The sequence below is a fragment of the Argentina anserina genome, chromosome 3 (genome assembly GCF_933775445.1).
Source record: "Argentina anserina chromosome 3, drPotAnse1.1, whole genome shotgun sequence".
Lineage (NCBI taxonomy): Eukaryota > Viridiplantae > Streptophyta > Magnoliopsida > Rosales > Rosaceae > Argentina > Argentina anserina.
In genome coordinates, this window is record NC_065874.1 from 18,689,016 (window position 1) to 18,761,104 (window position 72,089).

General features: G+C 38.2%; 4 protein-coding genes and 1 pseudogene across 4 annotated transcripts; 3 read left to right on the forward strand and 2 right to left on the reverse strand.

Annotated features, from left to right (window-relative positions):
* The first annotated feature begins 11,902 nt into the window (after positions 1–11,902).
* LOC126786261 (molybdopterin biosynthesis protein CNX1) lies at positions 11,903–18,917 on the forward strand. The gene is made up of 13 exons (XM_050512033.1): positions 11,903–12,172; positions 12,283–12,409; positions 12,884–13,014; positions 14,293–14,394; positions 14,464–14,547; positions 15,118–15,345; positions 15,474–15,664; positions 15,764–15,868; positions 16,058–16,366; positions 17,386–17,543; positions 17,644–17,750; positions 18,047–18,103; positions 18,554–18,917. Exons 1-13 carry the CDS (start codon positions 11,978–11,980, stop codon positions 18,773–18,775), a joined length of 2,016 nt encoding a protein of 671 aa, XP_050367990.1. The 5' UTR covers positions 11,903–11,977; the 3' UTR covers positions 18,776–18,917.
* A 1,221-nt stretch (positions 18,918–20,138) lies between these two features.
* On the forward strand, positions 20,139–31,775 carry LOC126787217 (uncharacterized). Its single transcript, XM_050513134.1, is given in 4 exon segments — positions 20,139–20,156; positions 20,523–20,786; positions 31,565–31,647; positions 31,649–31,775. Coding segments are annotated over 4 exon segments (492 nt in total).
* A 743-nt stretch (positions 31,776–32,518) lies between these two features.
* On the reverse strand, positions 32,519–33,556 carry LOC126788525 (membrane protein PM19L-like). Its single transcript, XM_050514526.1, has 3 exons — positions 33,306–33,556; positions 33,045–33,222; positions 32,519–32,950 (listed from the first exon to the last, which is right to left on the reverse strand). The coding sequence occupies exons 1-3, from the start codon at positions 33,433–33,435 to the stop codon at positions 32,704–32,706; spliced, it is 555 nt and encodes a 184-aa protein (XP_050370483.1). The 5' UTR covers positions 33,436–33,556; the 3' UTR covers positions 32,519–32,703.
* Positions 33,557–42,215: 8,659 nt separating this feature from the next.
* Positions 42,216–43,725, reverse strand: LOC126788733 (RNA polymerase II C-terminal domain phosphatase-like 4; annotated as a pseudogene).
* Positions 43,726–43,983: 258 nt separating this feature from the next.
* LOC126786668 (protein GAMETE CELL DEFECTIVE 1, mitochondrial) lies at positions 43,984–47,432 on the forward strand. The gene is made up of 4 exons (XM_050512563.1): positions 43,984–44,126; positions 44,342–45,058; positions 45,209–45,398; positions 46,917–47,432. Exons 2-4 carry the CDS (start codon positions 44,361–44,363, stop codon positions 47,148–47,150), a joined length of 1,122 nt encoding a protein of 373 aa, XP_050368520.1. The 5' UTR covers positions 43,984–44,126; positions 44,342–44,360; the 3' UTR covers positions 47,151–47,432.
* The last annotated feature ends 24,657 nt before the right edge of the window (positions 47,433–72,089 follow it).

The window sequence follows — 72,089 nt, forward strand, 5'->3', positions numbered from 1 at the left end:
TAATAAGAAGAGATAATCTATTTCGAAATTTATGTCTTAATCTTGACATTTGTTGTCTTAAAAAAACATATGTAATAGATGAGCTCAACTAGATTAGGAAAGTTTCTATTTTGCAAAAAGGAAACTTACTAGAATAAGTAAGTTACTAGAACCGGAAAGTTCATTTAAGAAAGTTTCGTAATAAGAGTTTGAGTTCAAGTAGGACTTTCCAAAATGGTACGTTTCCTAGTCTAACAAAGATTCCTAATGCAAACATGACTCTCAAGATATCGCCAATGCGACCAAAACGTAGAAAGATGAAGACTCCTAATTCAACTAGGTTTGCTAGTCCTATAAGGATTCCTACTCAAACTAGGACTCTAGACCAATTCTTCGTTTTTAACTCGTTTAAGCACAAAAACACATCCATAACTATCCAAGACTCCTATTGTGACTCAATGACTCGATATTACAACAATAAGGGTTAAGCAAAGTACAAATGGAGGTAAAAACATATTAAGAACGTAGCACAAAGTGCTCCTATCAACTACCCCACACTTGGTTTTGCTAGTCCCTTAGCAAAACAAAACAAAACTACACAAAACACTATTGCCCCTAAATGATTGTCTCAGAATCTCAAAACACATAGCTTTCAAGTTTAAGCATTTGAATGTAAGCACATAAATTCCAAGTTTCATAAACGTGTTTCATAGTATGAATAAGTAAGAAATGAGACAATAAGCACATAACATGTTTAGTCAATTCAATCCTCACAAGGCATACTCTCTTCTTTTCACTCAGATTCATGGTTATGATTCACACACAAGTATATGCAAGAGAAATGATAATAAAGCATCAAATAGCTTGCATATTTCAACAAATAAAAGCGCTTTGTGAATGACAAAAAGGAAAACCTCATCTAACAACTAAGTGCACAAATGGACCAAAACCATATGTTCAACTCTTGTGATCATCTCAACAAACCAAGTTTGCTCATTTTAAGAATCATTAGGATCATTTGATAAGGTGAATGTTTAGACTTAGTTAAAGGCATGTAATATCAAGGAATCACAAATGTAATCATATAGACTTAGCAGAGTAAACACCATCCTTATGACACCAAACACCAACAAGGGCCAAATATAACAAGTTGGGCTCAAACATCATTTTAATCACAAAGTGAACATGTACAAAGATCAAATAAACATTTTTAGACCTTCAATTTCAACTCAACTCCAAATCACAAATGGAAGACAACATCATTTCTTCTCTTTTTCTTGTATTGCTGAATTCTATACATTTTTTCTTTTTCATTCCTTTTTTTTTCGGCATGCTTAAAAGCTTGTTCTCATTTTTTTTCATGTCCTTCACCCCACACTTATTTCATGCATCATCACAACATCATCTCAAAAATAGTTATGCTAAGTCTATAGGACAAGGTAGAGGTAACTATACTAAGCATGGAGATAACATAGGTGATGAAGAAAGGCTCAATGTAGGCTCAAATGGGGTTCAACTAAGGGGTCCCAAACATGGCACATATAGGGATACATGACTGTTTGGCTAAAGTGGTGGTAATCCTAGACATGATCCATAAATCCCTTTCAAAATCAGAGCATTTTATGACTTAAAAGTTTCAACAATCACAAAAGATGAGTTCTAGTAAATTCTAGAGTCCATTAAAAGCTATGGCACATAGTCATTGAATATGCAAAGAATAATGAGGTTCACAAAACAACCACGAAATTTCATATTATCACTCAAGAAGAAAGCATATATAGGCTCAAAAACTCACAGGTTGTTATGGACTTAGACTAACTAAACATGTATGCCATATTACATTCAATCAAAATCTCACATGTTCATACCAAATCCACATTATCAATGAAACTTACAATTCAATTCTTATGAAATGCAAAACCATCATCTATGCATTTAGAGACATAATCATCATAGACTTTAGGGGCATCCTAAGACTCAAAACAACACATTTTTTTCGAATTTTCTAACATTTTTTTGAATTTTTTCTTTCTTTTTCATTTATATCATGAAATCAAAGCAAAAATCATCAAACAATGATCATGCAACCCTATCTCACACTTAGAAAATTACATTGTCCTCAATGTAAGCTCAATAATCAGAATGTAATTCATAAGTATAGACTAAGATCACACATCAATACATATACAATTCAACCATAAGAGTGAAGGGATAAGAAAATACAAACTCCCGTAGACGACTCCTCCACAGGTACGGTTGAAATGGGTTGCCTCCCATGCAGCGCTTGAGTTTTAAAGTGTCTCAGCCTAGACTCTCTCATGCTCATACATCTTTTGGCGCATCTCTCACACTCGTCTCCTCATATGTGTGCTCCTCAAAAGGTTCATAGTAGGGCTTAAGTCGATGCCCATTCACCTTGAATGTCTGACATGTTTTGTCACTTTTAATTTCAATAGCACCATAAGCAAACACATTAGTAACAACAAATGGACCAACCCAACGAGAACGTAATTTGCCAGGAAAAAGTTTAAGTTTAGAATGGAATAAAAGAACTTTTTGACCAACTACAAACTCTTTCCCACGAATCATCTTGTCATGATAAGCTCTCGTTTTCTCCTTGTAAATCCACGCAGCATCATAGGCGTCATTTCGTATCTCCTCAAGCTCATTGAGCTGCAATTTCCTATGAAGACCGGCTGCATCCTTGTCCATGTTGAATGTCTTCACCGCCCACCATGCTCTGTGCTCTAACTCCACTGGAAGGTGACATGCCTTCCCATATACCAATCTGAATGGTGACATCCCAATAGGCGTCTTGTACGCAGTCCTGTAGGCCCATAATGCATCGTCTAATCGATCACTCCAATCCTTCCTTGTTGGACCTACAGTTTTCTCCAGAATTCCTTTGATCTCTCTGTTGGACACTTCTGCCATGCCACTTGTTTGAGGATGATATGGTGTCGAAACCTTGTGGGTCACTCCATACTTCTTGAGCAATGCCTCAATTGTCCGGTTGTAGAAATGAGAACCACCATCACTTATCAAAACTCTTGGTACTCCAAACCTACAAAATATGTTAGTTCTCAAGAAACTTGCAACCACTTTCGAATCATTAGTTCGGGTGGCCTTTGCTTCCACCCATTTCGACACATAATCAACAGCTAACAAGATATACAAGAAACCTCTAGATGAAGGAAATGAACCCATGAAATCAATGCCCCACACATCAAAAATTTCGACAATTAGAATGGGAGATAAGGGCATTTGATCTCTCTTACCAATATTACCAGTCCGTTGACACCTATCAGAAGAAACACAAAACAAATATGCATCCTTGAAAATAGAATGCCAATAGAAACCACATTCCAACACCTTTAAAGCTGTTCTACGAGGCTCAAAATGACCTCCACATGCCTCACTATGACAGAAGTTAAGAATCGACCTATGCTCATTCTCTGGGACACATCTCCTAATGACTTGATCACTACATTGTTCCCATAAATACGGTTCATCCCAAATATAGTATCTAGCCATTTTCTTCAATTTAACCTTATTAGCATGTGAAAGTGTACTAGGAAAGTCCCTAGTAACTAAATAATTGACAATATCTGCATACCAAGGCACACTTACCTCTATCCCAAAGAGTTGCTCATCTAGGAAAGTCTCACGTAGTGGCTCTCTTTCCTCATCTCGCACGATCCTACTCAAATGATCAGCCACCACATTCTCACTTCCCTTTTTGTCTCGAATCTCAAGGTCAAACTCTTGAACCAACAGTATCCACCGAATCAATCTGGGCTTAGCATCCTTCTTTGTCATCAAATACCTTAAGGCTGCATGATCAGAATACACAACAACTTTAGAATTCAAAAGATATGATCGAAATTTTTCTAAAGCAAAGTTACAGCCAAAAGTTCTTTTTCCGTAATTGAATAATTCATCTGGGCCTCATTGAGAGTCCTAGACGCATAGTAGATCACTACGGGCTTCTTTTCTCTTCTTTGGCCCAACACCGCTCCAACTGCATAATCTGAAGCATCGCACATCAATTCAAAGGGCAGGTTCCAATCCGGAGGACAAATGATGGGTGCACTAGTCAACAACTCCTTCAACTTCACAAACGCTTTCTCACATGCATCATCCCATATGAACGGCATATCCTTCTGCAATAGGGTACACATAGGTCTCGCCACCATGGAAAAATCCTTGATGAATCTCCTATAAAATCCTGCATGACCAAGGAAAGAACGAACCTCTCTCACAGTTGTGGGAGAGGGTAAGTGATGCACAATATCAACCTTAGCCTTGTCTACCTGAATACCCTTAGCAGATACAATATGTCCTAAAACTATCCCTTGATTAACCATGAAATGGCATTTTTCCCAATTAAGCACAAGGTTAGTTTCTCCACACCTTTTCAATATTAACTCTAAATTCTCTAAACATGCATCAAAGTCTTTACCATAAACACTAAAGTCATCCATAAAAACTTCAATGATATTTTCGATAAAGTCAGAGAAAATAGCAAGCATACATCGGTGAAACGTACCTGGTGCGTTGCACAACCCAAAGGGCATGCGTCGATAGGCAAAAGTGTCAAATGGACATGTAAATGTCATCTTCTCTTGAGCTTCCAGATGAATGCATATCTAGTTGTAGCCACTATACCCATCTAGAAAACAAAAGAACTCGTGCCCGGCTAATCTTTCCAACATCTGGTCCATGAATGGCAAAGACATGTGATCCTTGCGTGTTGTAGCATTCAGCTTCCTATAATCAATACACATCTTATGACCGGTCACCAACCTCTGGGGTACTAACTCATTCGCTTCATTTTTCACAACAGTTACCCCACTCTTCTTAGGCACAACTTGCACTGGCGAAATCCACCGACTGTCCGAGATGGGATAGATCACTCCACAATCAAGTAGCTTGATCACCTCATCTTTCACAATTTTCATCATTGGTGGGTGTAATCTCCTTTGAGCATCACGTGTAGGCTTGGCGCCATCCTCTAATAGTATCCTATGAACACAAGTTGTAGGGCTGATTCCCTTGATATCCGCCAAAGTCCATCCAATAGCGGTCTTGTTCCTCTTAAGCACATCAATCAATCTAGCTTCATGCTGCTCACTCAGCGTTGATGACACAATAACTGGTAGAGTATCATCCATTCCAAGGTACACATACTTCAAATGATCTGGAAGCTCCTTCAAATCTAACTTTGGGGCCTGAGCCACAGATGGTAACAATTTGTTAGTGGAAATGAGAATTGACAAGAAAGAGGGATACCTTTTGAACGGTTGAGTTTCAAGCTCACAAAGAATTTCGAAAATCTTGGGCTCAAGATCAGCCCACTCCTCTATTGGGACACGGTCCCCATGCTTGTCAAATCTGGCCCCTTGCTCCATAGCTAATTGCTATGCTTCCAACGTTTCTGACATAACCTGTGCAATAGATTCAACAACATCAATAGCAAAACACGAGTTAAGGTCAGAAACTGGGTATTTCATAGCCTCAAAAACGTTGAAGCTGATAACTTCTCCATCAAATTCCATTGATAAACTCCCATTGGCCACATCGATGCATGTCTTAGCAGTTCTCATGAACGGTCTCCCCAAAAGCAGTGGAGTTGTCTCCAAGGGTGATACCTCCATGTCTAGCACATAAAAATCTGCAGGGAAAATCAAGTGACTGACCTGCACAAGGACATCCTCAACATACCCCTTAGGGTACTTGTTAGATCGATCAGCTAATTGAATAATCACGTTATTATTCTTTAAAGGTCCTAATCCTAGTGATTGATAAAGATTATATGGCATAACATTTATTGAAGCACCTAGATCAAGCATAACATTGTTAAATAACGTGTTACCAATTTTGCATGGGACAGAGAAACTTCTGGGGTCCTTCATCTTAGGGGGTAGCTTCCTTTGGATGACAGCTGAAACTGTCTCATTCATCTTCACTACCTTCTCCTCCCTAGTCTTCCTTCTTGAAGTGCAAAGCTCCTTTAGAAATTTCGCATACTTGATGCACTCCAACAATGGAAGGTTAACTTCCACCTTTCTAAAGACTTCCAACACCTCCTCATCAGATTTATCCGTTTTACTCTTTGCAAACCTAGAAGGGAAAGGTACACACGAAATGGGATTAGTATTAACTAAATCACTTGAGTTAGGAATTGTACCTTTGGGTGCATCATGGGGCGGCACCATCTCCTTCTTGGAGGTAGCTGGATCTTTCTCCAAGTCCATCTTTATAGGAAAATCGTCACTTTCTTGCTCATGGGCCATATGAGCCTTCTTTGCAACATTTGGGCTCTCCTTTAGTTCAAGCCCACTCCTTGTCATGATAGCTTGGGCTTGCTCATTCCTTGGGTTGGGTATGACACCACTTGGCAGCTTTCCTTGATCAGAAAATCGTCCCATGAAGTCCACTACCTGGCCCATATGCGTTTTCAGCTCCGCAATGTCCTTGCTATTCGCTTGTTGACCCACCACCAAAGTTTGAGTAACGGTGTTCAACTGACTTTGCCCAGCAGCTAAGGATTTCAACAACTCATCATAATTAGGAGGAGCAGCCATATTTGGAGGTGGTACATTGAGTAGTGGAGCTTGTGGTCTAAACAAACCAGACGGACGAGGCCCGAATTGCATTTGATTCTGATGCGGCCTTAGTACATTTTCATTGTTGGACCATCGGAAGTTAGGATGATCACGTAGGCCAGGATTGTAGGTGTTTGAATATGGATTGTACCTCTGACCTCCTTGATAACCAAAGGCATTGACTTCTTCATACCTTCCACTAGATGCAACTTGAGGACACTGATCAGTAGGGTGCCCCTCCGTACATATCCCGCACACTTGAGCTCCACTAGACTTCATGAAATGGCTCATCATCTTGGACAACTTGTCTACCTTGTCCTCTAGAGCAGAGTTCGAACTGGAGTGAGTCTCATGCACCTGCCTTGTAGCACTTGCAGATGTCCCAAACTGTTGGTTATTCATTGCTCTCTTCTCCAAAAGATCTTTTGCCATGACATTGCTCTTGTCCAAGAACGAACCACCAGCAGCTGAATCAAGGAACTCCCTTTCCATTTGTAGAAGGCCTTCATAAAAGTATTGAATAAATAGACCTTCCCTAATGCCATGAGCTGGACATGATGCTATAAGACACCTGAATCTCTCATAGTAGTTGTAAAACGACTCATCCGGCCCTTGCTTGATTCCAGTGATCTGCTTCCTTATGTGAGTAACTCTTGAAGATGGGAAGTATTTAGACAAGAATTTGTTCACCATGGTAGTCCAAGAAGTGATCCTACCAGCTGGCACCTCAAATAACCATTTCTGAGCACGATCCTCTAATGAGTAAGGAAATGCTCTCATCTTCACAATCTGAATGTATGCTCCTCTTGGGCACATAGTCTCACAGTTGAATTGGAACAAGGTGAGATGTTGATTAGGATCCTCACCAGAAAGACCATGAAACTTGGGTAAATGATGTAGAAACCCACTCTTCAAAACGAAATCACTAGTCTTGCCCTCCTCTGGGACAAGATACACAATGTTAGAGGGCGTTGTCCCACCAACTGCTCCTTCAACTTGACTATTTTGTTCTCTAATTGATGCCATCACTGCTTCTTGATTTTAAGGTTTTGGATCGGGTAGATCGAAATTCAACTGGGCCAATGGAAATGGGCTTGTCAACAATTCTAACTCCGGATCCTTAAAGAACAAAGGATTGAGCCCACTACAACTTGTTGCACTTGGAAATGGCGAAATGGACCCAAACTCTTTCTCTTCGTGAAATGAATCTGATTCAATGGATTCGTTATCTAATTGAGATGGAGGCTGAATTCTTTTCAGGCGTGCACTAATCTCTTCGGACCAATCACTAATCTTGGACATTCATTAGCCTGAAAAGAACACATATATATATTAGTATCTTTACAACATATGAAATACAAGTATATATAAATATAAACTTCAACTTTCTTTCAATTACAAATTTTCGTTTCTTTCTCTTCCTTCACAAAAACGTCACTCTTTTTATATCTTTGTTCAATTTCGTTTTCTTTGTTTCTTTCCTTCTAAATTTCGAAAATTACAAATGTAGGAGTATAACTAAGTCTAATTGATTTTATTCACACACAATCCTAACTTTTAAGGTACGTGGAGCAGAGGAGCTAACTGTGCAATGGACTGAAACAGCCCAAGGTAAGGGTCTTGCTTTATCCGATATACCTTAAAAATTAGAATATCATTTTCTTTTGAAACTATATACATCTATTTATACAAAGTTATTTTCTAAGTTATAAAGCGAGGTGGACATGCGGCCTCAGTACGTCGTCTAGACACAAACTCATTCCTTTGTTTCAGATGGCTTGATAGCTAGAATCAGAGATAGTCACAAGGCAAGACTCATTTGTTGGACACCACGGGGGCCACAACCTCGAAAGGATGCTTTCCCAATCGACTCCATCACCGAGATGTATGTCAGTCTATGGGCCTTTGAGATCCAATTTTGTAAACCTTGAACCAGAGTAATGAAAATAGCATAGCCCCTTACTCAGCTCGGAATAACTTTGTGTGTTAGACTGGCCCCAAAATGTTAATAAAAACCGCCCTCAATCCCAAGTGACCTTTGCAAGGTACAAATGGAGGGTTAAGGCTAATATTAACAAAATGGACTTTACCTATTCCGTTCACCTTATAACTTACAATAAACCTAGCATAAATAAACATTTAGCTTCCCTAAAAATAAAATAAAATAAAAATTTTCACTATGTGTAACAAGTTTCCTATAGGCATACTACTAAACAATATAACAAATAACAACTTTACACACACACAAATTTTTTTCGTTCTATTCACTATTCACAGAAACACTATATCCGATTACTATTCACAGAAACATATAAACCAATATACACTTATACAATTCACAATATAACATAAGATTAACACTTCAAGCATTGAGAATTAATCAATTCCCCGGCAACGGCGCCAAAATGATAGAGCGTTTTGTTAGAACGTCTATAAAATACCCTGAAAAACATCATCGTTAGTATAGAATAAGCAGGGATCGTTCAGTCCGGGGAATCAAAATGGCCTCAACACTTATCATGTTATTGGGGGATTTGATTTGGATTCTAAAACTACAACTTAAAATAAATCTTAAATTACTTATATACAATTGATCAACTACTCATCACATAACCAAAACACGAATTCTTCTCAAGAAACATGTATAACACGTATAGAACAACATATAGGCAACAAATTATTTCGATTCTTTCCAAGTCCATTTCAATTCCAATTCTAATTAGAGTCCGAAGCGGTTCATCTAATCGTTAAAACTTCTTAATTATTTAAAATCAACGAAGCGTTCAATCCTAAACATATGCTAAAGAGAGTTCAATATAACGAAGCGTACTAGTTAAACACAAAGTAGCATATAAGCAGATTAAGTCGAATTGGAGACATGTAAGCAAGTATGGCGTCACTCATCTTGATTAAGCATGCAAATTCCTAGAACTATCACAACCCTAAACAAGTATCAATAATTGAAACACGAAGCGCATATTCAATCAAAGAACACTTTGGTGAATTAAATCGCAACCTTAGGAGAACCATGGCCTTGGCTTCCTCAAGCATTGATTTAGATGTACGAATTCAAGGAATTAATTGAAATAAAACCTAAATTAATTTCGAAAATCCTACTGCCCCTAAGTCATTATACACGGCAAACATACAAATCTCATGAGTTCATACAATCAAAACATAAAACCAAATAAGTCTGAATTTATGCTCATCATATATAAAACCGAAAATAACATCCAATGATTCATACAATGAATTCGAAATTTGCAGAAAACCAAAAGAAAAATTACAAGCCATGGGTGAATCACACATTAGAAACCTTGAAGGATGGAGGAGGATGAATTCGGTGGTGGAAGAAGCAAGAGGATGGCACAGCAAAGATGGAGATGGATGAAGATTTTGGCTCCAATTTTCTGGATATTTTTGGGCAGCAATTCGGCTGTGATTGTGAGAGAATGGTGATGATAAATATGAAGGGAGGCCGAGCTATATATAGAGGAAGGAGGAGAGGAGGGGCTGCTAGGGTTTAGGATGGGCTGATCCATGTATGCACGGCTGGGATTTCTTCTTTTTAATTGGATCAAATGGCTGCCCTTGCTTTCCTTGTAGAAGAAGCTCTTATCTCCTATTTCTTCTAGGGTTACACAGCATGGGCTGGACTCTCCTTCTCATGGGCTGATTTGGATAGCACGGCAAGACTTCTTTCACAAGCTGAATTGGATAGCACGACAAGACTCCTTAATTTCCTTAAAGATCATGTACGGCTTCTCCTCTTTTCTTCATTGAATTATCTCTTCAAATCTGAAAATAAAAACCGAAATTAATAAGAAGAGATAATCTATTTCGAAACTTATGTCTTAATCTTGACATTTGTTGTCTTAAAAAAACATATGTAATAGATGAGCTCAACTAGATTAGGAAAGTTTCTAATTTATAAAAAGGAAACTTACTAGAATAAGTATGTTACTAGAACCGGAAAGTTCATTTAGGAAAGTTTCGTAATAAGAGTTTGAGTTCAAGTAGGACTTTCCAAAATGGTACGTTTCCTAGTCTAACAAAGATTCCTAATGCAAACATGACTCTCAAGATATCGTCAATGCGACCAAAACCTAGAAAGATGAAGACTCCTAATTCAACTAGGTTTCCTAGTCCTATAAGGATTCCTACTCAAACTAGGACTCTAGACCAATTTTTCGTTTTTAACTCGTTTAAGCACAAAAACACATCCATAACCATCCAAGACTCCTATTGTGACTCAATGACTCGATATTACAACAATAAGGGTTAAGTAAAGTACAAATGGAGGTAAAAACATATTAAGAACGTAGCACAAAGTGCTCCTATCAATCCTTTCATTGTAAAATCATCCATTTCGAAACACAATCCTCTCCCACTCTCAAAGTTCTTAGCTTTTCTTTGGTGATAGAAAGAGGTACCTTTCGAGTTCGTTGAAGGTTCTAGTTAGTAGTGCAACTTCCTAGAATCGTTTAGCCGTTATATCCTGGGAGACAAGCGCCAAACATCCTTGCACCGGTAGAGGAGGCGTAAACGTCTTAAGGACAGTGTGGTATCACACACGTCTCGACTAGTTCTTCCATCACCAATCGTTCGGTATTTTGGTTGAATTTCTTTCCGGGTTTTTCGTTTTAGAGTTGCATGTTTAACTTCTGATTTATAATTATTTATAATTCAGGTTATTAAATTATATATGCAATATATCATTGTTTGCTATAACACCTCCTCCTTTGGCGATCACCTTTGTCTTTGAGCCGGCGTTGTTCCTCTGGAATTTCTGGGATTCCTCGGAGAAACGAAGCTCCGACGAGGTCTCCGGAGAGTGGACGCTGCTGACCAGTCTAACGCCATTTAACCACGTCCAGTTCTCCTCCTCGCCGTCGCTGTGATACTTAGGCTGTCGTCATCCTCGTTGAAGTCACTGAATTTCAGACTCCCAAGGCAGTTGGGATCTATGGAAGCCAAACAAATAGGGCGGTGGCATTGTTTGTAATTTCTACGAAAACTGTGGGCAGCGGTTTAAGAAATTATACCGAGTGAGTTTTATATAATTTTGAAATTGTCATTAATTAAATTAGTCCAATATGACTTTTTGTACGAGAACTCCTTAATTAAATTAAATAAAGCTTATGATTATCCCATTTGTGTAATGTTGTATAGCAGCCGCATCCTCGCTTGAAGTGAGTCGACTCGACGTTGTACTCACGTGACGTGGCGAACTTACCTTGCAATGAAGGAAGCCGCAGCATAGAGCATAGCTTGAGAAACTAGAGGATCCCCACCTTTAGATTTGACTTTTTTTGTTTTTGTTGCTGTTGGAGATGACTGTATGCTAGAAAGAGCAACCATTGCGGCCTGCGGGTGAAGGTTGAACACTGATGGCCGGTGCTAATCTCACTGACGCTACCACCAAGCCCACACTGCTCTCCGCCGACGAGGCTCTGCAAATAGTCCTCAAAGTTGTCCAGCGCCTGCCACCTGTCACCGTGCCCCTCCGCGATGCGCTCGGGAAGGTCTTGGCCGAGGACATTCACGCCGGCGACCCCTTGCCTGCTTTCCCTGCTTCCGTCAAGGTGATTTTTCCTCTATAAATTGGTTGGAACTCGATCGAGTCAATGCCATGGATTTCAGTAACTGTAAAAATTTGATTGGTTGACCTGATGACGATGATGATGATGATCAGGATGGATATGCGGTGGTGGCTTCTGACGGACCTGGAGAGTATCCTGTAGTTGCTGAGGCAAGAGCCGGTAGCGACGGAGTTGGCATGTCTGTTACTCCTGGGACTGTGGCATATGTCACTACTGGAGGTCTGTGTTTGTTTTTCATTAATTAAATCTGTATTTTTCGAAGCTTTCGGGGTTAAATAATTCTGTGGAGTGTTGAGTTGGAGATAAAATTAAGCTAGTAATGGCTGATATAATCGTAGCTATTAGTGTATGAGCAAGTGTGTCTGCGAGGTATATAGAAGCTAATTGATCAAAGGATAATTATTGCCTGATCAAGCTGTCGTGAATCGATGTTCCTTGACCTACATTTCCGTAGTGTAATTGACATCTCTCAACAAACAACTCTTAGTGTAGTTTGGGTAGCTTCTGTAAAGCTCTTGTGTAATTGGTCATTTTCTACTAGGAACTAGATTTTTGCGCATTTCAGAGTGCATTTCTTGTCATGCTTTGTAATTTGATGCACCACTACCCTTTTGCTCGAAGGTGCTTTGACACTTTACATGTTGGATTCTGTTTTTCCTCCTTTAACTCGTTTCCTGGTATACTTCCTTTTAGGACCAATACCTGAAGGTGCTGATGCAGTTGTACAAGTTGAGGACACTGAACAAGTGCCAGTGCATTCACATGAATTAAAACGAGTGAGAATACTGGTACAGACAAGCAAAGGAGTAGATATTCGTCCAGTGGTAAGATTTGATTCTATTTTCCTTCTGGGACATGCAGTAACTTCTATTTTCCTAAATAAATAAATAGATATAATACTACAAAATGCACCAAAGTGAAGTGTTTTTACTCTCAAGACATAGAATCGACTTAGAGTTTTCTTTTATGAACAATTGAACATAGTTTCACATGTACTGGTGGACTTGGAACAGATTTGTTCCATGTAAGAACAAACCAGATTTTTTTTCCTCAAAAGTATGTTGTCATAGACTAATCTTACAACTGAATTATGAAAGAGTAAATATATTTCCACGACTTTTTCTTTTTTTGAAATCTGAATAATATTGATATGATTGTAAAAAGCAAAATATAATAAAGACAATCATTATTCACTTCTTATTCTAGCGTGTGCTTCTGGAGGAACCTGCATGTAAGGAGGAAGTTCAGCTAGTTTCCTGGTTGCATAACTTCATAAGATAAATGGTCTTTTTGTTTATTTGGTACTAAATAAGAAATGTTCATGACCAGAGAGAGGTCTTAAATGTCATCCACAGAATCCATATCTACTGTCTTATTGCCCAAGGCCCCGTAGTTATGTTCCATCTGAGCTATTGGGTGATCTATAGGGGGTAATGTTCAAGACTTAATACTATAGAGGGAAGTTTAAGGTTTTGTAATGGCAGCTAATTGGGGCTTTTTAGATGTTTTATGCATTAGACTTCAAGTTGCAGGATAGCTGTTGTGGTCTTTAGGGTGTAATATTCAAATTGAAATAATACAAAGGGTAGATTTAAGGTTTTGTGGTGGCAGCTAATTGGGGCTTCTTCGATGTTTTATGCCTTAGACTTTAAGTTGCTGGATCACTGTTGTGGGCTTTCTCACTGAGTCTGAAAGTTTTTCAATAAATCCTTGCAGACTCTATTTCTTTTCTGATAAAAACACCAACACTAAGTTATATTGCACGTGAACCGCACTGGGATTTTGTTGTTAACACCAACCTCCAGTAATCGCTCATATCCTTACTTCCATGATTATATTATTTCACACACCTGAACAGGTTCAATCCTCTAATGAAGTGGATGTGTTTTGTTTCTTCTTAATCTGTGTGCATTAGTTTCTTATTGTATTGATTTTCGTACTTTCATGCTATGGAAGAAAAATTATGATTAGCAATTGCTTTGCTACGGTGAACAGAACGAGATCTTTTTTGTTTTTCTGCTGATTAGTATGGTGCTTTACTATATTCATCTTATCTTTTGATGTACTGAACTTTTACTCATCACAAAACTATTTGTTTTCAGGGAAGTGACATTGAGAAAGGTGATGCAGTTTTGACATCTGGACAGAGAATTGGTGCTTCAGAAATTGGTTTACTTGCTACCGTTGGAAGGACAATGGTGAAGGTATTAAAGCAATTTACTTTAATGCTTTATAGATAAAGACTGAGAAGTGAGAACTAATTTGGCATGCAGGTATGTCCCACACCGAAAATCGGTGTGCTCTCTACAGGAGATGAACTTGTAGAGCCAATGACAGGTTGTCTGAGTCGCGGCCAGGTATCAGCTTCCTCCCTTGTTTCTCTCTTTCAACTCCCATGTAAAAGTCTTTTGTCATCCTCATACAGAAATAAGAGTCAGCTGTGATAATATTTTTGACACTCTAGGGCAGGCAACAATTTAAAGGGAGCACCTGTCAGTATTGTGTCAGAACCACTGTTATCTATGCAGTCCTCTGTCAAACTTGATGGTATCTTTAACACCAGGGTATCTGTTTTTCTAGGTACCCACCTGGCTGTGTTTGGGTAGTCCCTTGTAATTTATTTGATTGTAGTTTCTCTTCTCAGTTGATACCTCGGTCTTTATTCCTTGAATTTATGTTCTTTCCTATTTTTTCTTATAAAAGGGTTATTTCCTAGTTATAATAAAATATGATTATTTTTGTCAAAAAAAATACATACCCTCATGAGGGTAGTAACTAAATACTAGGTACATCATTTTTCATTTCACACCTGTGTTAATTATCTCAAAAATGTAAACATATCAAGACAGTGGACAGTGAGTCATAATTGGCGGTACCTAATATCTGATCATTTAACTGTTTTTCACAACTTATTTAGTCTTGTGCAGATCAGGGACTCCAACCGTGCTATGATTATGGCTGCTTCACTACAGCATCACTGTGAAGTTAGTGATTTCGGCATAATTAGAGATGATGAAGAAGGACTTGGAAAGATCATGGATACCGTCATTTCTGCTGGAATTGACATTCTTCTTACCTCTGGAGGTGTTTCTATGGGAGATAAGGACTTTGTGAAACCACTGTTCCAAAAGAGGGGGACAGTGCATTTTAGTAAGGTAGACAGACTGTTGTCATTTCACGTTTTTTTAACTATGATGATTTTGATGTATTGAAGTGGAGACTGATTTGATATTAGTTAGAACATATTATGTCATACTGCTTCAAAATCTCTCTGGATCTTCAGGTATGGATGAAACCAGGGAAACCTTTGACTTTCGCGGAGATCAATTCTAAACCAGCAGACAATATGAAAATGAGAAAACTTTTTGCTTTTGGGCTTCCTGGAAATCCAGTTAGCTGTCTTGTCTGCTTCCATCTATTTGTAGTACCAACCATCCGCTTTCTTGCTGGATGGGCTGACCCTTATCCTTTCAGGTTTCTTGCACAGTCTACTACTCTGCAATCTCTCTCTCTCTCTCTCATATTATGATAGCCGTCCTCTCCTTTTTCTTTTAATATATCTCTTACATATAGAGTGCAGGCTTGCCTACTCCAGCCTATAAAGACAGATCCAGTCCGTCCAGAATTCCATTCTGCTATTGTCAGATGGGATTTAAGTAAGGGATTAGGTAATCCTGGGTAAGTTGTTCGAACAAATTCATCTATGCCGTTTTCTTTAGTTCAATTAGGTCATGTGAGTGGATAACATTTGCTATTTCCTAGAATTCCACTCCCGTAACTTTTCTCTAGTGTTTGTTCCATTTTAACCTTTTAATTGCATCAAGAAGATTCTCGCTTCTTTTAAATAGTCTTTCTTTTGTATTTCAGCTTTGTTGCTGAGAGTACTGGCTTCCAGAGAAGCAGTCGGATTTTAAGTATGAAATCTGCTAATGCGTTGTTGGAGTTGCCAGCCACAGGGAGTATAATCACCGCAGGGACTTCTGTGTCAGCCATCATTATTTCTGATATAAGTAATGCTCCTATTGGTAAAACTTCCTCATCCCTGGGTCCAGCTTCTCATATAGAAAGATTTATGTCAAAAGAAACATCCACAGCTGAGACGCACAATGCTGAAGTTAGAGTAGCTATTCTTACTGTGAGTGACACCGTTGCATCGGGGGCTGGCCCAGATAGGAGGTATGACCTACTCAGCATAACATACTTAGCTTATGTGTACATATAGAATTATAGATGTAAAACTATATTGGGCCAAGACCTCATTTTAGGGGACCTGGAAAACTTAAGAGCTAGATACTGCTTTCTTAGTGATTTTCAGAAAAGGCTCAGTTTGCTAGTGCTCTATTTTCAATGAGCATCCTTTCATGGCTTGTAGTTGTTTAAGTTTGCTAGAAATGTTTTTAGTTATTTTTCCTATTATATATAGTTTGTATATTTTGAAATGACACATTAACCACTCTTTGTTGAATCTCAATAACCCTTTATAATCAGGTTTTCCATACTAAACAACTTGCAGGTTCTTTTTAATCATAATCAGACAAGTAATGGTAACTAATTACTATCTTATTCTGTTTCCTACCAAACACGAGGGGTTCATAATAATCCTTGAGGATCAAGTTTCCCGTACTAAACAAGTTGTAGGTTCTTTTTAATCAATATCAGACAAGTAGCTTAAAAAGCTATAATAAGACTCATGCATCTTGATACATCTTTTTGAATGTTTGTTTCAAGAAGGTCACTTAGTAGATGCTAAAGAAACAAGACAAAGTTGATATACCCCTGATCAAAGTGGAACATGAGATGTATTATTGAGTGCTTTGCAACATGTCACCCGTTCTTCTTAATGTGGTCCAGTGTCTATACTTCTGTAAAGCAACCAACCCACCGTTTCAATTTGTATCAGACCTATGATCTCCTCCAGGGAGTAATAGGAATGAATTGTCTGAGAAATCAAATTATCATATGAACAAGGAGATGTATGTAACCGCTACTGTCCTTTTGTTGGCTATGATAGAAAACACAAGCATTTTCCCTTTCTGTTTGCTGATCTTTTTTTGTGTTCATATTTCCTGTTGTCAACCATAAGTTAGTACCATTTTGGAAATTTTGTTTTATATGATTTAACTATGGTGCAGATTTCTCCTTTTTTATATGCCTGCTGCATTCGTTTACTATATTTAAGTTTTCTTTATTTGCAGTGGTCCGAGGGCCGTGTCTGTTGTGAGTTCTTTTTCAGAACGGTTGGGAGGAGCCAAGGTTGTTTCAACAGCTGTGGTACCCGATGATGTAAGAAAAATTAAGGATGTTCTGCAGAGATGGAGTGACATTGAGAATATGGATCTCATCCTCACCCTTGGTCATTTTCTCAACTTCTAGCTTGCTATCTAATTTCTCAAGGAATTGGTAGACTACACCTCCCAAGTGAGTTTTTCTTGAACTTCTTTCTTTATTTGTAGGTGGTACTGGATTTACCCCACGAGATGTAACCCCAGAAGCAACTAAAGAGTTGATTGAGAAAGAAACACCTGGTCTACTTCTTGTCATGATGCAGGAGAGTTTAAAGGTAAGCTTATTAGATAATATTGTTAGTTTTTACAATGTATAGTAGATTTAGCAATCTTAAGGAGGAGGATTTAGTCTATATTATTTTTACTGATGAACTGGTAAACTGATGCCTTTAGCTCAAAGAGTGTTGGTAATTTAACTCTGAATAAAGGAGTGTCTACATATTCTGTGATTGCCACAGCCTTTTCCATACATGCAACCTTAATAACTTTATTATTGCAGAATTACTATAATGTTGACAACTCTGTAGGGCATGTTTAGTTAAAACCCAGTGTTTCTCTTATCTGGAAACAGGTGACACCATTTGCTGTACTCTCTCGTGCTGCAGCAGGAATAAGAGGGTCAACATTGGTAAGGCCATAATCACCATTTCATATAGGATTTGTAGAGTAGTGATTGCTGATCATTTAACTTAAACCTGTTCTATAATTAGTTCATATTTATAAATTGTGAAAGCCAATTTGAAGTGGAATTATGTTTGTAATGTGAAAGATATGGTCACTGTACAATATGGTTAAGTAAATAGCTAGATTGTTTCTTCTTTCATCCTTAAAAAAGACACAGAAGTGGGTTTCACCAAATACATATTAGTGATGAAGATGACTTAGTGGATACTTTTTTCATTTATGTTCCGTGGATGTGAATCTTTTGAAGTCTGAACAATCATTCTTTTTTACTTTTTTCATTTATGTTCCGTGGATGTGAATCTTTTGAAGTCTGAACAATCATTCTTTTTTATCTTAGAGATCTGAATTTTGTGATATACCAACTAATATATATCTGTTTGCGATATAATTGAAGATCATTAACATGCCGGGGAATCCAAATGCCGTTGCTGAGTGCATGGAGGCATTGTTGCCTTCCCTCAAGCATGGATTAAAGCAGATAAAGGGCGATAAGAGAGAAAAACATCCTCGACATGTGCCTCATGCGCAAGCAGCGCCCGTAGATACATGGGAACAAAGTTATAAGGTGGCCGCTGGTAGTGGTGAAGACTCGTCTGGTTGTTCTTGTTGCCATTGAATTGGAGGACTAAAAGTCATACATGCAATTCATGAAGTCATACATGTAACAGTGTATTGATATTGTACATCTTAATTTATATAATAACTAAGCACTCACAGTTTCTACATCCCCAAATGAAGATCACAATCTCTAACTCACATTATCCAATGTCAATGATTATGAAGTGTTATATTATAGTCGTGCAACCAGATTAAGAATAACCAGCTAACCCTTAACACAATGTGATCCCAAAAACAACCAGTACACCTAGTTCACAATAATATTGACGACTAGAGGACCACCAAACCTTGTCTCTTCATCTGGACTGCCATAATTAAGATTTTAGAAGATGGAGCACATGCTAGTCTCCATGCTTCCACAGAGAGAGAGAGAGAGAGAGAGAGAGAGAGAGAGAGAGAGAGAGAGATGAACCCACAAATTAAAAAAAGCTAGTCATTCCCCTTCAAGGCAAGTCATTTGTATGTTAACCCTTGAAGACTCATTAAGGCCAACTCTAACCATAATGTCAAATCCATGTGGCATTTCTAACGGCTATAAAAGACATGTAAAACCACTCAAACAAGCCGGTCTTTTCTGATGTGTAAATGATATGATGCCCAATCATGTCAAGTTTGATATTGCCTTAGAACATCTCCCCCCATACGCCATAGGCCAAACCAATATAACATACTATACGCCATATGTCAAGTTTGGCACTTGTTTGACTTATTTTATTCTCTCAAAAATGTTTTTTACCTGTCACAAAAGATTTAACTTCCCACTCTGGGTCATATTTTCAAATTTGTATAAAAACGACAAATTTTACTATCTGACTTTATATAAATAAATGTGTTTATATATATATATATACAGTCCATATCCAAAGTGAAACTTCACTCTGATATTACAGAGTGAAGTTGTAATTTTGGCACACTTTTCGGTCAAATTTTTCACCACAAATGATTCAATATTTAGGTATGCTATTCAAGATCATCTATACAAAATTTCATCTAATTCGGGTATCGTTAATGCATTAAAACTGTTCAACGTGAACCGTTCATGTAAATCTCAATTTTAAAAGCTCAAACCATTGTCAAACTGGATGAAACTTTGTAGAGATGATCTTGAATAGCATACCTAAATATTGAATCGCTTATGGTGAAAACAATTGACCGAAAAGTGTGCTAAAATTGGAACTTCACTTTGTAATATCAAAGTGAAGCTTCATTCTGGATAGAGACTATATATATATATGGTCAAATTCAAATGACACATAATTTTACACAATTTTATACACTTCTTGTAAACCCTTAGATTTTAACACATTTTACGGTTTAGATTAAGTGTGAAAATGACATAATATTTATATTCTAAAAATAAAATGAGAAATATTAATAAGGTAAACTTAAATAATGAATAATCTAAATTTCAGCCCTAAATAAAGAAATGAATTAATTAACAAAGAGAAGAAATTGGGAGAAGAACAAGAACACGAATGCCAGATCACCTCCTTCAATTATTCCTCAATCTTTCGCCTCTCTGAAGTCGAAATATTGAAGTTGAGATTCATGATATATGATTTGGACAAGACTCGCCTTTGCACACTTGTGATTGTATATTGTGAATTTGGTTAACACACCAAACAAATGAAAAATAACAAAGCTTGAACCCAGATTTTATGTACTGGGTTGAGGAAGGATTTATTGAATAAGAGATTTAATCTCAATTGATATGTGTCTTGATATAGGTCCAAGAATCATAAGAGTCAGTGGACAAGAATGTTGAACAAGAGGTTGCAGAGGCTTCTAAAGGGCTCACATTCAATCGTGTCAAACTTGGGGCTGATGATGACGTTGGAAAGAAGAAGAGAAGACTGTCAAAGGCGAAGGAGCTTGTGAGGGCCGAACTTTTGGAAGAAATGAAGAAAGATCCAGAGAAAGGCAAGTCTCTCATGTGGAAAACAGCAGCCAGTAGAACTGCTCGGGTTAAAGTTCATGATGATCTAAAGTTGCTGAAACAAAGCTTTAATGACCCGATTTTTCGGCATTAATTTATTTGAATTTGTAGAAATTAATAAACTATGTACGATTAATAAACCGCGATGTTTCGACTAGCGACATTGTAAATCGAAAAACGGAACTGTTTTTGGAAATCTTATTTAGAAAAACGTTACGTTTCCGCGATGCGAGAATCGGCTTTTACTCCGTCGCTCATTTGTGAAAACATCTTTCACGGAAGTTGTAGAGCTCGTCGATACGAGTTCGTGGACACATCACGCGTTCAAATCGGATGTCGTACGTGAAAGTTATTAACGACAGAAATCAGTTTCCGATTTTAGAAATAGGTATAAAAGGGAATTAAATGGAGCTAGGGTTTCCAATTTCGGAAACCCTCACCCGCAGCCTCTCCTTTCTCTCTCCTCCCTCTCTCTCTCCCCAATCACTCTCTCTCCCTGACCCTCACACCCCTCGCGACGATCTCCCTCCACCGGCCTCCGTGTTCCACACCGCCGGTGTCATTGGGATCGCACGGCCTCAACTCATCAACCGGTGATGATGGCGACGCACCCCAGGGGGAGAATCAGCGGCGTCGACGAAGCACCGACTCGGCTTCGTCGATCTCAACATCACCGGCGTCGCAGGAGCTCAGAGCCACGACGACGAGCTCTCCCTCCTCCTCGACGCCATTCGACTTACGGTGAGGCTCGAATCGAGCGGCGACGCCATCAACCTCCTCCCCTCGAACCCGAGACTTTGCGGCGGCGAGTGCAACGGTCTCCGGCCGGTTCTGGGCAAGCTGAAGGTAAGGGTGTGATCGCCTCCTCCCATTCTTTGATTTTCATGTTGTTGGTATGTCGTTTTGATTGGTTTTGGTCGGAGGTGGTGGAGCGGCGAGAGTTGCCGTCTGTGGCGGCGCGTGAGCGCATGTGGAGTAGGGTAGAGGGGTAGGAGGCCGTCGGGGGGGGGGGTGAGGGGAGAAAATGGAGGAGTTTTGGCGGCGGTGGCGAACTACGCGCCGGTTTTCGTAGTGGTGCGTGGGCCCCACGCGCTGCCACTTTGGGAGGCCCGTGAGCGCTACACGCGGTTGCAGGAGGTGGCGCGTGTACATGGATGTACATGAATACGTAAATAGTATATACTCGTACAAAAATATGTAAATAATATATACTCGTACAAGAATACGTAATTAATATGTATTTGTACAGTAATACGTGAACAGTAATTTCGTTAAAAACCAGAAATTGCTTAATAGTAAAACATTATTACTGTTTCGGCATTTAAGATTTTACGTAACGCTTTTCACTTCTTATCTATTCTAGCCTTCTAGGTGATCGACACAACAAGTAAATGATTCGAGTTAGGAATCGTGGAAATTACTCTCAGAAATATAAGGTGAGTAAAATCTCACAGTGACGAATCTACCCTTGCGGAGATTCATAATTACGCTTAATTTAAAAAAAATGAACTATGATATGTATATGATATAGTGGATTGTGTATGTGTATAATTGGTAAAATAGGTACATATATATGGTTTGCTATATTATATACTGTCATAATTTCCTTTTGCGAATAAGTTCATTATAGCGTTGATATTTATTTATTTGAGCATGTCTCTTGGATTTGTACAATAACATGTGATAGTTGTTTGTACGTGGTTTTAACTTGAGTTGTGTTAAAATGTTTTTGTGGTCTGTGGACCTGTCTTCGGACGTGTTGGTATGTCGGAACCTAGTATTAGCCGGAAACAGTTACGATACAGTTAGAGCTTTAGTCTGTTTGCCAGGGTACTAACATGAGAGGTAACAGAGGTGTACCGGCGCTTATGAGTACCCAGATTTTGGATATTGGGTAGCAAGTGGTTGCCCAATGTCGGGCGGCGTACTAACGGAGGTGTACCAGCGCTCATGAGTACTCGTATTATAAATGTATTTGGGTAAACAGAGGAGTTGCCCGATTTTTTATGAGCGTATATATTTTCAGTTAATATTGGACAACCAGATGGGTCGTCCAATGACTTATGAGTGCATTTATGATTGATGCTTTATGTATTTTCGTATATATTTTTATGCGAGTTATATTGTTGTTTTACTCATACGAGCTGCAAAGCTTACTGGGTTTGTGTTTACAAACCTGGTGCACCTATTTGATGGTGTAGGGGATAATTCCATAGGTGTGGATTAGCGGAATCGACGGACAACACTGAAGACTTTAAGTCGTTTCATTTTATCTTGTGGTGAGGATTGAGATGATTTTTACATTTCCATTTGATATAATGCATGAATTATAAATTTAGTTTGTAATAATCAATTTAACTGAGTTGTACTAAGAACTCAGTAATGATCCGCTGTGACATTAAAATGATTTTGATTTATTGAGATTGTTTTAGAGTTTTTCATGGCTTCGAAATTTGAGTTTCATACTTGAAATTTCGGGGTCGTGACAGTTGGTAGCATAGCCTAAGTTGTGTATTTGGCGATTTATCAATATCATCCAGGAGCGATGGCCCGACTGCAGCGGACCCCCATCACATGCTCTTCGGTATTGATATGTCGTTGGGTACGCAAGAGTGTTAGGAGCCACACCTTAAGGGTTGGTCCTCTAGTAAGTATTGTGACAATACTTCGATGATTCACTTTTTTTCTGAAATCTTAAGTTAATATATGTTGGATCTACTTTGCTCAAATTCAAGACTTCACATGTATTGACTAAGTGTTTAAATGTTTCAAGGTGATGAATTTGGAGAAGGGCCGAGCACAGGGCCGAGGACGGGTGAGAGGTCGAGGCCAAGGTAGGGCTGGAGGCCGAGTCCGCAATATAGAGAACCTCTATGAGGAGGCGGCACCACAAGAAGAACAGGTTGACCCGCGGCTGTTATTAGAGACGATGGTCGAGTGCTTAAGCTGATCAAGGACATCAGTAGTCTGTCAGCGCCTTCATTTCATGGGGGCCTGGATCATATGGTAGCAAACTATTGGATTGAGAGTATGGAAACCTACTTTGAGATAGTGGTGTGCTCTGAGATAGAGAAGAGGATGATAGCCACATTCTTCATAAAGGATGATGCTCTGGGTTGGTGGAAGAGCACTAGGCGGACTGTGGATGTGTCTACCTTGACCTGGGATGGTTTCACGACACTTTTTAGAGAAAATTACTTTCCAGCTAGAGTGCAGAAGGATCTAGAACTTGAGTTCCTTGAGCTAGTACATGGAGATATGACTGTTAGGGAGTATGAGGCCCGATTTGCACAGTTGTAACGGTTTGTCAGACCACTGGGTGCAATCTCCTTAGCCCAGAAGTTTCTACGGGGACTTAAGCAAGAATACAAGACCATCATATCAGCACTTTGTCTCTCTACCAAGGAGTTGATGTATGAGAGTGCCTTGAATTTGGAGAAGGCTAATAAGACTCGCGGAGGAGATGTGGAAAAAATAGATACTAGAGGAAAAGGCAAGGCAATCAGTTCAGGCAACGGGTCTTCAGTACAGAAAGGTGGATCTTGGAAGAGGCCGAGACCCTATTACTAGACTCTGGTCAAGGCAGCATCTCCTTCTGTTAGGACCGCACCAGTTAGACCGATGGCAGCAATAAGGTGTTTCGTTTGCAACGAAATGGGGCACTACGCTACAACTTGTCTGAAATCAAAGAGAACAGACTGCTATAAGTGTGGGCAAGCGGGACACATGGCTAAAGACTGTACCCGACCTTCGCAGGGTAGACAAGAACATCAGCAGAGACAATTACCAGCGGGCCAAGCTAGTGTGTTCGCAGTGGGTCAGCGAGACACAGGAATGGAAGGTACCTTATCTATTTTTGACTACCTTGCTAGAGTATTATTTGATACATGAGCATCACATTCATTTATTGCTAGTTCGGTAGTGGAGATGTCAGGATTGATTCCTACACCTCTTGGAAACTCTTTATGTGTCACTTCATCCCTTGGAGTGTCCCTTGAACTGGAGACAATCTGCAAGGCTTGTCCTATTGTGATTGGAGGTAGAGAATTCTCTGCTTCTTTGATAGTGATTCTGGACCACACCTATGATGTGATCCTAGGAATTAATTGGTTGAGGCCGCAACACGTAGTGATTGATTACTTTGACATGGTGGTGTTCTTCCATAGGCCCGGAGAACCAATGTTTCGTTATCGTTGCCTCAAGTCAGATAATGCCATGAGAACAGGAGTTTTGGCATATGTGGAATCTGTAGATCAGAAAGTGATTATTGCAGATATTGTGGTAGTGTCGGAGTATGGTGAAGTATTCCAAGAGATACCGGGGTTACCTCCTCGAAGAGTTGTAGATTTCTGCATAGATGTGGTACCTGGTAAGGCACCAGTGTCAAATGCACCTTATATAATGGGACAAAACGAACTTAAAGAGTTGAAGGTGCAGATATATGAACTATTAGATAAATGGTTCATTAGACCTAGCGTCTCACCTTGGGGTGCACCGGTTATGTTCGTGAAAAAGAAAGATGGTTCTCTGCGGTTATGTGTGGACTACATGGAACTGAATAAGGTGACCATTAAAAATAGGTATCCCTTGCCTAGGATTGATGATTTATTCGATTAGCTCAAAGGAGGTACGGTGTTCTCTAAGATTGATTTGAGATTCGGTTACTATCAACTTAGGGTGAAGAAAGAAGATATATCGAAGACAGCTTTTAGGACCCGGTATGGACACTATGAGTTTGTGGTCATGCCCTTTGATCTAACAAATGCACCAGCTGTCTTTATGAGGTTGATGAACCAAATCTTTAGCCCGTACTTGGATGAGTTTGTTGTAGTGTTTGTGGATGACATTCTGATATACTCCAAGTCTCAAGAAGAGTATGTGGTACATCTGAGAACAGTATTGCAGACCTTAAATGAAGCAAGATTGTATGCCAAACTTGAGAAGTGTGAGTTCTGGAAGGAAGATGTCAAGTTCCTTGGTCATATAGTCTCAAAAGATGGAGTATTAGTAGACCCGTCAAAAGTGGAGGCAGTAAAGAGTTGGAGTCGTCCGTAGAACCCTATTGAGATTCATAGTTTCCTTGGTTTGGCAGGTTACTACCGGAGGTTTATTGAAGGGTTTTCTAGTATTGCATTATCATTGACCCAGTTGACCAAGAAGGATGTTCAGTTTGTGTGGACAGAAGCGTGTGAGGAGGCATTCAACAAACTAAAGACCAGCTTGACCACAGCTCCAGTGTTGACCATTCCCACTAGTGGGGGCGGTTATCTCATTTATAGTGATGCTTCGCTCCAACGCTTGGGTTGTGTGTTGATGCAGCATGGAGGACTTGTTGCGTATGGCTCCAAACAGTTAAAGGTCCATGAGAAGAACTACCCCATTAACGATCTAGAGTTCGCTGCAGTTGTCTTCGCCTTAAAGATGTGGAGAATTACTTGTGTGGTGAGAAATTTCAACTCTTTTTTTATCATAAGAGTTTGAAGTATCTATTCTCACATAAAGAATTGAATATGAGGCAGAGGAGATGGATGGAACTCCTCAAGGATTACGACTTCACCTTGGAGTATCATCCTGGGAAAGCAAATGTGATAGCTTCTCTTATGGTTCAAGAATGGATTATGCTTGAAATTGCATCGGAATTTGACTTGGTACCATCGGGAGGAGAACCAAAGGTCTTTCTTGGTAGTGTCTCCGTGCAACCTACATTAATCTCAAGGATCATTCAGAGTCAGGCACAAGATAAATTTTCACAAGCTAAGTTGGCAGGCCTTGTAGTAGATACACTTGATGAATGTCCGTCCGAGTGGAGAGTTGGACCCGATGGAGGGTTGAGGTTTGGGATAAGATTGTGCGTTCCAAATTGTAATGATCTCAAGGAGAAGGTCCTTCGCACGGCACACCGATCTCGTTATACCGTTCATCCAGGGAACACCAAGATGTACAAGGACCTATGCAGGCAATTCTGGTGGAACGGGATGAAGAAAGATGTGGCTGAATTTGTATCGAAGTGCCTCATATATCAGCAAGTGAAAGCAGAATATCAACGACCTGCTGGCATGTTGAAGCCATTGACTATTTCTCTTTGGAAGTGGGAACATATATCTATGGATTTTGTGACTGGACAGCCTAAGTCCAAGAAGGGTCACGATGCGATATGGGTGATTGTCGATCGGTTGACGAAGTTGGCTCATTTTCTTATAGTGTCAATGAAGTACTCCGTGGACGTGCTAGGGAAAATATATGTGGATGAGATAGTGAGACTTCATGGAGCTCCGGTTTCTATTGTTTCTGACCGAGATGCACGTTTCACATCGAAGTTCTGGGGTGGTTTACAGAAGGCTATGGGTACCACCTTGGATATGAATACTGCTTTTCATCCTCAAACTGATGGACAGACATAAATGGTGAATCAGGTGATGAAGGATATGTTGAGAGCTTGTATGCTGGATTTTAAAGGTAGCTGGGAGGATCACTTGGGGTTGATAGAGTTTGCCTACAACAATAGTTACCACTCTAGCATCGACATGGCACCTTATGAGGCCCTTTATGGTAGACCATACAGATCACCTATCGGTTGGGCCGAAGTTAGCGACGAAGCATTAATGGGCCCGAAGGTGGTACAAGAGACCATGGAGAAGATCTCGATCATTCGAGATAGGATCCGAACCACATAGAGTAGACATAAGAGCTATGCGGACTTAAAGAGAAGACATGTGGAGTTCGAGATCGGCGATCATGTGTTCTTAAAAGTCTCACCTATGAGGGATGTAGTGAGATTTGGCAACAAATGAAAGTTGGCTCCGAGGTATGTTGGGCCCTTTGAGATTCTTGAGAAGGTAGGAGAACTAGCATATCGACTAGCCTTGCCTACTAGCATGTCGGGCGTACACAACGTCTTCCACATTTCTATGTTGAGGAGGTATGTACCAATGAGTCGCATGTGATTGATCATAGCACCATAGAGGTGAGGGAAAATGCCACATTTATTATTGAGCCGGTTCGTATTCTGGATAGATCCACCAAGAAGCTCCGGAGGAAAGAAGTGGAGTTAGTCAAAGTGTTGTGGAGTCAACATGATGAGGGTGATGCCTCTTCGGAACTAGAGTCGGATATGAAGACAAGATATCCGCAATTGTTTGTTGAGTAGAACACTTGAATTTCGGGACGAAATTCCTATAAGGGGGTAGATTGTAATAACCCGATTTTTTCGCGATCAATTTATTTGAATTTGTAGAAGTTAATAAACTTTGTATAATTAATAAACCACGATGTTTCGCCTCGCGAAATTGTAAATCAAAAAATAGAACCGTCTTCGGAAATCTTATTTAGAAAAACGTTACGTTTCTGCGATGCGAGAATCGACTTTTACTTTGTCGCTCGTTTGCGAAAACTTCCTTCAAGGAAGTTGTAGAGCTCGTCGATACAAGTTCGTGGACACGTCACGCGTTCAAATCGGACGTCGTACGTGAAAGTTATTAACGACAGAAGTCAGTTTTCAATTTTGGAAATGGGTATAAAAGGGAATTAAATGGAGCTAGGGTTTCCAATTTCGGAAACCCTCACTCCGCAGCCTCTCCTATCTCTCTCCTCCCTCTCTCTCTCCCCAACGCTCACACCCCTCGCCGACGATCTCCCTCCACCAGCCTCCGTGTTCGACACCACCGGTGTCATTGGGATCGCACGGCCTCAACTCATCGACCAGTGGTGACGGCGACACACCCCAGGCGGAGAATCACCGGCGTCGACGAAGCACCGACTCGGCTCCGTCGATCTCGATATCACCGGCATCGCAGGAGCTCGAAGCCACGACGACGAGCTCTCCCTCCACCTCCTCGACGTCATTCGACCTACGGTGAGGCTCGAATCAAGCGGCGACGCCATCGACCTCCTCCCCTCGAACCCGAGACTTAGCGGCAGCGAGTGCGGCGGTCTCCGACCGGTTCTGGGCAAGCTGAAGGTAAGGGTGTGATCGCCTCCTCCCATTCCTTCATTTTCATGTTGGTGGTATGTCGTTTTGATTGGTTTTGGTCGGAGGTGGTGGAGCGGCGCGAGTGACCGTCTATGGCGGGACGTGAGCATATGTGGAGTAGGGTAGGGGCGGCAGGAGACCGTGGGGGGTGAGGGGAGAAAATGGAGGAGTTATGGGCGTCGGTGGCAAACTACGCGTCGGTTTTAGTAGTGGCGTGTGGGCCCCACGCGCTGCCATTGTGGGAGGCGCGAGGCGCTGTGCGGCGCCGCGTGAACAGTAAATTTTGTAAATTATTTTACGTACAGTAAATGTAAAATATATATTACGTACAGTAAATGTAATTTACATACAGTAATTGTAAAAGTAATTTCAGAAGGGTAAATCGGTAATTATTATTTACAGAGACAGTATTTACGATTGAATAGTACATAAATGTATAGGAATACGTAAATAGTATTACTCGTACAAAAATACTTAAATAGTATGTACTCGTATAAGAATACGGAATTAATATGTATTTGTACATTAATACGTGAATAGTAATTACGTGAACAGTAATTTCGTTAAAAACCAGAAATTGCTGAACAGTAAAAGATTATTACTGTTTCGCCATTTAAGGTTTTACGTAACGCTTCTAAATTTACTTCTTATCTATTCTAGGTGATCAACACAACAAAGGATTCGAGTTTGGAATCGTGGAAATTACGCTCAGAAATATAAGGTTAGTAAAATCTCACAGTGACAAATCTACCCTTGCGGAGATTCATAATTACGCTTAATTTAAAAAAAATGAACTATGATATGTATATGATATAGTGGATTGTGTTTGTGTATAATTGGTAAAATAGGTACATATATATGGTTTGATATATTATATAAGAGTTTTTTTCACCAACAGTCCCTCAACTCTGGTGTACCTACCAATGTGATACCTCAACTCTTAATCGTACCAATGTGATACCCAGACTCTAGTATTGCTATCATTGAAGTACTTCCGTCAGTTTTTTTCAACTTCTCCGTCATCTTGGTGACGTGGCAAGTACGTGAGGCCCACAAAGAGGGTTAAAAGACAAAATTAACCCCATCTGAGAGGAGCAATGTTTTTCCCGCCTTTTACCTTGAGAAAGACACCCAACAATTCCAATTTTGGCGCCAATTTTCCCTCCATACTCCTTAATTTGTGTCTCTTATCTAAACTAAAGAACTACCGCCAACCAGTCGACCACAATCTGATAAAACTTAGATCAATCTCATTTTCTGCTTTTACCCTAGCACTTGTTAAACTAACAGAATAAATATAGAAATTTATATGGAACATCTCATTTCCACAATCTCATAAGAATATAGAAACACATAACTTAACGAAATTCAACTACATGTTTAAGTACCATTAGTTCTTACAAGCAAAAATCATGGCAGATCAACATAAAAGGTGGCAACTAATGGTACTTAAACATGTATTTGAATTTCGTTAAGTTATGTGTTTCTATATTCTTATGAGATTGTGGAAATGAGATGTTCCATATAAATTTCTATATTTATTCTGTTAGTTTAACAAGTGCTAGGGTAAAAATAGAAAATGAGATTGATCTAGGTTTTATCAGATTGTGGTCGACTGGTGGGCGGTAGTTCTTTAGTTTAGATAAGAGACACAAATTAAGGAGTAGGGAGGGAATATTGGCGCCAAAATTGGAATTGTTGGGTGTGTTTCTCAAGGTAAAGGGCGGGAAAAACATTGCTCCTCTCAGATGGGGTTAATTTTGTCTTTTAACCCTCTTTGTGGGCCTCACGTACTTGCCACGTCACCAAGATGACGGAGAAGTTGAAAAAAACTGACGGAAGTACTTCAATGATAGCAATACTAGAATCTGGGTATCACATTGGTACGATTGAGAGTTGAGGTATCACATTGGTAGGTACACCATAGTTGAGGGACTGTTAGTGAAAAAAACTTTTTATATAATGTCATAATTTCTTTTTGCGAATGAGTTCATTATAGCGTTGATATTTATTTATTTGAGCATGTCTCTTGGATTTGTACAATAACATGTGATAGTTGTTTGTATGTGGTTTGAACTTGAGTTGTGTTAAAACGTTTTTGTGGTCTGCGGACCTGTCTCCAGACGTGTTGGCATGCTGGAACCTAGCATTGGCCGGGCGATAGTTACGATACAGTTAGAGCTCTAGTCTGTCTGCCGGGTTACTAACATGAGGGGTAACATAGATGTACCACCGCTTATGAGTACCTAGATTTTAGATATTGGGTAGCAAGTGGTTGCCCAATGTCGAGCGGCTTACTAACATGAGGGGTAACAGAGGTGTACCAGCGCTCATGAGTACCCGTATTATAAATGTATTTGGGTAAACAGAGGGGTTTCCCGATTTCTCATGAACATATATATTTTCAGTTAATATTGGACAACCAAATGGGTCGTCTAATGACTCATGAGTGCATTTATGATTGATGCTTTATGTATTTTGGTATATATTTTTATGCGAGTTATATTGTTGTTTTACTCATACGAGCTGTAAAGCTTACTGAGTTTGTGTTTACAATCCCGGTGCACCTATTTGATGGTGTAGGGGATAATTCTGTAGGTGTGGATTAGCGGAATCGACGGACAACACTGAAGACTTTGAAGTCGTTTTATTTTATCTTGTGGTGAGGATTGAGATGATTTTTACATTTCCATTTGATATAATGCATGAATTATATATTTGGTTTGTAATAATCAATTTAACTGAGTTGTACTAAGAACTCAGTAATGATCCGCTGTGACATTAAAATGATTTCGATTTATTGAGATTGTTTTAGAGTTTTTTATGGTTTCGAAATTTGAGTTTCATACTTGAAATTTCGGGGTCGTGACAAAAACATTTAAAAAGAGAACAAGAAGCATCAGAAGAATGCTGAGAAATGGAAGGAAAGGGTTGAAACCATAAACAAGTTGAAAGCAGACAAACAGAAGGAGATCTGATAATATATCGGCAAAACTTGAGAGAAGAAAAAGCGCAAAATTGCAAAGAGAGAAGAAACTAATGCGGTCAGGATTTGAAGGTCGCAAAGAAGGTTATGTCAATGGGGGTGCATAAACTGTCATTACGGATCAGTAAGCTTCTACCATCGCGTTTTTCTGTGGTTACTAGTTAGTACTAGAAGAATTAGTACAAACAGCATTTGACGGGATGCTAAAAGAATTAGTACACCGTGCTTTGTGTAATTTCAGCTATTTATATTTTTGCGATATGAGTACGTATCGTTTTCCTTTTGCCTTTTTTTTCTTATCTTTATTTGTTGCGAATAGAGTACAAACTGGTTCAAGTGTGCCTTGTCAAATCTGTTTTGCCAGCATTTGTTGCTGACATCTGATGCTCTTTGTGTTACGAGGCTACGTGATGTTGGTGCCCTTTTTGTTTGTAGTTACCTGATCGCTACATCGCCATGCCTTAAATTGAAATCCTTGACTATGCCGAATTGCCGAATCCACAGAAATTCCAGGAGAAACCTAAGTTTAACTTGAACGAAGTCTCTTGCGATGTGTTCCCAGGATCTATCTTTCCATCAGGATCCATCTTTTTTATGAGAATGTTTCCAGGATCTATCTGTTTGTTCAATTCTCATGAAAAGTACGGCGTTTTCAGGAACTGATTGTTCATTTTTCATCATGGTATATTACATCTGATTATTGACAAAGGTGACAGAATGGGAACATCAACTACGTTTATAGCATTGTAACAAACTAACCATATATGACGAAAATGAATCTGCTATAACACACTACCGTGCACTCAAAATATTGAGATGAACATACATTGTCCACCTGATGTACACATACTGCTGAAAACAAATTCTCACACATGGAGTACATTCATGCCCAACGTATTCCTGAATTAACAACTACACTAATATACAGACCACAAAGTAAAACTTGAAATTCCACATCAAATTATCAAATACAAACCCCTCCCACAAATGGAAGGGAGACGGTTAAAGATAGTTTTTCCCATCTATTGTGCATTCCTAGACAACCCTAGAAGCAGGGACTCCAGTTCCACCCTTGATTGGATCAACACCAGTTACACCACCAGTAGTACCGGCCGGGTAGTCAGTGTCGCGGTACCCTGGACCATACTTGCTGCTGAAGATACCGGCATGAAGTAGCAAGACATACAAAAGCTGGGTGAATGCCAAGATTATTATGAAAGCCTCCAAAACCTTCAGCCTCCATCCCCTATATCCTCCAACGTTGATTTGCTTGCATGCAAGTCTGTTGAATCAAAACAAACCATCTGAATGAGTTGACAGGTTAAAAACTGAGCAAGTGTCATATATGAACTTCATATAGTCGAAGGCTTATTTACCCAAAGGCTAGTGCAGTGAAAGCCCAAGCCACGATTGATGAAGATCCAGCCGCAGCTAGACTGTCACTCCTCCAAGCTCTGAGATGACCTGCTCCGGCCAGCTTCGACGCTATTCCCATTACACCAGCCAATATGGAGAAGATCAGAAAAAACATTGTTGCACCATTTCCTCCAAAACCTGTGCAGATCTAACGAGTTAGCATTTAACCTCGGCAAAAGATAATAGAAAAAAAAAACTCAAGACAATGAGAAAACTCTTACTTGGGTGGTTGGTCTGGCCATTGATGAACCTGTTAAGGCACCAACTAGCGAATCCCACTACGATCAAGTACATGATCAAGTTGATAAACAGCAATGGAGCTGCTATGTTCCTCCCCACCGTCTGAGCCATAGCTTGTTCCTTTCACAAGTTCACAACCAAATGAAACCCCCACGAAAACCCTTGTTCCCTTTCCTCACTAATGCTTTAACAACAACGATGACTGTGTGTTTGAGCTTGAATGATTTGCTGGTGAGAGCTAGGAGGTTGGATGAGGATCTATATAGAAGAGCTAGCCAGCTGAGATGAAAGTGAATGGTGTTAGCTGAAAGATACGTGTTAGCAGAGTTTTGCATGTGGATAATTGGTTACAGGTGGAAGGACACTTGGCAAAGCTCGGTGCTTCTACTCCCAAAACCCTCTCTCTGTCTTTGGATACTCTCTCCATTCTGGGAGTTTAAAACAAAAGGTGTTTTATCCACAAACCAGAGAAGCTCTAACACGCTTGTCACCTTACTGAATAGGCTTGTCCGATACAAACTCATCAACAACGGTGGAGATCAAACATATTTGATATATATTATTTTTGAGTTACTGTTTCCCGCACTGTAGCTAGCTCGGACGAAATTACTGTTTTTCCCTCAGTTGTATGTTAATTACGGGCTCGCCTTCCGAATAATACCGGCTCAGCTCAACGGCTCGGCTCAACAGCTCGGCTCTGCTGACACTGTATTGCCCTCCATTTTTTGTTAATTGCAATATTCCCCTTAAATAAATAATTAAAACTTGCCCTTACAATTGTGCGCTTATATTAATTAAAAATTACCATTTTTTCTCATATTTTACATATTTCAGGAATGTAATGACATACACATTAGTTTGAAATGAATTGAAAGTTAAATTTAGGACAAATATTTACTCGATTTGGTTTCATAGTATTGTAGTTTGTAGTTGATAGGCAAATTTTTCAAAATATAGAATACACTTTTTGTAGTATAGTTTCTTCGCAAGTTAGATTACAAACAAAAGCCAATGTTGGGCAGTTTCTACTATGAAGAATTTGAAGTGTGTTTGCATGTTTATTGTGTACTATTGTGTGTGGTTGATGTAATTTATGATTAATCCATGGCTCACGTATTGTTTAAATTTTTCAAGTACAAATTAGACAAATCCAAAAACAAATGAACTTAATGGTCTGATGTATGCTTTTGAGTTTTGATTGGTGCTAAAATGTGGCTGCATGAGAACTAGTGAGTGCCATGTTTATGTCTGCTAAGCCATGCATTGTTCTTACAGGCATGTACTGGACTTAAATAGCAAACCATTAAACATATAAGAGAGGGTATCAGATTTATGTTACGCAATTAAACTCACAACAAAGCGCGGGTACTTTTCTAGTCCAATGTATTGGACTGGGCAGGGCAGCCGCGCTGCGCTCCGCTGCGGTTTTTATCTTTCTAGTTTATACCAATGTTTTAAAAAATTCGCCTCAAGACTCGCATGAGGCTTAAAAAGCTTAAGGCTACTTATATAATACCTATTTTTCGGTCTGGGCACCGAAGCTTAAAAAATTTACGTTTTTTACGTCTTATGCTACGTTTTTAACGCATTTTACTACGCCTTAGAAAATAATCTTTTTATATATTTATATAATATGTTTAATTTGATGAAAACTATCTAAAACGTAAAAAAAAGTTTTAATTATGAATTTCATCATATTTAAATGCAATAAATTGGTAAGTTCTTATATATATATATTTGTTCTTTTTGTATATGAACAATTATATATTTACATATTTAACTACTAATTTTTTTATAACATAAGTCTTACGCCTTATGTGCCTAAAGTTTTAAAACTCACGGCTCTCAAGAAAACGCATTGGGGTACGCTTTCGCTTTTTTAAAACATTGGTTTATACTATGAAATGGTACTAACAAACGCCGAAAATTATAGTTAAAGAATATATAGGTAAATGTTAAGAGTACAAATATTCAGAAGAAGAACCAATGACTTTAACTAAACAACTTGAAGGTTCTTTTTAATCAAAATCACACAAGTCGCTTAAAAAGCTATAATCGTACTCATGCATCTTGATACATCTTTTTGAATGTTTGTTTCAAAAAGGTCACTTAGTAGATGCTAAAGAAACGAGACGAAGTTGATATACTCCTCATCAAAGTGGAACATGAGATGTATTATTGACTGTAGAGCAACCAACCCACCGTTTCAATCTGTATCAGACCTATGATCTCCTCCAGGGAGTAGTAGGAATGAATTGTCTGAGAAATCAAATTATCATATGAACAAGGAGATGTATATGTAGACCGCTACTGTCCTTTTGTTGGCTATGATAGAAAACACAAGCATTTTCATTTCCTTTCTGTTTGCTGATCTTTTTATTTGCGTTCTTATTTCCTGCTTTCCCTTACAGTTCCAGTATTTTTCCAGTTTACTCTAGGGGTGGGCACGGGACGATGGGACGGGACGGAGCTCATCCCACGTTCCGTCCCACTCTTTTGAATCGGGACGGGATCGGGACGGGATCGGGATGAGATGAGGGTTTTTAAGAATGCATCCCACTCGGGATTAATCCCGGTTGGGACGGGACGAGATCGGGACGGGACGGGACAAATCCCACCTTTTTATGAAGTTAAATAAAAACTATATTTTTATTTTTTTCATAACAAAGTAACATTTAATAATGAAATTTTAACAAAAATAATGCATATTATGTTCAAAATATTATAAATTACCATTATTATTTGAGTTGATATAATTTTAGAGTTATTAAGAACATAAATTAGTTTCATTTTGATACAAAAATATAAGAATTTATAAGTTTTCATTAAAGGTGGGACGGGACGGGACGAAGCGGGATATAAATTATTCGTCCCACGTCCCATCCCACTAGAATGAAGCGGGACGGGATCAGGATGGGACGAACGTTTTTAGACCTCCGTCCCGTCCCGTCCCTATGAATTTCGGGACGGGATCGGGATTTCCGTTTTTTATGCCCACCCCTAATTTACTCTATTCAATGTAGGTGTTCCTCTTTAATCAACAAAATTTTCATTTTGGGAATTTTGTTTTGTATGGTTTCACTATGGTGCACATTTCTCCTTATTTCCTGCTGCATTCATTTACTATATTTAAGTTTTGAGTAAAAACTCAAAATGATACCTAAAGTATCGTGAAAGATATTTTTTGGTACCTACGAATTTTTGTTACCCGAAATGGTACCTGAAATATTGCATTGTTACCAAATATGGTACATCCGTTAGTTTCTCCGTTAAATTGATGATGTGGCATGTATTTAGAAGGACAAAATGATCTATACATATTTTTTATATTTCCTATCTCTTTTCCTCCAAAATTCTCACAAATTCACCAAATTGATTGAAAATTTGTTGGACTTGATAAATCATACATATATTATTTGCAAATTTATTTACAATATTCTTTTATGAAATTTGTAATATTAAGAGGAAATTCAACTCTTGTATCACAAAACATAACACAAGTTTTAGTATATATATTTATTTAGCAATAATAACAAAAGAATTTTTAAAATTATTGTTTTTCCTATACTTACAGTAAAACCTTTATAAATTAATAACCTCGGGACTGATAAACCAATTGCCTCCAATGGTTGTGACTTGCGACTTGAGTGCTTGATCTGGCTGTGGAGGGGCTGGATTTTTTTTGTTAATCTTAAATTCACGAGCTTCCAATCTTCCTTGACAAATCTGTTGATTCTTCAATATCAGCCTCAACATAATCAAACTTTGGTGTCAGACTCCGCAGAACTTTCTTGACCACTCTTTTATCTTTTAAAATCTCTCCATTTGTTGTCATTTTATTAACCACCGAGTTGACTCTTGTAAAATACTCCTGGATGCTTTCAGACTCCTTCATCTCTAGCTTTTCAAACTCCGATCTTAGAGTCTGAAGACGAACCATCTTCACCTTCTCTTTTCCTTCGTAGGCTGCATGAATGATGTCCCAGGCTTCCCTGGAATTCTCAGCTTGAGCAATTCTTTCATACACAAACTCATCAATTGTCTGGTATATATAGAAAAGTGCCTTGATATCCTTCTTTCGATTCTCCCTCAAAGTATTTCTATGTGCTTGTGTCAATGTACTTTCATCCTATGGTTCGGCGTAGCCATCTTCAACAATGTTCCAGATCTCCAGGGACTTTAACAACACCTTGACATTCTTGCTCCAGTAATCATACTTTTGGCCATTGAAACGAGGAATGAGTGAAAGCATATTGGAGCTGTTTTCATTCACCATAGGAGCCGACAGAGCTTCTACAGCTCTGATACCATAATGTAGAATGAAGAGAACAGAAATAGGAATTTTCTGATATAACTCTGTATGAATACTTCTACTATCTTATTTCAAAAATGGCTGCAATACATACTCTTATATAGGAGCTCAGTCTGACTCTAGATCTTTCTAACTTAAAAGAGATTAAACACTAACTTTATAACTGACAATGACAACCAAAAGACTCGTAACATCTAAAACTGAAATTTTAGAAATATGGAAATGATTACTGTAACTGACAACAACTTTATTCTAAAGAAAACAAACATATTTGGTTTAATTAGCCAACAGTATCTACCTTTTCTTCATCTTAATTCCTCCTATATATTGACATTGGCATCATGACAGTATGCATATCTGATCATGTTAGCATTGGCGGCACATGAAGTTCAATTCTCCATCTTAAGAAGTTCAATATATCATCTTCTGAAGTATGTTTTGCTTTGTTCTATTTTGAATGAGATTCTTCGGTCTTATTCTGTTCGGTTTTGAATAATGTCCATGGGTTTTAATATGTTCTCTTTTGGATGAGGTCTTATTTACTTTATTTTACATGTACGCTCTCCCTAAATTTCTGCCTTTTAAGATTTATGCTTTGAGTTATAGATACAGTCCAATCAGAATTATCATGATTCTTTCTTGGACTATTTTGCTACTTGTTGTTCATGTCAATGGGGATCATTAACTCTTATGTTTTAATCCATCTCTACTACTATAAATCCAACACCTTTTAAAAATCACCAATTATGTTTTTCCCAAAATACCATTTTTATTAAACACAATTACACAAAATGATTGTTTTTAAAAAATCAAAATGAATGAGCTTTCAAAAAATAAAATAATATATGTAATGATAAATAAAGTTTGTTTTTGTCATCTTTACACAAAATTAACATATGCATCGCACGGGGTACGAGTCTAGTATGCGTAAGTCGAGAGAGGTCTGTGTAATTTCATAGTCTTAAGCTCAAACTGAGTTGGGTCTAATATGCTTAAGTTACTAATCGGATTATCGTTGTCATAGAGAGTAACATCGATGATGAATGCAAATGAAGCGCAAATGAGTGTTTGAGGCTTCAGCATGACGATGAGATTAAAAAGCGTCAGGAGGACTTGGATCTTCAAAAGCCCAAAGTACATATCTTTCCTATGTTTTTTGTTGAATTATAGTATGGGATGAGAAGATAAGATCTGAGAGTTTTGAATTGTCTTCAATTTCTCTTAATTTATGTAGCACCGACACTTCTAAGGGTGGAGTGTCGAAGTGTCTGACACTCCCCGACACTGCGACACTTCCCGACACGCCACGTGGCATGTCAGTAATATTGACTTTTCTGACACTTCCCCGACACTTTAACCGACACGCCACGTCATCATTTTAAATAAAATAAAAACATAAATAAAAAAGAAATAATCCAAGTTTTGTTTCAGCCTCATCGTTTTCCTTTCCTTTTTTCCTTAGATTTATTTTTTTGAATTGTTATGCAATGAAATGAACTTGAATATTTAATTTGACTTTATTTGATGTATTATATATTTCTTTTATACATTGATAAATATATTAAATTATATAAAAATTGCCGTGTCGTGCCGTGTTGGTGTCGGTGCTACATAGCTCTTCATGATATTACAATAGTTAGGTGAGCTTATATAAACAAGAGTTTTTTTCACCAACAGTCCCTCAACTCTGGTGTACCTACCAATGTGATACCTCAACTCTTAATCGTACCAATGTGATACCCAGACTCTAGTATTGCTATCATTGAAGTACTTCCGTTAGTTTTTTTCAACTTTTCCGTTATCTTGGTGACGTGGTAGGTACGTGAGGCCCACAAAGAGGGTTAAAAGACAAAATTAACCTCATCTGAGAGGAGCAATGTTTTTCCCGCCCTTTACCTTGAGAAAGACACCCAACAATTCCAATTTTGGCGCCAATTTTCCCTCCCTACTCCTTAATTTGTGTCTCTTATCTAAACTAAAGAACTACGGCCAACCAGTCGACCACAATCTGATAAAACCTAGATCAATCTCATTTTTTATTTTTACCCTAGCACTTGTTAAACTAACAGAATAAATATAGAAATTTATATGGAACATCTCATTTCCACAATCTCATAAGAATATAAAAACACATAACTTAACGAAATTCAAATACATGTTTAAGTACCATTAGTTGCCACCTTTTATGTTGATATGCCATGATTTTTGCTTGTAAGAACTAATGGTACATGTAGTTGAATTTCGTACATGTACCATTAGTTCTTACAAGCAAAAATCATGGCAGATCAACATAAAAGGTGGCAACTAATGGTACTTAAACATGTATTTGAATTTCGTTAAGTTATGTGTTTTTATATTCTTATGAGATTGTGGAAATGAGATGTTCTATATAAATTTCTATATTTATTCTGTTAGTTTAACAAGTGCTAGGGTAAAAATAGAAAATGAGATTGATCTAGGTTTTATCAGATTGTGGTCGACTGGTTGGCGGTAGTTCTTTAGTTTAGATAAGAGACACAAATTAAGGAGTAGGGAGGGAAAATTGGCGCCAAAATTGGAATTGTTGGGTGTCTTTCTCAAGGTAAAGGGCGGGAAAAACATTGCTCCTCTCAGATGAGGTTAATTTTGTCTTTTAACCCTCTTTGTGGGCCTCACGTACCTGCCACGTCACCAAGATAACGGAAAAGTTGAAAAAAACTAACGGAAGTACTTCAATGATAGCAATACTAGAGTCTGGGTATCACATTGGTACGATTAAGAGTTGAGGTATCACATTGGTAGGTACACCAGAGTTGAGGGACTGTTGGTGAAAAAAACTCTATAAACAAAGCAGCAAAAGTAAGCTAACAACAACAATCTTCCAACTACACTGTACAACCGATGGATAAAAAGTAAACCAACTCTAGATCTAGACAGCTAATCAAGAAAAGGAGAAATAAGTTTGTGTGAAGCAAACTGATTTTAAGGAGAGAAGATCACATCTGCACGATCTCTGCAGAGACTGCAATAACTGCAGCAAATGAACTCAAAACGACAAGAAGAGGAACAAACGACCACCAAGAATTAAATAGAGAACGACACAATCAAGGAGAAACGACTACCAAGCTGCAGCCTTGCGTGCAGCTCTGCAAGATAGTCATGCGTGCCCCTGCAAGCTCTGCAAGTGAGCCCAGCAGATAACATAACACACCTGCATACTTCAATATTCTTTCTACTGAATTTTCTGTACATTCTTGTTATCACAGGAGTAGAAGGCAGAGGGCATTACTGCAACTGCAGTGGAAAGTTACGAGGGCATTACTGAATTCAGCATGAGGATACGCTGAAGGTCATTTTGATTTCATTAATCACTATAGGTCATTTTCACATGATAATATGACTCCACCTTATGATTTTTCTTTTTTTTTGGTTTGTAGGATTTTCCTCTAGTGACAAATATGAAGTTGAAACTAGTGATGGAAGAACTATTAAACATAAAACAAGAAGCCTACTCATGTTTAAAATATGAACCTGGTGACTTATGTGCAGCTAAATGTGCTCAGTCGTCATTTTCACCTTCACATATTCCCAATACTAATGCTTATTCTCTGTATAACATCAGGATCCAAGAGACAATCACACCAAGTGTAGTCAAGGTAAGCTAAACCCATTACTTTATTTCAGTTTTATAGGATCTAGTGATCCATCTACTTAACTTTCTTATGTCTATAGTTTCTTGGAAGTTGCCTCGTACTAGTCTTGGATAGAATATATCTAAGTGAATACTGATAAGTGATAATTTTGCTATAAGAATTCTCATGGCTTTAGAATAACAAGTCCAAAGATTTTGCATTTGGTTTCCTCTGATAATGTTAATCAACAACATTTAGCTAGCTGGAACATAAAGAAAACACTGGCTTTTTGAAAGAATATTGTTAAATGCAAACATTATTGTGTTTAGTTATTGGATAAACTTGATACACAATATGCCATGAATTATAAAATGCAGCTTTCATTTAAATTCGTCACATACTGAATTTGCATTATGTTATTTTTGTTATTAAAGGATCTAACTCATTTAAGGGAGACTGTCAACCACACCCTTCAAACATAGGTGACTTGTTTTTAGAAGGGTCTCTGGATTCATATGCTGATGATTCATATGTGTTTGGTGTACTTCGGTTTCAACTAATCATACTATACATTATTTTACTTTATTTGTCAAAACTAGAACCAATTCTGCATTATGATCTACTGTCTTACTTTCAATTTTGTAAAATTGGATTCCTTTCGATGCAAAGATATGACCGTAAATTAGTCAATTAGGTCTTTCTTTGTCTGATTAGACTCAATTTAGGTTTTTCTAAAATCTTCAAGAGAATTTAGACTCAATTGGTCCCACTTTTTGATTCTATGTGGTTTTTCAATGTTGTTTCAATGTTGTTTCATTTGCACCCAGCAACCTTCTTTCTCTGTCATGCTCGTAAATTTCAGATAGTAACTGTGCATTTTTATGCTGTTGTATATAGGCCTAGCGATTCTGCTTTCTTTTTGGCGCAATATTTTGTTGAATGGGTACACCAAGAAGAATATAAACCAAAATGGCAGCCAATTTACAGGCAGAGAATGTTATACAAAAGATTTACTATTTCAGACTTTGGACATCCAGAAATTCTCTCAGACTTCCAAATCAGTTGCTCTTGCAATTCATTCTCTCTTTTCTTCTTCATTTGTTGGCACTTGGTTTTTCTTGTTGACCCCATTGTGGAGTGGCAACTATTATGAGACAGTTAAGTTGCTCATTGATGGTAATGAACTAATGGCAGGGAAGAATTATGTTAAGGTTGCTTTTGCCGCATAAATTTTACAGAACAAATCCACTGGGGGTTCACCAAAAGTTTTCCTTCTAGAACTGCCCGACAAGAGTTGTGTGTTCGAAACAATTGCTGCAGCTACATGTGTGATAAATGGATGGACTTGTGTCGAATAACTAATACCCTACTGCTCTGCCATCTTCGACTTGTGATATATGCATCAGCCTGGACATTTACATGGCTGGGAACAATTTCACAGCCCCTCAAGACTTGTTAATTTCTGTGTCATCTTCAATACAAGCCTCACATCTCTGTCCACAAGTTCCAACCCATGTAACTCCACTCCATCAAAGAATGTTTTGTGGATGTACTTAAGAAGTTTAAGTATCTTGGCAAGGTAAGCTCCTCCAAACCGATCAAACTCATCGGTCTTCGACTCAGAATAGGACTGAGCATCACTGAGGCCATACTTCTGAAAACTGTCCCTGAAGAAATGATATTTCTTCATTACAATCACATTTTCCCGGTCCTCACCTCTCCATACGTTTTTCTTATCGTCAAGGATCAAAACAGCAGAAGGTCGGGCAATCACAACATCCAAACCCTTTCGAGTTGTGTCTGTGCTGTCGCTGCGAGTCGATATGACTCTGCCCCCAAACATTTGATTTGCAGGGTCGAGGAGCTTCGCCATTTCGAGGGCGTAATCTCGGCTGCCATTGGTGTATATGGAGAGCTCAAAGAGCTTACTGGCTTGCTGTAAAAATGTCCTCACGTACGGCCGCAACTTGGTCACCAGTTGTGTCTCAGAAGTCTCCAAAACGTGGACATGTTGCAGCCCATGATCAGCTTGTGTTTGGGTCTTCAAGTACTCTTCCGCGGGTGACATCTTCTCAAAGAATGCCGTGTTCAGCAGCGTGTGGTCTAAGTCGAGAACCAGATGAAGCCTCTTTTGGTTCGACACTAAGTCGGTCGTGTGTTGGTTTCGTAATCGATCGATTACATCCTCTGTAAGCCTGAAAGTCTTGGGAATGTAACCGTACCGAAGTAAACCCTTTGAGAATTCCTCCCAACCAAATGTCGGTGGTTCTTGTTCAAAGCCCAGATCAGGTTCTATCTTAGGCTTCTTTAGGACGATCTTCTCCGCCATCAAGCCGCTGTGAACATCATCGGAACTCGAACCTCGTCCTCGTTTGCGAGTGCAAACAGGGCTGTCGAGGTGGTCGATCGCAGACACAGTAGCAGCGACAGTCGTCATGGTCGGAATCGAACAGCGAACGATTCGATCTAGGGTTTCGCGTCTGCGAATCTGTTGGGATTGTTGGTGTGGACTTGTCACAGAGAGAGTTAGAAACTCCAGGAGCGAGACTTTAAATAAAGGCGCCGTTGGTAAAGCGCGTTCGGTAAAACGACGCGCGCGTGTGTGTAGCGAAAGTTTTTACTTTCTTTGTTTTACTCGGTGTTTCGGCAATCCGTGTCGGGTCGGATAATTCCGGGTCGGGTCGGGCAACTGGTATATGTGAATTGTGAAGAATGAAGAAGAGCGCTGCGAGGGTTTGGGGTTTAGATTTCACTGCTCATCAAATACTCGTCAGTCACCAATGCTTTGATTTCCACCTAGAGAGGCGTCATTTCGAAATTCCAAAAGCTACGGAGATCGGACTCCATTTCTCGCGAATTCTAAAGCGATTGATTCCCAGGTTTGTTCCACACTTTGGGCTTGTGAAATCTAGGGTTCCCATGCTTAGAATTTGCGTGTTTAGATCTCCAATTTGGGCGATCTATGTTACGTGTTTAACTCTTTCTTATCCGTGAGATACTTCTTCAATTTCTTGTTGAACTTTTCATGTTGTTCGGAACCTGGTCGAGTTGTATCACCATTTGAATGTGTTTATAAATTCGGTTATGTCTGTAGGGTTACTTTTACTGGAGCTATGCAGAATCTGCACCGTCTCGTATCCCGAATTTCCTCGACTTCAATCTTCACAAGCACGAATGCAAGGTTGCTGAGGGAGAAGGGCAGAGCAGGTTCGGGAAGCAACGGTGTCGAAGCTTGTAAGGTTGTCAGTGCCCGGCTGTTTTCGTTCCAGTCGGGCGGCGATGGTGGAAATGAGGGTGGGGATGGCTGGGATAAGCCGGCCGGTGGTATGTTTAGCGGTAATGGATCGGATAATTTGGGGTGGGATACTACATCGACGTGGTCGCTAGGACTGAGTCAGGAGCTGGCAGGGCTACGGGTGAAAAGAGAGGAGACTCCCGAGTCTCCTGTCAGCGAGGAGTTGCGAGAGATTGAGAAGAAGATAAAGAAATTGGAGGCAGAGAATGGGAGAAGTAAGAGGTTTATTGATGGATGGGGAGATAGATTGAAAGAGTTAAGTGTGCTGATGAAGCAGCTGCGCGAGCCTGGTGCAAGGGGGTGTCATCTCAAGGACTCGGAGAAGGCTGAGATGTATCGATTGCACAAGGAAAACCCTGATGTTTACACTGTTGAGCGCCTGGCTAAGGATTATAGGATTATGAGGCAGAGGGTGCATGCTATTCTTTGGCTGAAGGAGCTTCAGGAGGAAGAGGAGAAGAAGCTCGGTCGCCCATTAGATGATTCGGTTGAGCTCCTGCTTGACAGCTATCCTGAGTAAGATATCAATCTGGGAGCATTATTATTTTTTTACTTATATGCGAGGAATACGTTTTGTATCTCTAGCATCCTCTGCAGACTTCTTGTTTTAGGTATAGGGTTTGCTCACTCAGACTATTAATGAGGCCAACACTTTTCCTCATTCAGATTTTTCAGTTCCCATGACCGTGAATTCCATGTTGCTTCGCTTCCCTACAAACCTGACTTCAAGGTTATGCCAGAGGGTTGGGATGGTACCACCAGAGATCTGGATGAAGTCCACTACGAGATCTCCAAGAGGGAAGATGAGATGCTGTATCAAGAATTTGTTCAGAGGATGAACTTCAACAAAATGAAAGTAAGTTCTTTAACCCTGACTTTGATTTGTAAAAGAAAAGGAACTCATAATATTAGTGGGGTAGAAAAGTAAGTGTGCTATCACTCTCAGATATTACAGCTGTTTTGGGTGTTTTTATAAATAGTGGTAAGTATTATTAGCTTTTCCTACACTGTCTTCATGTTTTAACATGTTAAGATGTGTGAGAACGAATGACTAAAGGCTACATTGGGATTATACAACTATTGCAGTGTTGTAGTGTTCGTTCAGATAGTTAAGGTGCCAGAGTTGAACTTTAGGACTTAAAGCATGGCTCTATAAGACTGATATTAGTTTTGAGAGGGATAAAAAAAGTGGTTTTAGTCTTTCTGACAGTAAATTAAATGGTTAGAGGTAAGCACAACGCAAGCCTTCCTATTTCATACTACAACACACACAAATGTGAAAAAGGCTTCCTGTTTGTCCCAGACATGAGAGTGAAATGTGCTTTTGTCAAGCATGATTTATATAACAGTTTTATATTCAATATGCTGCCATTTCCAGATTCGGTTCATGATCAAAGAGTTTGTGGTTCTTTATTCCAATTTTGCTTTTTTATTTGATGAATGATGATACATGGAATCAAATACATTAGCCTGGTAAAATAATTATGCAACACTGAATTTGAATTATTAGTACTTATTACCTTAGTTATTAAGTTTATTAAATAGTGAATTATAACCAAGTCATTTACTTTTACGATATATAGAAAGGTAGAGAGGAAAGCCGGGATAGGCTACGAAAGCACATCACAACTCAATTAGGGCATAGTGTAAAGCATGTGTAGTTGTACGTGCATCATTCGGAATTGTACTGCACCCAGCAAAGTATAAGGCGTGATAACCATGATTGGGACAACTTAAATAGGTGATGTTGGCAGATTAGGTTGGAATGTCTGATGTTCATGTCTTTAGTTGCGATTTGGGGATATTAAAGGTTAAGATGGTGAAGAAGAGTTTGGTTATTGAGAACATGGTTGAGAGCATAAGGTCCAGTTGATGAGTGAAAAATTGAGATTGAGAAGTTGCGTTCAAATGACTTGTGGATTCTTCACCCCAAAAAATGAAGATCCTCATGATTTAGATATAATGCATCTGCCTGGTAAATGAGATTTGGTGACAATGTATATCATTGACAGACACTTTGGACAGCTCGATGGTTACGCCATTTGGCATGTTGATTGTAGTCATGCATGTGTATTAGATACTGGAGATGGAGGCGGCATTGGTGTAGGCTGGAAGATTTCCCCCATTGGGTGTATGCAGTTTTTATTTTATTTTTTACCTATGGCTTTAATTGCGGTTCCACTATTTGATTAATAGGAGGTAAATTTGTTGGGTGGACATTAAGTTACCAAGTGAGTTTGGGGGGACATGGGACAGTGAGATGATATTTTTCCTCAATTCGAGTTTACCCTTGCATTGCATATCAATTAATTGATTGTGATTTGCTGTTGCTGTCAATTGTAAACCCTTGCATTTTCTGTCTTCACTTTATTAGATGAGAGGAGAGGTTTTCCGCCACAAGTATAGCCGTCGTCGTTCTGCAGATGGGTGGAATTTTACAGTGGAGAAAATGGGACCCAAAGGAAAGCGTGGAAGTGGTGGTGGCTGGAAGTTTGTCAGCCTGCCAGATGGTTCTAGCCGACCACTGAATGAAATGGAGAAAATGTATGTCAAACGAGAAACTCCACGCCATCGACGCAAGATTCATCCAGTAATGACAAAGCCTTAATTACTTGGTAGATGTTTACTATGAAGACAATTTTGTAGTTCATGCAAACCTTATGGTGGTCGTATGTGGTTCAATGGCAATGATAGCATCATTGTCACCGCCAGTGTCAATTGTATACCTTTCTTTCAGTACCTTTTTAAACACTGTTTCTTTTGCTTAGGATTGTAGTTGAGCTAAGCAAGAAGCTCTTCTTTTTCCATCTCAAATGACACGGTCTGTGGATTTTAGCTAATAATATGTTTGGATCATCAATTCTAGTTACATGATCTACTTCAATTTCAACTTGAGCCTTATGTTCATTAAAATATGAGAATTCACATCATGTTCACTGAAAGTGCATGCCATATAAGTACTGCTTTCATATGTCAATTTTTTTTTTATAATGTGTTGAGAGGTCTCGATATTTTGACACAATCATTTTCTTGACAGACGGTACAACCGTACAGGATACAACGCATTCAGTTTTTATCTCGTGTATTGACATTAGTTCGGTGATATGTTGCCTTTACCTTTTTGCTGTACTGTAAAAGATGGTATCTAGCTATGGTAAAATCCTACTATGAACATACAGTGCATACAAGATCAAAGGACTCTCCCTGCTATTAGGACTGGCAAATGTACAAAGAATGTTTGGTCATTGCATCATTCCAGCCAGGGAAAATTCCACATCAGAGTTGTGTTCATCGCTAGCAAACAACGGCCTGCTGTGATCCCATGCATTTACAACATATGCGATCCAGTAGATCGACATTCGACACAGCCCCCCGGCACTCTTGGCTTGGCTGATGTGCATTGAGGATAATGGGGACACTAATGCACACTAATCATGATATAAACTCAGTGTCACTTGGTTCCTGACAGCCATCCTTTTCCGATCCGGAGCACTATTGGCTTGTATTGGATGGCACCCTCAATTACGTACCCTTCCCATGTTTAAGACAAGCTAGCCATAACAGTAGAGTAAATTAAGACGTACAACATGTTCAGCCATTTGCCATAGTCAGGATTCACATAGGAAGCGAATTTGTCCGTCACCCTTAATTCTACACTTTAATTTTAAAGTTGAGTTCCGCTCTCGAAGGCAATTGAGTAATATATAATACAATCAAGACAATTAAATATTGTGCATTGATCTTTGTGATTGTTGAGCCTTGCGCTCTTAGTGGCTTGACGTCAAATGAATTTGTTTCATTCCCCTAAAAAAATATATTGTGCATTGGATGCTTGTAGTAATTTGGCTAAAGATGCTATGAAGATTTGGTACTAGCTACATGACTTCTGCAAAAAAAAAATCTATGTAACAAAACCAAAATATTATGAACTAAAAAAGTATTATTGAAATAGTTCCATATATCAAAATTACAATATTGTTGAAGGCAAGGAAAGAAACATGTCATCTCAAAGGAATGAAAGCGCATAACAATGCAAACTTCCAAAATCATCCATAAGTTAATCGATCTTGTAGAAGTTTTCATATAACTCAATTAAGATTGAGTATTTCTGACACCCTTCGGTAAACTCTGTTCTCCTGTTGCATTTTTCTTCACATACTTTCTTGCCCAAACATGTTTTCCATTTATGGAAAATTTTGCCTTTGTTTGTCCCAGGAGCACCACTGAAATAAAGGAAGCAGAACTAACTACAAGGCGGGCATATAAAGGTTGTTGATCTTCCACCTGTACTTCTTGCATAAAGATAGCGTCAAAGATATCCCCATATTTCCTATCATAGCAAAACAAATCTAAATTAAACAACCAAATAAATATAATAGTACAAGTCATTAACACTGTAAAGTCATAGTTATACCTAGTGAAAAAGTCCCTCACTTCCTTTTCAGAAATAGGATACCCCTTAGAAAATGTCAAGAAAATAGTTCTATCATCTGCAGAAACTTCTCCCTCCGCTTGATCACCCCAAACACCACCACCTACATCAACATTATCTCTAGTATCATCATGCAGATGCAAATTAGTCAACATTTTTTCTATTTCGTGATTCAACATATCATTATCAATCCGAAGATCAGCTGAACCACGATGCAAGTACTCAGGAGGAGGCCGAGCTGCTCCTCCTTGCATACAAGGGTTCCATGTTAGAGGATCGATACAAGTAGTATTGTTAACAACAATATGATTAGTGGGAGTAGGAGGAAGTGGTCCTATGGTATCCATAGGTGCGTCAAAAGTTGCAGCACCAGGGATAAATGGATTATAGTACTTATTGACATGAACTAGTCTCCTTGCATAATTCTGCCTCTCTGGCTGTAAACCTATTCCGGTGGTTAAGGGATCTATTATCTTGTTTTGATAGTGAGCTGCTGTGATATATAAGTCCTCAAATGCTCTTAAGCATACATCATTGAAAAACATGGTAAGTTCTCTGATGATGCTAAATCGCTTCTTATAAAAGAATTCAAGGGTGACGCCACTCTCGGTCATTTTTTGGAGAATGGGAATATCATGAGGTATGACACTAGATTCCAAAAAATTTGGAAAATCTTCAAGCTGAATGATATTAAGGACCATGCAGGACTCGTCAGCCATGATATGGAGGAGGGTGTTAGGCAGGGTGTTGAGAGCTTTGTGAGTGAAGTGAGTAACTTTACAAGTATGCTCGAGACACATCCAAAAGGCCATAACCCGAGCAGACTCTCCAGGGTCACGTCCTAAATGCAATGTAAGACGTGTGAAAAGTTTGCGGTCAACATTGTGGAAAGAATAAAATTGCTCTTTGGTGATTTGCACTTCACATGAGGACAAAGAAGAAGAAAAGGAAGCCATGACACTTGATGAAGCAATTTGAGAGGCTAGTGAGGGTTATGGGGTGCAAGTGTTGAGTGAAAGAGGGGGAAAGGTGTTTATGTATGGTGTTGGTGACTATGGAAGTGAAAGGATTCTTTTGAAAAAAGAAATGCATATATTTCAGTAATGGAAGGCTAATTCATTCAAAACATTTATAGGAAGTTGTTTGTATTCATATATAAAACAATTTCTATAGATGTATTCATATTTGTATCTTTGTGGTGTCTGAAGATTCAGGGATATATAGTTAGGTCTCTTAACCTGCATTTAATTTGGTCGATTTATTCAACCATGTAGTTGACCATATTATAATTGCATATTTGACACTCAAATTTCTTATTTTGATTTTGATTTCTAAAAAACCTTTAACAAATACGCAAAGCTGCTCATCGAAAACTTTAAAACCCTCAAAGTAATCTCTAATTATATTAGGCAATTATAGTTTTCATCTTTACGAAACTTACGGTTGTATAATTATTTTGGATAAAGTCATCACGCAACTAACGTCTGATCACGTTACCTTAAATCGATCATTAATTAATTAATAATAATAATAATAGAGTTGTGCATATCTTAATTTAATATAACTATGTAATTACAGTTTCTGCTACAATAATACTTATGATTGTAATTATATGAGGTAAGTCATCATGCAACTAATGTTCATATCTACTTAAGCCGATCAATATTAATCGTGTTATGCGGGTCTTAATACTAAGAGTTACATTAGTTCATGCTTAGAACTTCAACTTTAGAAGAAAAATTTTAATACGATGTAACGTCACCTTAAAGAAAATGCATCAGTGAGATTATTTGAGGGTTTGATCAGGCCTAAGGACCAAAAACTCAAATCACCAAGGGAGATTTTAGCCTGGTTAGAGGTGGGTCTCATGTGGAGTGCAACTAACCCGACCAGTACAAGGGGTGAGAATTAACCCATCTATTAGTCCCGGCTAATCTTAAATTGGTCACATTCAGAAACTTACCAACCTTTGACACTGGCATCAGATGTATTTTTTGTCAATTAAATTTGTTTGTCTAGCCCACCAGTACATCTTTGTTTGCCACTTGCATCCCAATGAGAATTTAATATGGGTCATCAAATCAATCTAACGTATTATTTTCAAAAGCAACAAACATAATTCAGATGAATTGGTCCTTGGATCGATTTCATTGTTGTATTAAGGAACTAAGGACTAACTAATGATTAATTTAGATGAATGGTGTCTCAATTAGTCCAACCCATCTAAAATGAGTGCATATGCTCTTAGGGGGGACGAGAGGTTCGATGAGACCTATGATTCAATCATTTTTTCTTGAGAACTGAAAAATGCGCTCCTCGTTTTACAATCCACACTCTTATGCACTCTAAGAAACTTAAATTTTGTTTTTAGTAACATGTGTTTTGTCTCATTATAAACACTTTAACCATAAAAAGAAAGTTGGAGTGTTGATTGTAAAACCAGGTGTAAATTTACATCTCTTTTTTTTTTAAATAAGTGTCAATACAACTTTCAAATTAATAGGAAAAAAAACTCTATAAGGCTAGAGTCGTGATTATATACTCTTCCACAGTCATCGACGTGTTGGAACAAGAAGTTGTGAAGACACGACTTTCATAATGGTACATTGGATAGAACAACTCATTAATCGTATTCATCAACACTTATTCTATAAGCTCATATCTAAAGTTCAAATCATAGATTTATGTCATCCTCCAAACCCAAAATTAAACCTTATTCTTACCCTGGCAAGTAGGAGCAACGATTAGTGAACAATCAACCAAAGCTATAGTATTATTTTCTATGGGAGGCTTCTTGTTCACCAAGCCAAAATGATGACCCTTTTTCTTCTTCACAGTGTTTTTGGATACTGTAATTTAAGTTATATCCATAGAAATTAACCATAAAATCATGGGAATTCAATATATTCGAAATCTAAAGATTGAGAATTTTATTATTTGGATCACATAATGTAGAACTTTTAAAATAACAAAAATTAAGACTATTTGAAAGGAATTGAGAAAAGACTCCTATTTTTTTTATGGAATTCATGTTGGGAATCTCCATCTTATCTTTGATTTTTTTTTTCACAAGAATGTCAATTTTCACATAATTTTAATCCAAACATAAAATTTCGAGGAAATGAATTCTGAAATACCAATTTTTATTTAAATTTCAGGGAATTTTGGGCTATTAAAACCCTCTATTAGAGTCTTTGAAATTTGCTTAAGTAAATAAGCCCCCTAAAACTTCCACAAAATCCAGTACTTTAACTAGCATCTTAAGAGTAGGTGATGTTGAATGTTTCCATTTTGGCCCCTTCATTGGAACCTCCACCAAGCCTTCATTTTTCAACCTAGAAGCAGCCAGACCCGACTCACTAGCACCCACGCCCAGGCCACTAACATCAAACCTAGTCAAATAGAGATCAATCCTACATTTGAATTAGGGTTTCCCCTTGTTTTTTTCTTCTAATAATCTCCTAAATCCCCGAGCCGCCAAACCATACCTCAGTCACCCTCGGCGCCAATGGCTCCACCACTGCTCTGGTTGCCACCAGCACCAGCAACATCGCCGAGTTGTCCTCCCCCAAGTCAGTATCCACCACCACCTAACGCTCCACTAAGCCAGCCTTCCAATCCCAGCAAACCATCCAGGTTTGCCTTTTGCTCTTCTTTGGCATCCACACTCGACCTGACTTCGTGCAACCCATCGTTAGAATCTTTCGCTACCACCCCTGCACACATAGTTCCACCATGCCCAAAAAAATCCACACACCTTAAATAACCCATTACACTTATCGTATAAGAAATTCAGAACCACTAAGATTTCCGACGTGTCAACTGCAGTCGACGTCGCTTTGTCAGACTTGAAAAAAGTACCAAGAACATGTCTGATATGTATTAGAGTCTGCTTGTTTCTCATGACATGACACATCCCTATCTGTCCTGCCACCCGAACCTCGATGGAGTGCATCGGGACCTCTATTAAGTTGTTGACTCTGTCATATTATGCTAACAAAATCATTTTGTTGTTAAAGAACCAAGGGCCATTATGAAGAACATGGTTTTTAGGTCTTCACAATCCATGAATTGGAATAGAAAGATCCCCCATTCCTCTTCATGAATAGATAACTTCCTCTTTAACCTCCAAACCTCGCCAAGCACCAAAGACGAAACAACTACTGGTTTCTTACATAGATACTTGGCACAAAGGAACTCTCTTGGGTCATCAAGCAATTCCATATCTCCAGCAAGATTCACCATAGTCCCCTCTATTGCAATTTGGAGGAGCAACCACCATGAAACGCTCAAACAATTTAGTTCACTAGGGAGAAAACACTAGCATAGCCAAAAGACGACTTACAGAGGATAGTTCAAGCTCCCTTTTTCTTTATTATACCATGTCATGAAAAAAGTTTACATTTCTAAATTGACATCTAATTATATTTCAATAGAAAATGAAAATTATATGGGTCTATACCAGTTTAGAAGAACTTGTTCATACTCATTGATCTAGACTAAAATGAGTTTGGCACCTATATTCATTTCATTTTAAAATGATTTAAACCAATTGTTTTATTCTATGATGGGTTTTCAATTCTATTTTGTTGGATTTGTTCTTTCTATAAGAGCTTTTACCACTACTAGCAGTAGGGCCAATTTTTCATTGCCCATGCAGTTTATTTTTCTGTAAGAGTACGTTTCCATAACAAACTGTTAACGCATCTGAATTCCGGCGATAAAAATAATCCAAATTTCTTTTCAAATCACATTACATTACATGCCACCCATATATCTTCAGACGTATTCTCCTATACATGCATTTAATTTTAATTTCAAACCCTTATCTATGATCAAGAGTGCACAGTGATATGAGGAATTGTGACAGTGATGCGAGGGTTTGACAATGATTTCAAGATACAATAGTGATTCAAGGGCATGAAGGTGAATCAAAATGGCGGAGGTAAAGTGAGGTGGCGTTACAGAGATTTATTTTAAAATTCAATAACATTATATTAATTGAAATTTGATTTGTTTGAGTGTGTAACCTCAATAGTTCGCATATATATGTTGAATTACTTGAAATTTGTCCCGTCTTGCTAAAAACAATTCTTTGTTTGTTGATTGTTGAATTAATTTATCATTTTGCAAGGGTAATTTGCTAATGAGTGTAATTCACTAAGGTGTTTTTTCTTTTTCTTTTTTGAATGAGGAAAGAATTAAACCTATAGGGCAACCAAACTTTACATTTTCAACTAAATGAGGGAATTAGATGCCTCCAGAGGAATTATATTAGTCTAAGTATTTAACGTCCCTATTACAATTAAAGTGACCTAAATTTGTTATAGCATCCGCAACAAAGTGCATTTATTTAATTATACACATGTCTAAAGGAATATAGCTAAAGTCGAGAAGAATGATCGATTACAATTTACTAAGATGTTGCGGCGTGGTGGTATTGATTTACATTGATTTAGAACCTTGGTCGGAGTTTGTCAATTTCAATTTAATTGAGTAATAGAAAAATTGAGTTTGTCAATTTCATTTGACAATTAAATTAGAAAAATTGGTGTTAGTCTATATATATATATATATATATGGAGATTATGATTTGAGCATATTGGTTCTATTTGTTTTTATAATTTAGCGTGACCATACATAATTTCTAGCACATAGGCTTTGTCAATAAATCTATTACCTAGACTATACAATTTTTTAGGAAAACAATTTTGCTCCCCGCTCTTCTCCACCTTCATTTCCAACCACCTAGCTAGCTATATACCACGTGTCCATCTCCTTAATCACTCTAACCATAGATTTTGAAGATGAAGTCATTCATTAAAAACACGCGCATGCCACTTACATATCCAACCACTAAGAAACTTAATTTTTGTGCATATGTTGCACTCTTTGTTAAATTGTGCGTGTTAGAATGCATGGGTTGTATTGTGTCTCATGATATTATTTCGGGATGTTTCTATGATATGGGGTTCAGGTTCTATGTCACCCATTTGTATTATGTGATTTCATTAATGACAATAGTGAGAGGGCTGCCGCTCTAATCCTTCCTTTCAAAAATAAAAAATTAAGAAACTTAAATTTTGTTTTTAGTAACTTGTATTTTGTCTTATTATAAAAACTTGAACCATAAAAATAATGTGGGAGTGTTGATTGTAAAATGAGTAGTGTAAATTTTTGCTCTTTTTTTAATCAAATGCAAATATGGCTTTCAAATTAATAGGACAAAACTCTGCAACGCTATAGTCACGATTACGTACTCTTTCGCAGTCATTGACATGCTAAAACAAGAAGGTGTGATGACTGGACTTTTACAATGGTACATTAGATAAAACAACTCATTAATCGTATTCATCATCACTAATTCTACAAGCCCATATTTAAAGTTCAAATCATAGATATAGGACAATATACAAACGCAAATGAACGTTATTTATGCTCTTACCATTAGGGCAAGTAGGAGTAACGATCGAAGAATAGGAAACCATAGCTATAGTGTTTTTTTTGCTACGGGATGTTTTTTATTTACCAAGTCAGAATGACGATTTTTTTTCTTCACAAAACCTTCAAAAGCATTGAAATTTGCTTAAGTAAATAAGCCTCCCGATACTTCTAAAAACTTAGCACTCTAGCTGTCATTAAGAGTAGGTGATGTTGAATATTTTCACTTCAACCCCTTCTTCTAAAAACTTAGCACTCTAGCTGTCATTAAGAGTAGGTGATGTTGAATATTTTCACTTCAACCCCTTCACTAAATAAGCTAGGTATACTGATCAAGCACCCTCCTATTTGTGAAAATTTTCCAACAAGAAAATTTAAATATCTTAAAATGTTACTTCGTGTTTGTTTGTAGAACCACATTTGCAACTTTGGCTCCGGATCCAAGTGTCTCAGCATTGTCCATTAATTTCCAATACATTATGGAGCTCTCGAGCCATACAGCCCATGCCCTATGACCTTACAACATTGAAACTTGTAAAAATTGGTGTATATACAATAGAAACAAATATATACAATAGAACGAGGGCTAGGGTCACATAAACCGTTCATCATCGGTGTAACCCCCTATTAGCATCCACATAGAAAAAATTTCTTCAATATCGGTTCCTTTATCACCGCATTAGACACTGATGTCACTACATGCGGGGCTTGACGATCCTAAAAAAGAAAAATTATTAGTTAGATTCATGTTTAATAAAATAACACTTATATGTAATTACACATGCATTATATATAATTGTCCCTGGAAATCCTACATCAACCCCGAGCATAACACCACCATCATAAATAAACCCGAAATTTGTTGTTCCTTTTTTATTATTCTGAAAGAAAGATGAAATTGAAAGTTAAAACCGAAGCAACTTCTCCATCTTCTCCTCCTCCCCAAAACTCCTTGGCCCTAAATCAAGGGACCCTAATCAACCCCCATTTGAAAATCCCTAAACTCCTCTCTTAAACTCCACTCGTATCTCTTCTCCAAAACACCACTCTCAGACTCTTCTCCAAAACTTAACTCCAAAATTCATATCCAAAACTCCATTCAAAACTCGATTCTAGACTCCTCTCCAAAACTCTTCTCAAAACTCGACTCTTAAACTCCTCTCTAGAACTTCACTCCTAAACTCCTCTCCAAAACTCAACTTCTAAACTCCTCTCCAAAACTCTTCTCATAACTCCACTCCTAAACGCATCTCCAAAACTCCACTCCTAAACTCCTTTCCAAAAGTCCTCTTCGAAATTCCACTCCTAAACTTCTCTCTTCACAAAACTCGTCTCCAGAATTCCTCTCCAAACTCTTCTCCTAAATTCCTCTTTAAAACTCCTCGGCCCCTACATCAACTCCCATTTGAAGATCAACGCGAATAAGAGAGACATAGAGAGAAGACGGACCTCAACAAGAAACTAGTGCAAAGAAATTTACCGGGACCTCAACGAGAAGCCCTTTGTGGTCAATGGTGTCAAACTGTTGGACGAATGGCTGGACGACATGGTCTTCTCTAGAGGCCGGACAAACAAATGAGAGTTGATTTAGGTGCCGACGAGTTTTGGAGAGGTATAATTTTGCTATTTATTTATCATATATGTACCATTATTAAAGACTACAACAATAATTTTCATTTCTTTTTTGAAATATTGGGTTCTAAATGCTGAAAAATTATACAAGCGATAGTAATTTCATATCTTTAATTAGTTTTATTACTAATAATAATACAATTGTAGGTATAGTTAATCAATGTTGATCATCAAAGATTTATATCAATCAAAATAAGCTCATTGAAAAAAAAAAACATGACTTATTATACATAATGAATTGAAGATAAAACTTGATGTTTTTAATCATTAATGCATGTCCTATAGTCTATGGATATTCTTGTCTAAGTAGTTTTGACTTGTGGTCTTTTTACAGTCTAATTAAGACTTCTATCACCTTTAAGTTCATCATAAGAAGTTTTTTTTTCAATTTGATATGTCCACAAGATCGACGTGCAACAAAATACATAATCAAACTTTTCATTTGGTTTTTTTTCTAGAAGGGAAAATACCCAAAATGATACCTGAAGTATAGTGAAATGTATTTTTTTGTACCTACGAATTTTTGTTACCCAAAATGGTACCTGAACTATTGCACCGTTACCCAATAGTATTTAATTTACTAAGTAACAAGGTTCTAGAAAGAGAAAAAACCTAAAATGAGAAGGTACCCAAAATGGTACCTGAACTATTGCACCGTTACCCAATAGTATTCAACCAAGACCAGTTACACATTTAATTTACTTTCGTTAAAAAATGGAGAAACAAAGTTTCTTTTTTTTTGAAAAAATACTAAGTAACAAGGTTCTAGAAAGAGAAAAAACCTAAAATGATACCTGAAGTATCGTCAAAGGTATTTTTTGATACCTACAAATTTTTGTTACCCAAAATGGTACCTGAACTATTGCACCGTTAAATTGATGATGTGACATGTATTTAGAAGGACAATATGGTCTATACACAAATTTTTTTATTTCAACTCATTTCCTTCAAAATTCTCACTAATTCAAACTGACTGAAAATTTGTTGGACTTGATAAATCATACATATATTATTTGCAAATTTATTTACAATATTTTCTATGAAATTTGTAATTTCAAGAGGAAAATCAACTCTTGTATCACAAAACATAACACAAGTTTTAGTATATATATTTTGTTTAGCAATAATAACAAAATTAATTTTAAAATTATTGTTTTTCCTATTACTTACAGTAAACCTCTATAAATTAATAGTCTCGGGATTGATAAAATTTATTAATTTAGCGATATATTAATATATCAAGATATAATAAATATTTTGTTTCCTTTTGTCGAAGAAAAAAGTTTTTACTTACATTGTTTAATTTATTACGTATACCTTATTAAATATACTATTTTTTATGTATAACATTGTTCAAAATATTATATTTTTTGATGATGATTATATTAATTAACTTTTTTAATGAAATCCTCATAAATTTAAAATTTATTATATAACTTATGACACTAATAATTTATATATTTGATGGGGTCTAGCTAAATAAATTCTCGAACTTCCATTATCTTATAAATTTAGTAAGTTATTAATTTAACATGTTGGCTCCGAGTTAAGGCCGGAATTGTTTTTATTTTAGCGAGGTTATTATTTAATTGGGTATTATTTAACGAGGTTTTACTATATTTGGTAAAAAAAAACTCTAAATACATGTCACATCATCAATTTAACGGAGAAACTAACGGAGGTACCATATTGGGTAACGGTGCAATAGTTCAGGTACCATTTCGGGTAACAAAAATTTGTAGGTATCAAAAAATACCTTTCACGATACTTCAGGTATCATTTTAGGTTTTTTCTCTTTCTAGAACCTTGTTACTTAGTATTTTTTCAAAAAAAGAAACTTTGTTTCTCCATTTTTTACGAAAGTAAATTAAATGTGTAACTGGTCTTGGTTGATATGGAAGCCAATTACATCATGCTTTGATATTTTTTAAAAAAAAACATGAAAAATATTAAATTAGAATCAGAAAATAATTTATATTTTATTATTGTTACAGTTAACTATGGTTGGAGTGGTTAAGAAGAGGGACATGTGGCATATAGTTAGGTGGGCGAGAATGAAGGTGATAAAGTAAGAGTTCCGTAAAAGTTGTACAGTTTAGGTAGTACATTTTGTGATACCCCATTTGTAGTAGAAATTATGTGCGGTCCCGCTAAATTAAAATAAATAAATTCCTCTTATGGTAACTGATTTATAACCAATTGGACAATTTGGTACCTAAAGTTTCAAAGATGACAGTTTGGTACTTGAAGTTATGTTTTATGTGAAACTTTGGTACGTGTGTTGATTTTTCTGTTAAATAAGAAGGCAAAATGGGTATTTAATTATATTTATAAAAATAAAATAAAAACATTGGCCTCTGCGACTTCATTATTTTATGCGTTTAAATTAATATTTTTGGGTCATGTTTAAATTTCGTCCGTTTTGGACATGGTTTGACCGTTCGTACTTACGATCAACATAAAAAGAGGCATTTTGACATATTAAAATCTCATTGACCAGGTTTCGCCAAATGGGTTTCCTCGATGCAATCACGCACGATCGGTGACAAAAATTAGGTAATTTTAGATATGCAAACAACTTTCAGCGTTCACATCTGGGTAATGGGTCATCTCTTAGGGCATATTAGTGCTGTTTTCGGTTTACTGGAAATTCCGACGGTCAGACGAGGTCCGAATTGAATGAATTTTTTTACAGGGTCACTAAATATATATATCGATCATATCGGCTGGTGTTGATCGATCCCGAGAAGTTTCATTCATATAGTCGCTTCATAATGCGATAGTTTTATTCTAAACCTAATAGAATATATATGTATAATATTTTATTATTTTGTGGCTTTTACGGGCCGGGCGTTGCGGGCTTTTGGCAGGCCGGGCCGGATTTCACACTTCTAAACTAAGCATGGTCAATTACCCACGGAAGCAGGCTTTCTCGCGAGCCGGGTCGAGTAAAAGCCCATCAGCTTGCGTGCCTCCGTGGGCTAAATAATGAGTCCTACATCTGATTAGCCATAAAACCTAGCTATTTTGCTTTTGTCTTGCGTTTTGAACAAAAAAAAATTATATATCAGTATATGTGAACCATTGGGGCAAGGTTAATTTGTATCATCTCAGTGATAATATCGATCGACAGCTTGAAAAGTATATGAGAAGGCATCTGATGGTGAAAGAAGAAACGTAGTAGAAAAGAAAGAGCAAACAGAGGTGCAATGGATATAGAATTGGTGAACCCTGGCTAGCATTTAATTATGGTTATAATGATATTGTGGGAAATTGGATCGATGACGAATTTATGCTCAAGGGACGAGATATAATTAAACAAGGTTAGGATATCTTAATTATGTAGCAATGACATATATTTGCAGAGAGATAAAATTGGAGAATGCCCTCCTGTGGGACGATGAATGAGAGTTTTTTTTTCTTATTTCATATTTTAATAATTCATATATAATAACTTCTCATAAAACATTAAAATTTATTTAGTACGACAAGGTGGATATTAATTATGATTAAAATAATTCCATGTTAGATTCCACTAGAGGTGGCCCGAAATGCCAAACTTGTCGGAAACCGGCTGAACCAGTGTGGTTGGCGCCAACGACGGCGATAACCAGAGGTCCGGTACCAGCACTACTGTACTAGATTTAGGTCCTTGGCTCGGCAGTGGTAGAGCCTATCATGAAGTCTCGGCAATACCGAACCAGCCAATATAGGAATTTTTTTCCCAAAATCTAATACTTTTGAGTTCGCCAGCAATCGAACCCTTGTCAATCTCCATGCAAAGGTAGTCAATTACCACCAGATCACATGTCCACACATGTAAGAGTATGAAAATATATTGTATTAATACTAGAATCATATATACATCCTCTCTTTTTTAGTCCAGACTCCCGACTCTTCTAATCAATCTTTATGTGTCATTCTTCATTCCTTCTCTCTCTCTCTCTCTCTCTCTCTCTCTCTCTCTCTCTCTCTCTCTCTCTCTCTCTCTCTCTCTCTCTCTCTCTCTCTCATCACTGTCTCTGAGAGTCTGAGTTCTATAATCATTTCATTTGATTCTTATAATTGGTCGGTCGACATACTGAACATCAAACTCTGACAATGGAAACCGATTCACTGGTAACCAAGTGAACGATAATGGTAGCGTTTAGGTCTCATCATCCGACGCCAAACAGTCACTGCAGCTCCCAGGAAAGTTGTTGTGGTTCTGCCACCATCACATCTCCGGTTGCCAGTGAGTCTAGGGCTCGGGGTCACCTTGTTTTGACCCTTGCAGTCCTTAGACAGTGTCTACGTGAGTGGGGGGTCGATCTTGGGCTGCAAATCAACTTGCAGCTGCTGCTTCAAGAGGGGATTTCAACTGCAACCCCAGCAGCAGTCCTTCCTTTTGACGAGTTATTTTGGGTAAGGAGATCATTCCCTTAACTGGTTAGCTAGTGAGGAGTAGTGAGTTATGTAGTTTGAGATTTAAGGGGTGAGTTGTGTTTGTAGTTAATCATCAAACTTTGTTGCTGATTTTGAAGTAGTTGAGTTGGGTGTTGGGATACTTGTGGTTTGTTTGAAATAGGTTGGTTGTTGTAGGGGCTGTTTTGGTAAGAAAGAAGGTGTGAAGTCATTTTTGTGTTAAAAGAGGGTGTAGGATTTTGAGGGCAGCAGGGCTGCAGTGTTATTGTAGTATTGTAGAGAGATAGGTCACATAGATAGGGATTGCCCGAGGTTGAGGGGTAGAGTGTGCTACACCTGTGGACAGACATGACACATGGCTAGGGAGTGCCCACGACGGCAGGGTCAGCAGGGTAATCAGTAGAGGCAGTTACCTGCTGGGCAGGCGAGAGTGTTTGCCATAGGACATGGGAGCACCGGAGTCGAAGGTACCTTGTTTATTTGTGACTTTCTTGCTAGAGTATTGTTTGATACGGGAGCAACCCATTCTTTCATATCCAGTTCTGTAGTGGAGGTGTTGGGCTTGACACCTACACCTCTTAGAAGTTCTTTGTGTGTAGTGTCTCCTCTTGTGTGTCATTGGAACTTGGGACAATCTGCAATGCTTGTCTTCTTGTGATTGGGGGTAGAGAGTTCTCTGCTTCCTTGATTATGATTCCGGACCACACATATGATGTGATTTTGGGAATTGATTGGTTGAAGCCACATCATGCATTGATTGACTGCTTTGACATGATAGTGTTCTTTCGTGTCCCTGGGGAACCAATGTTTAGTTATCGTTGCCTTAAGTCAGACAATGCAATGAGGATAGGGGCCTTGGCGCATATTGAGTCTGTGGATAGTGAGATAGTTATTACAGACATTGTGGTGGTGTCGGAGTTTGGTGATGTGTTCCAGGAGATACCAGGTTTGCCTCCTCAGAGAGTAGTGGACTTTGTGATTGACGTGGTACCTGGTACCGCACCGATGTCGAAAGCACCTTATCGGATGGGACAAAATGAGCTTCAGGAGTTGAAGGTTCAGTTAGAAGGGCTATTGGACCAAGGGTTCATTAGACCTAGTGTCTCACCTTGGGGTGCACCGGTTTTGTTCGTAAAGAAGAAGGATGGTTCACTCCGGCTGTGTGTAGACTATAGGGAGTTGAACAAGGTGACCATCAAGAATCGGTATCCCTTACCTAGAATTGATGACTTGTTTGATCAGCTTAGAGGGACCACGGTGTTCTCTAAGATTGACTTGAGATCCGGTTATCACCAACTTAGGGTGAAGGATGAGGATATCCCTAAGACAGCTTTTAGGACCAGGTATGGGCACTATGAGTTCCTTGTCATGCCTTTTGGTCTAACCAATGCTCCTGCTGTTTTCATGGGATTGATGAACCGAATCTTCCACCAGTATCTGGATCAGTTTGTGGTAGTGTTTGTTGATGATATCCTGATTTACTCCAAGACTCAGGAGGATCATGTGAAGCACTTAAGGATTGTGCTACAAACTCTCAGGGAGGCTAAGCTTTATGCTAAGCTTGAGAAATGTGTGTTTTGGAAGGAGGAGGTTAAGTTTCTCGGCCATGTGGTGTCGAAGGATAGGGTCTCAGTGGATCCATCTAAGGTGGAGGCAGTGATGAGTTGGAGTCGCCCTAAGACTCCTACAGAGATTCGTAGTTTTCTTGGTTTAGCAGGCTACTACCGGAGATTCATTTAAGGGTTCTCTAGTATAGCTTTGTCATTGACCAAGTTAACCAAGAAGGATGCTTCATTTGATTGGACTGAAGAGTGTGAGAAGTCATTCAATGAGCTGAAAATTAGATTAACTACAGCTCCAGTTTTGGTTATTCCCACTAGTGGAGGTGGCTTTGTCATATATAGTGATGCTTCTCATCAAGGTTGGGGTGCGTGTTGATGCAGCACGGAGGAGTTGGTGCATATGGCTCTAGACAGTTGAAGATTCATGAGAAGAACTATCTCACTCACGATTTAGAGCTAGCTACAGTTGTCTTTGCCTTGAAGTTGTGGAGGCATTACTTGTATGGTGGGAAATTTCAACTCTTTTCTGATCATAAGAGTTTGAGGTATCTGTTCTCACAGAAGGAGTTGAATATGAGGCAACGGAGATGGATGGAACTCCTTAAGGATTATGACTTCACTTTAGAGTATCATCCTGGAAAGGCAAATGTTGTTGCCGATGCCTTGAGTAGGAGACCGAGAGGCATAATTGCTTCTCTCATGGTTCAAGAGTGGCTTATGCTTGAGACAGCATCTGAGTTTAACTTAGTGCAGTCAGGGGGTCAGAATGGAACCTTTCTTGGTAGTGTTTTTGTACAGCCTACCCTGATTTCTAGGATCATTCAAGGTCAAGCATGTGATCCATTCTCACGGGCGAGATTGGCAGACCTTGTGTTAGATTCGTTAGATGATTGTTCTTCTGAGTGGATAGTAGGGTCCGATGGAGGTTTGACGTTTGGTGTGAGGTTGTGTGTTCCGGATTTTGTGCGGATCTCAAGAAAGAGGTTCTTCGTGTAGCACACAGATCTCGATATACGGTGCATCCAGGGAGCACCAAGATGTATAAGGACCTCCGTAAGCATTTTTGGTGGAATGGGATGAAGAAGGATGTGGCTAAGTATGTGTCTAAGTGCCTCACTTGTCAGAGAGTGAAGGCAGAGCATCAGAGGCCCGCAGGGTTGCTGAAGCCTTTATCTATTCCTCTCTGGAAATGGGAACATATTTCTATGGATTTTGTGACATGTTTGCCTAGGACAAGGAAAGGGCATGATGCAGTGTGGGTAATCGTCGATAGACTAACAAAGTCAGCACACTTTCATCCTGTGTCGATGAAGTACTCAGTAGACGAGTTGGGTAAGCTGTATGTGAATGAGATAGTGAGACTTCATGGTGCGCCCGTTTCCATTGTGTCGGATCGAGATGCACGTTTCACTTCTAAGTTCTGGGGTAGTTCACAGAAGGCTTTGGGAACTACCTTGGATTTGAGCACAGCTTTCCACCCACAGACAGATGGGCAAACAGAGCAGGTGAATCAGGTGATGGAGGATATGTTGAGAGCTTGTGTTCTTGATTTCAAGGGAAGTTGGGAGGATCACTTGAAATTAATTGAATTTGCTTACAACAATAGTTATCATTCTAGTATCGGTATGGCACCATATGAGGCTCTATATGGTATACCATGTCTATCACCTATATGTTGGGCAGAAGTTGGTGATAGGGGACTCATGGGTCTAGAAATTGTCCAGGAGACTTCGGAGAAGATTTCGATTATTCGAAATAGAATCCGGATCGCACAAAGTCGGCAGAAGAGTTATGCGGATTTAAAGAGGAGACAGGTCGACTTTGAGATTGGTGACCATGTCTTCCTCAAGGTCTCACCGATGAAAGGAGTGGTGAGATTTGACAAGAAGAGGAAGTTAGCCCCGAGGTATGTTGGGCCATTTGAGATTCTGGAAAAAGTGGGAGATTTGGCATATCGACTTGCCTTACCTCCTAGCATGTCGGGGGTGAACGATGTCTTCCACATCTCTATGTTGAGGAAGTATGTACCGGATGAGTCACATGTGATTGATCATAGCGTCTTTAAGGTGAAGGAGAATGCCACCTTTGTTGTAGAACCGGTACGCATCTTAGATAGATCAACCAAGAAGCTTCGTAGGAAGGAAGTAGAGTTGGTGAAGGTACTGTGGAGTCACCATGATGAGGGTGATGCCTCTTGGGAGTTGGAGGGAGACTTGAAGGCTAAATACCCGCAGTTGTTTGAGGAGTAGGGCACGAGAATTTCGAGACGAAATTCCTTTAAGGGGGGTAGAATGTAATAACCCGAATTTTGTTATTCATTTATTGTAATTTCATGGAGATTAATGAAATGATATTTTGGTTATATCCATATTCTACGTCTTTTAAATAGCCTTCACTCGAAGTAGAAATCGGTTCGAGAACCATTAAGTCGTTTTTCGATTTAATTCGGTTGACTCAAGAGTTGACTTTTGATCCGTCACTTGTTTTCGAAAACTTCTATCATGAAAGTTGTAGAGCTCGTCAAAACTAGTCTGTAGATATTCGGCACGTAATTTTCGGAAGTCGGGAGAAGGAGTTATCATGATTGGAAGATGGGTTTCCGATTTTGGAGAACTAGAAAGAGAATGATAGAATGGGAAATCCACACATTTAGATATTTCTCTCTTCTTCTCCACCGAACCTATCTCTCTTCTTCAGTTTCTTTTTCTTCTTCCCACATCCATTTTCTTCTTTCTCTCTAGGAATATCCCTCAACCACTGATCTATTCCCTCCGGCCACCATTTCAGCAGCCTTCAGACTTCTTGGAACCGTGCTACCTGCTGTTGCAAGCGAAGGACAGCATCACCTCACTCTCCGACGCCAAACAGTCACTGCAGCTCCCAGGAAAGTTGTTGCGGTTCTGCCACCATCACATCTCCGGTTGCCAGTGAGTCTAGGGCTCGGGGTCACCTTGTTTTGACCCTTGCAGTCCTTAGACAGTGTCTACGTGAGTGGGGGGTCGATCTTGGGCTGCAAATCAACTTGCAGCTGCTGCTTCAAGAGGGGATTTCAACTGCAACCCCAGCAGCAGTCCTTCCTTTTGACGAGTTATTTTGGGTAAGGAGATCATTCCCTTAACTGGTTAGCTAGTGAGGAGTAGTGAGTTATGTAGTTTGAGATTTAAGGGGTGAGTTGTGTTTGTAGTTAATCATCAAACTTTGTTGCTGAGTTTGAAGTAGTTGAGTTGGGTGTTGGGATACTTGTGGTTTGTTTGAAATAGGTTGGTTGTTGTAGGGGCTGTTTTGGTAAGAAAGAAGGTGTGAAGTCATTTTTGTGTTAAAAGAGGGTGTAGGATTTTGAGGGCAGCAGGGCTGTAGTGTTATTGTAGTATTGTAGTAAGGAAAGTTGAGTTAGTTGTTATCTTTGGTGATGTTTTGGTGGTTTTGAGAGTAGGGGCTGTTTGAGAGTGCTATGGTTTTGTTTGGGGAAGTTGTTTAGTTAAGTTGTGACATTGGTTGGTTTTGGGAAGTAAGAGAAGAAAAGAGTGAAGTGGTTGGAGTGGATGCCACTAGTGTGTGGCCTGGGTGACCTTAGTAGAATGCTGAATTTTATGAAGTGTGTATATTTTGGGTTGTTTTGGTTCCTTTTTACTAAGTGGAGCTTTGTTTAACTTAGGTGCTTGAGTTGGAAACAAGTATTCGACTTGTTGAGTTAGAAGTGGAAGCAAGCATTAAGGTGAGTAAACCTCACGTTTGGTCTAGTTACCTTGGCGGTAACTAGACGTCTGAACTTACATTTTATATATTTTCTTCTTGTTGTGTGATTGAACATAAATGTGTATGTATTTGGTGATTTATATACGTATATCTAAATGGTAATATGATATGCATATATTTATCACTAAGTATATAAAACTACTATATTTGTGAAATATATTGTGTATTTTTAGTTGGTTTTCATTCAATTGTGGAGGATGGGACCGAGGGGGAATAAAATGTACCTCTCGGTAAATTGGAGGTTTTCGGATGAAATATTTGTATAGTTGAAGTGCTTATATGTTGTGTGACCGGAAGGGAAGAAAATGTACCTTCCGGTATGATTATTGCGTGTGTAGCTTTGTGGGTTGTGGTGTTGACTTTGTGGCGGCTTTTTTAGGCAAAAGACTTTGTGTGAGTAGTTCTGCCTTAGTGGCGGCCAGTTTGGCGAAAGAAAATGAATACATATGATTTAGCCTTAGTGGCGGCCCAAGTGGCAAAATGAATTTCAATGTTCTGCCTGTGTGGCGGACTTAGTGGCGTAGGCATATGTCAGAACCACACCTTGGCCGGTTGTGGGGATGATCATCTAGAGCTCTAGTATTACTGCCAATCTTCTGGGTGCGACTTGAGGGTCGCATTAACCCAGAATGTTCTGCATGTGTTGCGATGTGATTGTGAGTTGTGATTATGCTTGTGTGGCAATATGTGGCGTTTGTTGTGGCATTGGTTGCGAGTTGACGTTGTTAGTGTTGTGATGATAATGTTGTTTTATATATATTTCTGAGTTTAGAAATATGTTACATTATCCTTGAGTATTTCTTTTAGTTTACTCATACCAGCTTTGTAGCTGACCAGGTTGTGTTTACAATCCTGGTGTACCATTATTGGTGCAGGGGGTAGTACTGCAGGTACTTCGCAGTAGTAGAGGCGGAAGGAGTGAGCAGTTTAATAGCAGTGTGTTGTTTTAGCTTCTGTTCATTTTCCTATTTTGGTGAGGACTTGTGAGAGTTGAATACTGTACAACTTACGTTTTGTTACGGTTTGAAATCTAAGTGTTTTGTTAAACGTGGATAAGATATTCAGCTGCTGTATCATAATTTTATTTATTGAAGTTATATCAGAATGTTAGCATCCATAAATTCAAAATTTTACTGTTCTGAATTGAGGGATGTTACACCCTAAAAGCCCTAACCAACCCTATAATTTTTAATTTATTTTTAGATTTGGTTATTATTTATTACAGACATGATACTGATAGTATTATGGGGAAGTGAGAATACTAGGCTATTGGTCAATTAGGTAATGTTAATAAACTCATCCTGATTAATATATGAGGCCCATTTTAACCAACATTGTCGTAGTTGACTTTATCAAAACCCTAGCCCCTAAGTATCTACCCTAATACTCCATCCAACATTAATACCCCACCCGCCGCTTCATTCATTTTTCCCTTCTTTATTTTTTTTTCCTAAAAGAGATACTTTTGAGAAACTATTGATTTAGAATTAAACAAAATCCCAACCTGGCCCTAATTTTTAAGGCTGGCCCGGCCCGGCCATTTTGGCCTTTGCAAAATGGGCCTCTAGGGCTGGCTGAGGCTTGCATTTTGAAGCCTTGGTCCGGCCAGGCCCGACATTAAGCCCTAAAATTTAGGGTAGGGTCAGCCCTAGCCCGGCCCTTGATAAGGCCAAGCAGTAGTTGTGAAAATTGTGAAACCAAGTTCTATTTGCTGGTAGATGGCCGAGGCCAAAAACGGCGGTAATCGTACCATGGCCAGTCCTAGATTCCATGTTATTTGCTATGCAGTTTTTGGTATAAATTTTTTGGGTCTTTAGAATTTTCCAAATAAAAATCCAATTTTAACACTTTTAACAAAATTATTTCATGTTTATTTTGTCGCAAAATATATAAAAATAATAAATATCAAGGATAAAAACTAGCCTTGAACCCATAAAATCACATTTGTATTTTTATTTTGTTCAATTAATATGTAAATGTCAATTTTACCCTTTATATTTAACAAAGAAGTCAACATAAAGTACTAAAGTGTCACATAAAATCTAACTTCAGGTATTAAAGTTGTCATGTTTGAAACATTAGGTACCAAACTGTCTAATTGGTCATACTTTAAGTAACATAATAGAAATTTGCCCTAAAAAAAATTTAAAACCAATATGCTCAAATCATAATCTCCATAAAACCATTCACCAATTTTTCTAATTTGAGCGACAACTATGATAAACTTCATTTAATTAAATTGAAATTGACAAACTCCATGACCAAGATTGTAAATCAATTTAAATCAAAACCACCACGTCACAACATCTTAGTAAATTGTTATGAATATAAAGCAAATAGCTTAGTCTTTCGATTCTATTTCCTTTGGATATGTGTTTAGAGAAATGAACTTCATTCTGGATGCTATAGCAAATTTAGGTCACATTAATTGTAATATGAATATTTTTTAGACTAATTGGATTCATCCGGAGGCTTTTAATCCCCGCTTTTTTTAAAAAGTAAATTTTAGTTGTCCAAGTAGTTTCCTTGTTTAGTGAATTTCTTTCTTCATTAAGAAAAAACACCTTAGTGAATTACACTCATTTTCAAATTACCCTCACAAGATGATACATTAACTCATCAACCAACAAATAAAGAAGAAATTTTAGCAAGCCGGGACATATTTCAAGCAATTCAGCATATAGATACACTATAGAGGTTAAAAACTCAAACAAATCAAATTCCTATTAATCTGATGTAACTAAATAATAAAATTAATCTCCGTAACGCCACCTCACTTTACGTCTGGGATTTTGATTCAACGTCGCGCCCTCAAATTGTTGTCGTAACTTGGAATCTCCGTCAAACCCTTACATCGTTGTCACAGCTTCATATCAATGTGCTCTCTTGATTAGTGATAAGGGTTTGAAAACATACAAAATAAGAGGTAACAAAGAGTAAGAATATGGCATAAACGCTTTAAGAACGTCACACTTTGTGCTCCTATCAATAACCTCATACTTAAACTTTGCTAGTCCCTTAGCAAACACTAGAAAGGAAAACCAAAACATAAAACAAAAATCAATACAACTAAATTAATGACTAGACTATAATGCCTTCAACATTTTGTCTCAGAGATCTTCAAACTCATAGCATCAAGAATAACACTTAATCGAAATAGATAGAATGAATTCAAAGGTTAATAAACATGAGATTTCGCATAACAAGTAAGACATGGCAGAAACAAAGATGATATTAAGCTCAACATGTTTAAAACAAGTTCAAAATTCAACTCACAAGGGATATGCACTCCGAATATTTTCTCTCAAGAACATGGCATATGCTTAAAAACTTTTCACACATAAAAGTTATGAACACATAGTGAATTTCGAAAACCTCATGAAAAATACCAATCATATGCACAAATGAACCAAAACCATATGCTTACTCATGAAACAAACCTCCACAGATCAAGGGCTACTCATTTTAAGAATCATGCGGATCTTTATAAAAGGTAGGCTTAGGCTCAGTAATGATATCATTTTTCAGATAAAAGGAATCACAAAGGTCATCCTCAAGACTTAGCAAAGCAAAAATCATCCATCTTATGTCGCCATACTCCATAAAACAAGGGCCAATTTTATCATGTTGGACTCATTCTTCACTCTAATCATTGTGAAAATGGACAAAGGGTAAAGTACAACATTATTGAGTCTTCAAAAAATACATCACAACTCTAAGTTCACATCAAACATAGTTATGCCATAACTTCTTTATATATATTTTTTTTCAAGCCGTGTTCATGTATTTTTCTCTTTTTCTTCTCACATCATCTTTCTATTTTTTTTTCATTCTTTCCATACGGCACAAATACATACATAGCATAACCTCACACTTGAATCGAATCATCACTCCATATTAACACCAAGAAATCGGCTCTGCCAAGCCTCCAAGACAAGGGTAGAGATATAATTATACTAAGCAAGGATATTAACATGTTGGTAATGAAAGAAAAGGCTTAACGTAGGCCCAAATGGGTTAATACTAAGGTGTCTCAAGCATGGCTCAAATAAGTCATAAGGCTTTTTGGTATAAAGTGGTGGAATCCTAAAAAAATCCAACAATCATTTTCAAAATCAGAGTATATTATGATAAAAGCTTTGAAAGTTTCACAAAGTAAGTTCTAGCATTCTCTAGTTCATTATAATTCTATGACATATGAATTGATCAAAATATATCTAATGAGGTTATATAGCCAAGAAACGATAGAATAAAACACTCCACAGAAAGACACATATATGGCTCGAAACTCACAAAGGTTACATGAATTCAAACAAATAGAGAACATGCTTACTTTATACTTAAGTTTCAAAATCTTCATTCACTACATGTTCGTACAATTTATACACATCGATTAACCATTAAATAGCAATTAAGTTCAATTTCCAATCTTGTGATCATCTTTCAACCATAAATTTCAAGATTAACTCATCCTAGACAGTTAAAGACATACCTAAGACTCAAAACCAAAAAATAGAAAAAAAAATTATTTTTTATTTTATGACTCTAACATGTAAACCTTCTCGCACACTCGAATCATGTATTGTCCTCAATGAATGTCAAAAATAAATAATGCAATGAAATACAAAAGCATAGTGGAAGGAAACAAACACAGAAAAATAAAAATAGGAGAAAAAGATGAGAAAAACTCCCCCATGGCGCGGTTTAACAGCCTGCATTCCATGCTTCATAATGTTTGAAAATAATCTCCGATCAATAAGAAAACAGTGGGAATAGAAAGCTGATGTTTCTAAATTTCCAAGCATATAAAGTACGTCCGCTAACTCTAAATGAGGAGAAAGTTATGCCGCTGCAAATTTGTCACGAAAAACAGATTCATAGAATCAAAAACTGGAATGACCTTTACCTCTTTGTACCTGATTTCCGTTGAATTAAACAGCCGGAATGGAAATATGGCCTAAATGAAAGTTGAAGACAACACAACAAGCTTTCAATCCATATATGGCACAACTGCCCAGTTAGGCCTGAAGTGCTCCCTGTTTGGCCATTTCAAGACTTTAATTGCACGAGTTCTGAATTTCTGACACGACCTTACTGCCTTCAAATTACAACTGGGATTATGTAGACCTCTAAATCCAGTTATGTAAAAAGATACAGAAACTAGACTTAAAAAAATGTTTTGTCATTAAAGCACACATTCCAACTCCCTGTGATCTGGGAGATACAGCCTGCCCAAGTCGACGGTTTGCTTCTGCTAGATTCTGTTATTTGGCTCTTCAAAAAAAACATTTTTGAAAACTAATTGACACAAACACAAAAC

What these genes read in the sequence shown, in the direction of transcription:
- LOC126786261 (XM_050512033.1), top strand. Translation starts at nt 11,978, where the DNA reads ATGGCCGGTGCTAATCTCACTGACGCTACCACCAAGCCCACACTGCTC. An exon ending in GGCATATGTCACTACTGGAG is followed by an intron (nt 12,410 to 12,883) that starts GTCTGTGTTTGT and finishes ACTTCCTTTTAG; the next exon opens with GACCAATACCTGAAGGTGCT. An exon ending in GTTGTCTGAGTCGCGGCCAG is followed by an intron (nt 14,548 to 15,117) that starts GTATCAGCTTCC and finishes AGTCTTGTGCAG; the next exon opens with ATCAGGGACTCCAACCGTGC.
- LOC126786668 (XM_050512563.1), top strand. Translation starts at nt 44,361, where the DNA reads ATGCAGAATCTGCACCGTCTCGTATCCCGAATTTCCTCGACTTCAATC. An exon ending in CTGCTTGACAGCTATCCTGA is followed by an intron (nt 45,059 to 45,208) that starts GTAAGATATCAA and finishes TTCCTCATTCAG; the next exon opens with ATTTTTCAGTTCCCATGACC. An exon ending in TGAACTTCAACAAAATGAAA is followed by an intron (nt 45,399 to 46,916) that starts GTAAGTTCTTTA and finishes TCACTTTATTAG; the next exon opens with ATGAGAGGAGAGGTTTTCCG.
- LOC126788525 (XM_050514526.1), bottom strand. Translation starts at nt 33,435, where the DNA reads ATGGCTCAGACGGTGGGGAGGAACATAGCAGCTCCATTGCTGTTTATC. An exon ending in TGGCCAGACCAACCACCCAA is followed by an intron (nt 33,223 to 33,305) that starts GTAAGAGTTTTC and finishes AGATCTGCACAG; the next exon opens with GTTTTGGAGGAAATGGTGCA. An exon ending in TTCACTGCACTAGCCTTTGG is followed by an intron (nt 32,951 to 33,044) that starts GTAAATAAGCCT and finishes TTGATTCAACAG; the next exon opens with ACTTGCATGCAAGCAAATCA.